The 72,089-nt window shown below is 32.9% G+C and overlaps 1 protein-coding gene and 1 pseudogene across 2 annotated transcripts; both read left to right on the top strand.

Annotated features, from left to right (window-relative positions):
- Nucleotides 1-39,110: 39,110 nt before the first annotated feature.
- LOC145259196 (uncharacterized protein SYNPCC7002_A1628-like) lies at nucleotides 39,111-68,458 on the top strand. 2 transcript variants are annotated; one of them, XM_080117023.1, is made up of 9 exons: nucleotides 39,111-39,189; nucleotides 46,584-46,737; nucleotides 52,045-52,351; nucleotides 53,418-53,611; nucleotides 55,152-55,280; nucleotides 59,485-59,623; nucleotides 63,963-64,105; nucleotides 67,074-68,078; nucleotides 68,287-68,458. In XM_080117023.1, exons 2-8 carry the CDS (start codon nucleotides 46,585-46,587, stop codon nucleotides 67,095-67,097), a joined length of 1,089 nt encoding a protein of 362 aa, XP_079973149.1. In that variant the 5' UTR covers nucleotides 39,111-39,189; nucleotide 46,584; the 3' UTR covers nucleotides 67,098-68,078; nucleotides 68,287-68,458. The 2 variants fall into 2 exon arrangements, with proteins under 2 accessions (XP_079973149.1, XP_079973150.1); XM_080117024.1 differs by lacking the exon at nucleotides 39,111-39,189 and adding an exon at nucleotides 40,828-41,021.
- LOC145259432 (5S ribosomal RNA) lies at nucleotides 42,347-42,464 on the top strand (annotated as a pseudogene).
- Nucleotides 68,459-72,089: the final 3,631 nt, after the last annotated feature.

Here is a 72,089-nt window from a genome sequence, read left to right as displayed (position 1 = left end):
CACGGTTCCGATGTCGTTACGATCGCTTACAACTGTTTATATGAGTCCTAAATAATATGTACGATTTAGGAAAGTGCGTTGCATCTAGATTTATTTACGTCAACTTTTACAAAATTATTGCTATTTTGGCTTCTCGCATGTTGATGAGGCTTTTTCGTATAAAAAGCGAAACTAATTCAAAGTTAACAATGAACAACATTCTCGGCATTGCGCCGGGAAATGTCCAGAAGCAATCAGCTTTGATCAATGTTGTACATCAGACAATTGTTATTCAATCTGGACAATTGGGAGCTGGTTCCCCTCCCCCCAACATCTGTTGGGGGAAAAAAACAAAAACAGTCAAACTTGGGTAAACAACTGCGTGACTTCTATTTGACCTTCTTAATTAGGTCAAATGGAAGCAGCAGAGTTAACTTTTATTGCGCACGCCTGTTTTTATAGTTTAATAAATAAATTCAAATGTATGTCGCGGTGGCCCAATGGGTAACGTCGCCTAGTTTTTTTTTTTCACACATTAATTTCCAACTCAAGGGTACTGGTTCGATTCTCATACTTACCTACCAAAACATTTTTTTTTATTTACCCCCCCCCCCCGTGTTTTGATTTACCTCAAGACACCCGGGCATTGCCGGGTACCCCCTGCTAGTTTATCTATATAAAAGCCAAAATGTGTGTTAGTGTGTGCATTTTTTGTGTATGTCCGGCAAAGGCTTTTTTCTGGGGGGGGGGGGGCGTTCGGAGTGGTCACTCATTCTTAAAACATTTTATATACTGTCTAAATTATAATATCTGCGATTTACGAAGGGAGGTCACATCTATCTTTTATTTGAAAGACTTTTACATGCTATTTTCGCGATATTTCTTGGTCTACACATGTTTTTTGGCTTCTCAGTATAAAAACGAAACTGAATCCATAGCTTAAAGAAACTCCCTGGCACTCATCCAGAAAAGCAATGCGGTTTGATCAATGCAGGAGAAACCCCTTATATCAGACAATTGCTTTTTATGGGGAGCTGGTTTTTCTCCCCAACCAAAAAAGCTACCAAAGTTGGTGAAACAAAACCAAAAAAACTGCCTCACAGCAAAAATTAAGTGCGTGATTTTATTCCCTCTATGGCGTGATGTCTGAACTCATTAAATTCACGCACATGTCTTTATTTAACTTTTTAATCGTTAGATTCATTCCTCTCTGTCGTAGTTGAGCGGCTAAGATGCCAGGTTTTTTTTCCCTTTCTTTTGCACCTTTGTGTCAAGGCTTCTGGTTCGAGCCTACCTTCCTACGAAAACTTTTTTTTGGCCTTCTTTTACACATCCAAACATACGGGCAACGCCGGGCACCCTCGCTAATCTATAATATAAAGGGTAAAATGAGTACACGCATTTGTTTATGTCCATGAAAGGCTTTTTTTGGCTTCTTGACAAGATTACTATTTTGGAGAAGTTTCCTTATACTATACTTCGAAAATGGACATTGTTGCTATCTTTATTTTGATTGACTTTTAAAAAATTCCCGCCGTCCCGTCCTTTCCAGTGTTTGTTCATCTTTTTTGTATAAATAAAGCAAAACTGACCTAGCCATAAAGGCATCCACCTGGCCTTCCAGGTCAGGATGTCTTGAAAGCTTTGATCAATGTGGAAGAAACCCTTCATATCAGACAATTGCTATTCATTTGGACACTGCCAGAGCTCCCCTTTTTCTTTTTAACACTTTTATTTTTTTTACACCTACAAACACCCAGGCAACGCCGGGCACCCCTGCTAGTCTAATATATAAAAGGCAAAATGTGTGTGTGTATCTCGCAAAAACTTTCGACACACGCGACGGATCCTCATTAGATCGGTATCGTTTTCAAGCTCGATTCTTTGGACAACAAATATCAGAAAATTGGTCCAAAACATTCATTCCTTCACCCTCAACTCGGCAGTTTTGTACAAGGAGGGGTTCTTTTTTTTCACCAACATTTTTAGCAAGTCATCGTCACCGTTAGATTGACTATGCTTAATTTCAATGCTCTCGACTTCCGATTGCACAGTGGCGACATCGACTAAGCTGTTACAGTTTGTTTTTTTTCCTCCTTTGCGTTACAGGTTTGAACCTGCCTGCCTACTACCACTTTTTTTTAAACACCTCTCTTCACTCAACTGCCTACTGTTGTTTTTATTTCCGCCCTCCCCCCTTTACTACCACTTTTTAACCCCCCCCCCTCTCCCGGGATTCCTTACTACACCTCTACACACCCAGGCAATGCTGGTTACTCCCGCTAGTGTGACATAAACACAAGGGAAACAAGAATATTATGCAAGCTAAAATTGCTAATTTCTTCCAAAACTAGTTTCTTTAATAATTGATTTTCTACCTTATCGTTTTTTCATAATTTTTGGATATGTTCATTACTGCGACGTGACCATTCCGTAGATACCATTGGTTTCACTTGAAATTCAGTATTTCAGTTTTCGAATTTCTCTACAATAACGAAGAAGAACCTTTTTTGTTTAATGTAAAAAATTTCCTTAACATTTTTGAATCTCTTGCTGGTCCAAATAGCCACCGAACAGGAAATGATGGAGACAAAACGCTTTACAGCCCAAACAAATATCTGCATGCAAAAAAACAACGTGTGCAACGATTCCTGCCATTATCTGCATGGATTCTTTGATCTCAGTTCATATATATATATATATATATATATATATATATATATATATATATATTATTATTATTATTTTATGTTATTTTATTGTTCTGTGGATACAACAAAAGAAAAAAAGAAAAAAACTTTCTTTTTAAACGGAACATTTTTCAACAAACCATTTGAAAATCAATTTTTTAATCATCTTCATGAAAAAAAAAAACAAATCTAAACTAGACGTGTCTATTCAATGTGATTGTTTGGTATTTGTACAGTTTAATCAAGATATTAAAAGAGGAAAATATTGAAAGAAGTTATATTGTACATACTCGTTATGGAATGAAGTTCTTAAAAAAAAAAAAATTCACTTAATTTGATCAAGTAGTTTTTTTTTTTTTTTTTTACTTTTTTTTGTTCTCTTCCTACAAGGAAAAACAATTTTTTATGTTTTTATGGCACTGAGCAAAAGGTAGCCATGTTTCGATTTTTAGACCACAAGGAAGAAAGAAAACTATTATTAACATGGGAGAGGGGTTGTCGGCGCTTTAGACTGAGTTATCTCTCTGTAGCGCCCCCCTCCCTTTCTTGTGGTCTAAAAATTAAAACATGGCTACCTTCAGTTCACTGTCATAAGAAATTGTTTTTCCGCTGTAAAAAAAAAAAAAACTACTTGATCAAATTAAGTGAAATTATTTTTTAAAAAACTTAATTCCATAACAGGTATGTATAATATAATTTTTTTCAATATTTTCATATTTTAATGTCTTAATTAAACTGCACAAGTACCAATTGTTTAGCTATTAAACTGCTACAACTGCTTATAGCTTAAGCAAAAAAAAAAAAAAAAAAAAAAAAAAAAAAAAGAACAAACTGTTTGGCTCATCCAATAGTTGTTGCAGTGCCAATTGAGATATGCCTGTGTTTTTTAATGGATGCAGTTACGGATTGATGTCTCTTCATTCTACATTTGAGTCCCATCTATAGTGTTTCTATCACTATAGACCTTTATGTTCTCTTCCTACGAGGATTTGTTTTCAGGAAACCAATACTAATATGAGAATCAAGCTAGTCAAAATGATTGTTATACTACTGGTATATACAGGGTGTCAAAAAGTCACTGAAAGATTTTGAACTGAAATAGATTCTTTCTTTTTGATGATACCGTTCTGTAATTTTAATACAATCTGACTTGGACATTGAGAAATTAAAAAACAAAAATGCAAAATTCAGACAATCTTTATTTATGAAAAATAATGTCTTTTAAATGTTGCCCATTTTCAGCTCCGCATATTTGTGTTCTCTCTAAAACATTATTCATGACAGATTGCAGAATCTCTGGATTGCAATTTGACTCCCTTATTTCGTTCCGCGAGTTGGCAGACCTCGAAACGTCAAGCATCAAACCTGCAAGAATTAAATGGAAAACATCAGGAATGAAATAAGGAAGTTAAATCGCAATCCAGAGATTCCGCAATCACCCATGAATACTGTTTAGAAAAGAGCACAAATATGCGAAGCTGAAAATGGGCAACATTTAAAAGACATTATTTTTTTTATAAATAAAGATTGTTTGAATTTTGTATTTATTTTTTTTTTTCAAATAGTTTCCCAATGTCTTAGTCAGATTGTGTTAAAATTACAGAAAAAGATCATCAAAACTAAAGAATCTATTTAAGTTCAAAATCCTTAAGTGACTATTTGGACACCCTGTACAAATTACTTATGTTAAACTATCATATAATCTACTCGAACCCAATTTGGCCAAATGCCATTTTATCACTTTTATATTATGTTGCTTAATGCCAGAAAAGGAATGAAATAAGCATAAAAAGCAAAGAATTAAGATAAATCCAATAATAAAAAACACGAAAAACAATGGATAAACAATAACAAAATCAATGCTCACCACATAGTTGAACAATTGAACGTAACTTGCATATACTTGTGACTCATCAATGGTCATAAACTCATAAACCTATATATATATATATATATATATATATATATATATATATATATATATATATATATATATGACAATAAAATATAAATATTCCAAGATGGAAAAATGAAAAAAATGAACAAACCAAGTTATGTTCATCAACGTTTTGTCTTTATTTCAAGAATTTCTTGGGATGATTTAAGGCACAGAGCTTGCTACAATTTATCGCCTTTGATAAGTAAACTCATATTAAAAGAGCAAAATTTAAATTTAAACGAAAATTAATTCTCTTACACCATAAAAAATATTGGCGGGTCTGAACGATAATCACTCCCCCCACCTCCCACTGATTTTTTTTTTTTTTTCAGAATAAACACCCCCAATCTCCCCATTTTAAGAATGGCTTCTAAAGTTGAGAGTGTTTATTCCGAAAGCCATTCTTAACATGGATTATTGCAAAAAAAAAAAAAGAAAGGGCAATAATTCATTTGTGTTTACAAAATCGTGGATCGATTTACTATAACGTTGTAACTAAAAACTGAGCACCCTTTTCAGATACCGAAATATTGACGTTTTTACTTTTTTTTTTTTTGCGTGAGATAATCTGGTATATTAGTGTTCAATAAATAATAATCCGCCGCAAAAATTGCAAAAAAATAAACAAACAAAAAAAAAAATTATAGAGAGGGTGATTCTTGTTCAGGTCCGCCGAAGTATTACCTCTAATAATAAATAATCAGTCATAACAAAACGAAGATACACTCATTTCATTTCAATTACACAGCCATATTTGAATGATATATTTATTCCAAAAGGGGCATAAATTGCATCATATCTTTTTAAATATATAAACGGCTATATCATGTTAAAAAAAAATCCAACTCACTCACTCCATGTTTTGAAATGCCAACGACTTTTTTGTTTTGAAATAGAACAAAGATATCCTTTTCACAGCAAGTATATTTTCAAATAGTGTACTGGTGTTTTATTTTCTCCAATTTGATCATCTCAAGGAAGTCTTATAATAAAGCTGAAACGTTGATGAACATATAACTTGGTTTGTTCCTTTTTCATTTCTCCATATATAGGGCTCCTTCAGTCTTTGACAGACTATGTATGAATACCCACGAAGGGGTGCCTGCGCATGAAATCTTTTTTGTGATAAGAGTTGCGTAATCTCCAACCACACCTCTCCTCAGTCGACATTGTTTTTAATACCAGTGGCCAGTGAAGTGTGTGCAGGATGACTGGAAACAAATGCCAAGATAAGCGGAGAGCTCATACAGCGCCTAGAATTCCCAAATAGTCACCCATCTGCTACAGGCTGGTGTGTCAATGCGATTATACTGCTTTCTCCATATATATATATATATATATATATATTAAAATTTGAAATATGCTTATACATAAAAATTTGAAATATGTTATTTTTTTTCTTTAAAAGAAACATTTATTTACCTTTTAAGATATGAAGCTAGCTTTGGCCATGATCAAGGCTTTTTCAAGCGTTTTTTTTTTGAAGGGGTAATGAGTTTTTTTCCTCTCGGAGATGTAAATCTCTCTCTGGGTAATAGTCTATTAGGATGTTAAATGGACTGTTTTTAAATTTCAAAGTGCAAGCATGCGGCTCATGACAATGTTATAAGAAATAGGTAAATAAATAATTCTTTTAAAAGAAGAAAATCATATATTGTTTTGGCTCTCTTCAATTTCAAAATTTTAATATTCAATCCATAACAATATTTAAAAAAATGCTATCCTATTTCTTATGCCATATATATATACTAGCAAAAGTACCTGTCATTGACTGGGTTCAAAAACAGCCTACAGAAAATGGACTCTGATTTATGAAAAGTATAAGTTATTAAAAGGAAGGGTTGTAAAGAGATAGCTTCGAATTTGGGAGTATCAAAACCAAAGCAAAATATGATGAAAGTAAAAATAAAATAGATAAACCCCATAATTTATTATACCATACCTGTTCACACTGGAACACTTATCACAATATTCTGTGGATCTATATTAAAAAACCTTGTTAAACTTAGTGACATATTTCCATTCTATGGATGTCAGGTGCGAACGAACACCCCATAATTTTATTATACCATATTTCTTCAAACTGAAACATAATTATTAAAGTATACTTACACAGATAGATCTGAAAAGTCTTTATTAAAGTTTGTGCATATTTCCATTCTATGAAGGCCAGGCACGAACACAGACCCCACAATTTTATTATACCATCCCTATTTAAGTTAAAACATATTTATCAAAGTATTCTTATGTACATCTATATCAAAAACACTTGTAAACGTTTTTTTTTTTTAATTTTTTATTTCCATACTTTGTGGAACAGGTGCGAATGCAGACCCTACAATTTTAATGAACCACCGTTCTGCCAGATCAAACATACCCATTCTTGTGTCCTGATACATCTTCTATCATTATATGTAATCAGGTTTTTAAAATAGTCAACCATAAAGAATCCTATTCGTGACCAGACACACACACACACACACGTTCAACTTTATATATATATATATATATATATATATATATATATATATATATATATATTTGTGTGTGTGTGTATGTGTGGAAGCAAAATTGTGATTTCATACTTATGCGAGACACACCAACATATAAAGATAAACTGCTTATAAATTAACCAGTTCTTATTTAGAATTCGACTTAATTTAAAAAAAAAAAAAAAAATACAGGAAAATATTTATGATGTGCGTACTCATCACGGAACAAAGATGTCATATTCCTAAAATCACATTAATTAATAAAGTATTTTTTTATATAGAAAAAAATCATTTTTTTAAATAATTTTTAACGTAAATCCATTACAATTGATCCTTATAGGTCGAACTGAGTTGTCTCCTCCTTATTTATAAGCAATGGCTTCCAAAAATTATTAATCGCTAAGAGTCATAAAATTTGATTTTCTTAATAAAAAAAAAAACTACTTTATCCATTTGCATGATTTTTGGAAGATGACATCTGTGTTCCATGAAGAGTACATACAAAACATGAATATAAAAATTGTCTGTATTTTATGTTAAATTTTAAATAAGAACCAATTAATCATGTCAGACTCATCAACCAACAAACCTCTTAAATATATATATATATGGGAAATTTCATGTCAAGTCATCCAGGGCTTGAATCGCATATCCTCAGATTGTGTTTCAAGTTCTACCATAAATGGACATCATAAAAACTGATTTTCCATTTTGTGTAAATTACACAAAATGTCGCCCAGGCGACATTTTAATAATTACATTTTTTTTTTTTAATATTTTCAGTTTGGAATATGATATGAACCTGAAAATTCACTCGGGTAAGTTTTTTTTGACCCAAGGAATCTAACAATAGCATCAGATTTGCTCAGAAATAAAACCTATGTGAATTTATCAGATTTTATCAAACTCTGAGTTAGTAAAGAAGTTAAGAATATAATTTTTCTTTCTTCAATTGACCAGTTTAATATGTGTATTTTCTTGTAATCTCTTGGCCTTAATGTATTCCCAGACAAGAATTCATCTAGTCTGGTGGAGTATCCAGCTTCATACTGTGACTTGAGGTAACATCACTTAGGGAAGGTGCACCATTCCCATAAAAGCCAGTGTGAGTTAGTCATATACTTGGGTTGTGAATCCTATGTGATTATGAATATTTGGTCAGGGTTTACTTGTCGCGAAAAGTATCGTCATGCCAGGTTATCCTGACAAACACGTTTTCAGTTCGCTATATGACGTGACCCTGGAAATTCATTCAAGTAAGTTCTTTTGACCTGAAAAATCCAAAAGCCACATCAGATTCGCTCAGAAATGAATCTTTTTGTGTAATTTTATCAAATTTAAAATTTCTCGCATATAGACACACACATACACACATATATATAGTAAGTTATAAAATATATATGGCAATTAAGCTACACAGAATATTCCGCGTTTAGGATTCATCAGGCTGATGAATCCTAAACGCGGAATATTCTGTATAGCTTAATTGCCATATATATTTTATAACTTACTACCTAGCTCTACCTACGTATTGAGCACCGTTGAAGTAAATACTTAAAGTTTACGCATAAATTTGTACTTTCGTATATTAATTTATGTGATTAAATTAAGTCGTCATATATATATATAATTATTTCCACAGCCTAACAACGTTGCAGCCCACAGAGTCATGACAGGCTGCGACGTTGTTTGGCTGTGGAAATAATTATGTAATCTACAGATTCTGAATATATATATATATATCTTATATAAAAGTGAAAATATGTGTGTGAGTGTGGGCATTTTTGTTTGTATGTCCAGCAAAGGCTTTTTTCGGCGGGGGGGGGGGGGGGCTCAGAAGGGTTACTGTTTCTTATAACTTTTTATATACTCCCTAGATTATAATATATCCGATTTACGAAACGATGTCGTCTCTATCTTTCATTTGAGCGACTTTTATTTTATAAAATTCACGTTATCCCGTTGTCCTGCGTGTTTGTTCGTGATTTGCGTATAAAGCAGTGAAACTAACGAAAGCGAAGGCAGTTTTCTGGCTTCATGCTGGGGACGTCCAGAAAGCAATTATTTTTGAAAACCCCTCATATCAGACAATTGTTATTCATTTGGACACTTGGGAGCTGGAAACGACCTCGCGGTGAAGAAAATAAATACCATGAGAGATTTCATTTCTTCGCCAACTCCTGACCTAATTATCAGTGAGTCAAGAGCTTTTCATTGATATCGCTAAATTTAAATGCTTTTCACTTCCTTTGTCGTTGTAGTACAGCGGTAAGATCTTAGGTTTTCAGCCTTTGCGTCACTGCCTACTGACACTTTTTTTTCTTTCTTTTGCACCTCCAAACACACCGAGCAACCCCGCCAGTATATATATATATATATATATATGGAGCAATAAATGATGTGGTTGGTAGATTTTTTTTTCTCTTTGACATTTCTGGATCAAAAGTAATAAAATGTTCTTGTGTTCATCCACATTGTCTATTCAGAGTTACGTTTTTTTTTTTCCAAGGGTTCAAAAATACCTTATTAGGGGAAGCAACTAGTTTGGGTATGCAAGATGACGTTGAGAAGACCGTCAAAATTTATATAAGACTATCGGATACTATCATCATCATCATGCAGTCCGTCAGTCTTGATGACTAGTCGGGGCCTCGGCCGTCTATGTGCAGAGGTCGAACTAGTGGCTCCCAGCTCTCACACCTGCCACCATTATCCTCTCCATCACCACAGGACTTTCCACCTTGACTCCTAACTTGTTTGTGCAGTTTAGGTGTAGTATCTGTTGCGCATCAGATAAACACCCTCTGAACCTCCAGTGCTCATGTCTAGTGGAAGCAAACCCGCAACAACTGTCAGCACAAGAGGCCGCAGCTTCTGGCTGAAAGTAATCTCAGTGAGGTAAACAGTCGCCCTATCGTGTCCGCTATTACACCTTTTCTTTCTGTATGAGGTTCCACAGCCTTTTAAGGAAAACTGCAAGGCCGCAGTAGGATTTGAAGTCAGAGTTCCCATCCTGTACCCTTTTGCTGTGATAAGACCCATAAGGCAGTGGTGTTTGATTTTGGGGTTGTCTCCCCTAGTCTTTGCCCAACCAAGGGCACCCACAAGACAGTGGGATAGGGGTTGGTAGTGTGCCTGGGCATGTCCACACATCGGTGGGCCATAACGCACTACCTCTTGGGGTCTCCTACTACTCCGAGATCTCCTACAAGTTTAGCCTGGGGCCGCAAGACGGTCGCCCTATCAGATACTACGAAAAACCTCTGGATAAAAAATAGTAAAATGTTCTTGTGTTTATCCACAGTGATCTGTTCAAAGTTGAGTCTTTTTTTCAAATGTTATTAGAGGAAGCAACTAGTTTGGATATGCAAGATGAAGTTTAGAAGATCATCTAAATTTGTGTATATATATATATATATACACACATGTGTATATATATATATATATATACATATGTATATATACACATGTGTATGTATATATATATACACATGTGTATGTATATATATATATACATGTGTGTGTATATATATATATATATATATATATATATATATACATGTGTATATATATACATGTGTATATATATACATGTGTATATATATACATGTGTATATATATACATGTGTATATATATACGTGTGTATATATATATACATGTGTATATATACTTATACATATATACATTTTTGTATATATATTTATATATATGATTACTTCATTTAATCACATAAATTAATATACGAAGATAATTTTATTTGTAAATTTTCAGTATTTACTTCAACAATGCTCAGTACATAGGTAGAGCTAGGTAGTAAATTATGAACATATATATATATGTGTATCTTAATTGCCATATATATTTTCATAATTTATTGCTATATACATATATATATATATATATATATATATATAATGTGTGTGTGTACATATAATGTGGAAGCAACTAAAAATCATGATTTATAACTTATGTGGGACACACCTACTTATAAAGAGACTTAAAATATGTCTTAAATCTGTCCGTTTAGTTCTGAAAACGCTTTTACTATTCATGTACGATGAATTAAGACACAACAAATATATAATAATTGCTGCTGCTGATTTTCTATTTGTGTGATATTTAGGCTCAGCAAATTAATGCACGACAAAATGGTATGTACAGTTTTTTTAAATTTTTTGTCACTCAAAAGTTTTTTTTTTTTTTTTTTCAGATTTAGGGAAATATTTAAAAATAAAATACAAGTAAAAAAAAAAAATGTTCACTAAGTTTCAAAAAATAGGGTTCGTATTACTATGCACATAGGTCCAAAAAAGTTGTAAAAAAAAAACAAATATATAACAAATAAATGTTATCAAAGGCAAGATAAGTTACTTTTCTACCTAACTGGATAAGTTTTTAGTGTTTTTATTTAATGTAAAATGTTTATTTGGTTTGAGAATCAAACAGTGTTTATCGATATATTTGAAAAAGACAAATGGTGGCGAGGTCTTAGTTGAATATGTTAAGTTTGGGAAAATGAGTTCAAACTAACAAATTATGCAAAATACTGTTAGAAACCCACTCAATCTATGTCAGCCTGTGTCACGGTAACTTTAGTGTTTTTATTTATTGTAAAATGCTTATTTGGTTCAAAAAACGAGTAATGTTGAACGCTGCCAGAGAATAAGAAAAGATGACCACGATGTCTTTGAAGACTCGATAATCAGTTCAAAATAAGAAATAAAACAAAATGGTGGTAAAAACCTACCCAGTAAATGTCATAGTAACAGACATTTAATAAAAATACTAAAAAATTATCTTGTTAGGTAGAAAAGTAACTTACTTTGCCTTTGATAACATTTATTTGCTATATATTTGTTTTTTTTTGACAAATTTTTCGAATCTATGTGTATAGTAACCCCCCCCCCCCCCCCAAAAAAATTTTTTTTTACTTTTTTTAAAATCATAAATATTTCTTTTTTAGTAGTAAGTGAATTTATTTTAATAGTAAATGTTTACCAAGGAAAAATAATGAAAACTAAATGTATCAACAAATTATTTAAATTCCATCCAAATCTCGGTCTGTCAGTCTGAAAAAAAAAAAAAAATTGCTTATTTTTTTTACAAAAAATTTTTAGTGAGGAAAAAAAATATATATATATATATCATGCCAGTAGGTCTTAATTAAAAGTGGTTGCTTGTTGCCATAAGAATCTCAGGTTGCTTGAACGACGTGCCTAAATATCATACGAATAAAAAATCAGCATTTCTGCGCCTTGTTGTACATTTGTCGTGCCTTAATTTGTTGTACATGTAAATAGTAAAACCCGTCCTGAAAAATGATATTTACAACTGAAGCAGGAATTAAAAAAAAAAAAAATGATTAATTAGATTATTCAAACTACTATTCTGTAGGGGTGGGAGTGGGTAAGAAGAAACAAACTTCCTTTAATTAGATATCTTACAAGACTCAACATTCCTATCCCGTCGCGGTTAGCCACCTGAAGAAAGCCAGAGGATGAGTTGACCAAAACATGATGGAACAGCACAACAACAATGAAGATGAGGATAACAGTTTGCGCAAAAAAACAAAAACAAAAAAACAAAACAAAAAAAAAACGAGTACACCAATTATGAAGCCTCATTTCAAAGGATTCTAAAAAAACAAAAATAAATAATATATAACACCATTCTCTACAGACCCAACAATGGAAGATCAGATAAGAACACAAAATTCAATCAAGACCATAAAATCCAACCTTGATTGCCTTTCGGGGCCCATCGTGAAGTCGATAGAGGCATTGGGTCTACAGTTTCATATGAGCATTGTTTGAAGATAGCGGTTTCAATCCCACTCAAAGCAGGCCAAAGGATTAGTTGGGCAAAACGTGGTGAAATAACAACAACTATGGAAGGCAGTAATTACTGAGGATACAGTTACAAGACTTAGCATTTCTATCCCATTGTGTTCAACCACCTGAAGAAGGCCAGAGGAATAGTTGGTCGAAATGTGATGAAACAACAACTATGAGGATAAAGATAACAGTCCGCAGAAAAATTAATACACAAACTTCCTTTAAAACAAACATTTTTCTCAACCATTCTTATGCGGATGCTTAGGTGCATTTGAAATAGGGTACATTCATTTAGTCTGTGAATTTTTAACTGAAACGTGACAAATGCGGCCTATAAAATTATCAATACTCATCTCAAAAAATACATTTTTAGAAAGTTAGAGGTATAGTTTAGAACTCTGAGGCTCCCTGAATCTGCGATATGAGTTTCCTGCAGGGCAGCAATGTCTACCTGTAGGCGTAATAGTTCTTTGTTGATGACAGTGAGTCCCTGCATGTCAGAGATAGAGTGGAGGTCGTTTGTTAAGTGCTCTCAGCATCGTGCAGACATTCCAACATCCAAGCTTGAGTCCTGATTTCTTTTTGATTGTGTTTGATTGGTTGGGGTTGGTACATATCTATACACTTTTCGGAAGAGATCCTATACCCCATGCATCCCATGAGGAAAATGTCCAAAAAATAATTGAAGGGTTGAAAATCTTTGTCATTTTACCATTAATGATTATTATCTTCTCTATTTCGGATATTTTACGGATAATATTTTGGAAATTAATGATGGATAAATATAGCATTGACCAAAGTTGTGAAATGCTTTGTCGACCACATAATCTCTCGCTATGACAATGTCAAATAGCCACCACGTTCCCCAGACTTGACTAGCGCCGACTTTTTCTTATGTGGATATTTTAAAGAAAGAGTCTATGTTAACAGTCTCCAACCTCTGCAAGAATCCAAGGAAAACATCAGGAACGAAATAAGGGAGTTAAATTGCAATCCAGAGATTCTGCAATCTCTTATCTCTATATAAATAAAATGAACTCATTTTTTCCCGTCTGATTTTGACATTAATAGGATTAAAAATCAAGATATTTCATGCAAATATAATATGCACAAACGGCAGAACAATATCTGAGGTGTGTTATAGGCTTATTATTTCTCAAATTCCTCGATAATCTTAGATTTCTATACTTTTTCTGCTGAGAAGTCACGGCCAAAATCGGTTAAGATCAATGGAAGTTGTAAAATATTTTCTCTCTAATAAATTCCTCCTCCCCCTGCCACCACTTAACACCATTTGGGGATCGTTCACAAGGAACAGTTGAGAAGAGAACACCGGTTTGGCTTCGTAGTTCTTTCATGTGAAGTTATTTAAAATCACTAAACTAAGCTGCAGTGCTCTGTGGCGTAGTGGTTAGTGTGCTGGACAATTCACATTATATTTTCACGTTCGCGCCGACCTACCGTAGTCGTTTTTTTTTGTTTTTTTTTTTCTAAACAACTGGAATGGACTTTTCTTGGTGGCCGAACTGTTAACGTTGCAGATGTTTTTTTTTTTTTTTCACACTCTATTTTCCTACTTTTACTCATGACTCCGGGTTTGATCCTTCCTACTTACCTACCATAACATTTTTTAAAACTCCCTCCCCCCCCCCCGTCCTGGAAACAAACACTCGGGCAACGCCGGGTACCCCCGCTAGTGAATAATATTTTGGAAAGAGCATAAATATGTGAAGCTGAAAATGGGCAACATTTAAAAGACGTTATTTTTCATGAATAAAGATTGCGTTTATTTTTTTAAATAGTTTCCCAATGTCTTAGCCAGATTGTGTTAAAATTACAGAAAGATATCATCAAAACTAAAAAATCTATTTAAGTTCAAAATCCTTCAGTGACTTTTTGGACAACCTCTATTAGTCGAAAAAATGTTACACTAACATCCAGAATGAGAATAGTAGTTCGAATAATTCAAATAATACAAATTATCAGTCTACATTCTGAATAAGGTTGTAAGTTTCATCAGTCGAAAACATTGTAAAAATAGCAACCAAGATGAGAATAGTAGCTTGGATAATCCAAATAATACAGACAGAGCTCCTTCTTGAGATGCTTCGGCGTATCTAGGATAAGATGCAGATTTAGTGATGCAGACTTTAGCATGTCTTACTGGCCAACAGACAGAGCTTTTTAATGAGATGCTTGGATGCATCTAAAATATGATCCCCCTTTCCTTAATAAATCTGTATTTTTAACAATGAAAATGCCAATAATTGAATTAGCTTGAATATATACCGAATTACCTCCCTTGGTGTTTATACACAAATAACTATTTTGTAGATATTGAGCACAAGAGCTTTAATAATGTTGCTCAAGTTGCAGTTCTCAGGTTCCACAGATTTTTCACAGTGGCTCTATTCCTTCCTCATTTAAAATACTCTTCTAGTTGCGTTGGACAATTACGATGACGCTATCAATCAACAGGTGGTAACTTTGTTTTATAAAATTGTTACTCAACCATCGTCCAAAATTTTGAACTTCAAATATTTTGTGGGTGTGGGAGTTGTTTTGATTGTATTTTTTGTAAATTTGTGTCAATTTGTTTAATTTCTGTTGTGTATATTGCAATTTTATTTGATGTGTGTATATGTGCATATACAGATATAATCCATTGTAAAAAAAGATATATATGCACATGTATATATAATCTCTAATCTATCAAAAATGTATGTGCAATCCATAATATATATATATACATATAATATATAAAAGAATAATTATCTGATTATAATATATATATATATATATATATATATATATATATATATATATATATATAATTCAGAATAATAAAATACAATAAATCTACTGGTGTGCAAATCCAATGATTTGCTTTTTTATATTTGCTAATATTTTCCTCCGAGGAGATGTATAAACATCGAAAACTCATGAGTTATGGAAATATATTTTACTAAACTGTATTCTTTGTTTTGCATACAATAAAATTTCTATATTTGAAATTTAACTTTTTCAAATCACACTAGCTAAAAGTGCACTTTTGGCAACCACGCACATAAAGAGCACTTTTTTTTTTAGTTGGTACAATTACTCCCGGATTTGGCACAATTATACCAAAGTACGGTAATATATAAAATAATATTTATTAATTGATTATAATATATATATATATATATATATATATATATATATATATATATATGTATATGAACAAATAAATGCCAAAAGCCTATATTCCAAATTTCAAGATGTTGTCCATCTTACAATTTATTCCTTTAAGTATGTTGGCATGCACAGTCCCTGATGTAAAATCATTCATTAAATTATTATATCAATGTTATCAAAGTTTTACTTGAAAATTCAAACATGACGTAATAAAAGAAAATAAAAAAAAAAGATAATTGCAACTTTTCTTCCAATTTTTTGATTTTGTAATCATGCCCATATGCATTTACTTTCTTTTAATGAACTGATAGGGGCTTTTTCTTCTGATGAGTTAAGGGCATTGATTGATATAATAATGAAATGAATAATTTTTTGCTACGAAACAAGTGCTATCAAGAATTGTGCATGTCAACATAAAGCAATAAATTAGAAGATGGACAACATTTTGAAATTTGGAAGATAGGCTTTTGTCATTTATTTTACATGGAGCTTTGTAAATTAAAGGATAGGTATAAATAAAAGGTGAAATATAATTGATTAAAAAAGATATTTCCACATTATATATATATATATATATATATATATATATATATAAATGAAAAAAAAAAATTTCCATATCAATATATATATATATATATAGTAATTTATAAAATATATATGGCGATTAAGCTACACTGAATATTATATATTATATTATTTTATAAATTACTAACTAACTCTACCTACGTATTGAGCACTTTTGAAGTAAATACTTAAAGTCTATGCATAAATCTATACTTTCGTATATTAATTTTATGTGAGTAAATGAAGTAGGTATATATATATATATATATATATATATATATAAACGAGATAAGACACTGATAGAATTCAGATGAAAAATCCTGATAGATATTACTTGAAGTAATACTTTCAAGGTGATCCTAGCCATTTAACCACCAAACTCATATATATATAAATGAAAAAAAAAACATTTGCATATATATATATATATATATATATATATATATATATATATAATATGCCAAAATGTCTATATTCCAAGATGTTATTCATTTTACTGTTTATTTCTTTCATATAAAAGGTTTAATTCTTGACAGTACTTGTTTCGTAACAATTACATTATGACAATTTTTTAATATTCTGACTCATCAGAAGATTAAGGACTCGTTAACTCTAAAAAGATAAACAAAAAAATAATTTTGGCATTTTCTTTGAATGAAGAAGACAGTTACTTTCTAGAAACATTGTTTTCATGTATTTTTGGATACTATATTGTATCTATATTTCAATCAGTTAATACTACTTAAATGAAAAATAAAAGGAAAAAAGTCATTTATGTCAAAACCTCAGCTTATTAAAATAAATAATCAATTATATATTGCTTTCCAAATCTCTCTCTCTCTCTCTCTCTCTCTCTCTTTAAATATATATATATATATATATATATATATATATATATATATATATATATATATACACACACACCATATCATAGAAATTTCCAGGTTGGGTTCAGGAAGCGTGCTTGATTCACTGGGGAGAGATGCACTCCCAAATAAACTCATCTGGCAGATAGGCGACAAAGCAGTGTACCAGCAATCTGCTGCAAGATGGCTTCCTTAACCTGCATGCCAAGCACATATTTATCACAGCGAATTGTGACATCTGAAGTGTTGCTAACCAATCCTATTCTTTGTTATTTCTTCTCGGGCTGATGTTTCAATTAGCCAATGGCAAGGCTTCTCTCAAACAAAGATTTGGCTGACTTTTATTTCCTTTTCTTTTGTTCTGCTTTGTATAGTGGTGATTCACACGTTTTTGTGGAAGAATTTATGTGTATATATATAAATGTTTAGAGGTACAGAATTTATATATAGTTTTAAAAATAATAGGCAGAAGTTTCTCAAGAGCTCTTTCGGCTATCATCTCATCAGGAGAAAATCGATAGCGAACAAAATAATATTGTGTCGAAAAATAAGAGTTCTAATGGGGAACTTATTAAATGTGCCAAAAGTACGGGGATACTAAATAAATTTATTTACGTTTAAAAACGATTAAAATATTGGCACAACGAGAGAGAAAAAAAAAAAAAGCGGGAGAAAATATTCAAAGTTCCCCAAAGAGAAACAATGCGTTGGATGTTTCCTTTTGTCGACATAAAGAAGGTTGACGCACCGCAATAGAGACAGACTCCAAAATCTTTAAATGGTTTCTGGAGTCCGCTCTATGTAGCACCTCGAACCAATCTATTTCATATCTATCGGCACAGCACGGGTTGTCAACCAAATGCTGACCAATAGCAGAGTCCAAGGCTGCAGAAGGAGGGAGACCACCAGACCCCATCCTCCCCTGTCTGATCTTCGATGGAACATGCTGGTTTATACGAGTCAAAAGATGCAAGGATGTTCGCCCAACATAACCAGCATCGCACTGGCATCTAAACTGATATACAATCTTACTATTTTGGATGTAAGGCAAACTATCCTTATGAAAAGACGGAAAAGCAGGTCTCGTAGTATATACCAAACGCAAGGACACAGAATTGAAGCAATCGTAAATACTTCTTCGAATCTGTTTGGAAATTCTATTACTCCCCTTCCCAATCCACAGTAATTTCAAATAAACCGGGCATTTCAAGGGTCCAAACTTTTTAGGGGATTTAAAATCCGCAACCTTTTTGAAAATGCAGTCATCAATAAGATCAACAGGATAACCATTATTGATGAATATTTCCCTGATCTTATCAAGTTCAACATCTAATCTATTAGGCGAACAAATCATGAGGGCTCTATGTACATATATATATATATATATATATATATATATATATATATATATATATATATAGAGAGAGAGAGAGTGTGCTTTTTTTTTAGGGGTGACAAACTTTAAATAAAAATAAATCACAGAAAAATACTTTTATTCTACCAATATGAGGTTTATTCCAAAGATTAATTTGTTGCATTTATACAATTTTAGGCATATGGCTTCTGTGTAAACTAGAGGCCCAGTTTTCACAAACTCTTTGCATGGAATTAGGCGGTATTTCGGCAACAATGCGTCAAATGTTGTCTTCCAAATAGTCTAATGTGTCTGGTTTATCAACGTAGGCATGAGACTTTACATATCCTCAAAGAAAATAATCAAATGGGCTTAAATTGTACGAATGAGGTAGTCAGTTGACAGGTCCGTTTCGTGAAAGTATTTGTTCATCAAATGTTTCTCTCAATAAAATGATCGTCTCATCTGCAATTTGAAAACACTGCCCAGGTGTCAGTTTCTTCATGATGAATTGCCAAATCAAGCTGAACTCAAAGTAACCGATAGTTGCCAAATCTGCTATTAAAGAAAATAGAGTTGTCAATTTAAAGTTTGCTGCCTCTAAAAAAACACCTCATATATATATATATATATATATATATATATATATATATATATATATATAATAAATGTTTATATATATATACTTTCACTACACCGATGAAGACTGAAGGATAGGTCGAAAATTATGTACTTGTAAAAAAAGTTTTTAATTTTTTTTCGTAATATTATTTTGTATTCCTGCACGTCACCAATTGAAAACGAATAAAGAAAAGTTATAAGCTTTTATACTTTTCGTATTCCTTTTTATACATTTCCATTCATATATATATATATATATATATATATATATATATATATGCCAGTGAGAAGTTGTAGTGGCTAAAATTCTACCTTTGGATGGGCATGTGCTTCCTATTAAAAATTATTAAGGAAGAAATATGACCTTCAACATTTTGTTCATTGTAATTCCACTATGAAAAAAATCAAAATAAATCTATTTCAGAATACTGATGTCAATTTGTAATAATATATGTTTAATATATATGTAAAACAATTATAAAGAATATATGTCAACTATATGTATGGATATATATGTAAAAATTTATAGGAAATATATGCAAACTATATGTATGCACATATATGTAAATAAAATTGTGGGAAATATATGTAAATTATATGTATGGATATATGTAGGAAATATATGTAAACTAATATGGATGTGTATGTAAAAGATTATTGGAAGTATATGTAAACTATACGATTGTATGTATGTATGATTATGTAAACTATATATATATGGATATGTATTTAAAAAAATGAAAGAAAATATATGTAAAAAGAATATAGGAAATATATGTAAACTATATGTATGTAAAAAAAATTATAGAAAATATATGTAAAAAAAATTATAGAAAATATATGTAAACTATGGATATGTATGTCAGAAAATATGTGTAAAAACATTATAGGAAATGTAAACTCTATGCGTGAATATGTACGTAAGAAAATGACAGAAAATATATGTAAAAAGAATATAAAAAAATATATGTAAACTATATCTATGTAAATGTATGTAAAAAAAAAATATAAAAAAATATATTATAAGGTAAAATTAAAAGCCAAGAACAATGCGAGATTTTTTTTTTTATATAGAGTAAAATTAAATGCAAACAAAAGAAATAAAGTTCTTTTTTTTGTTGTTTGTTTTTTCTTTTTCACACAAATTTTAACTCTAAACAACAGTAATTTTTTTTTTCTGTTGTATTCAATGGTGATATAAATCTCAATATATTTCAGACTTATTAGTCCATTTTCAAGAGAAGACAGCGGAAGAGTGTTCAAAATTGGAAAAGTAGCCGCAGAGTTTGCCACTTGATACCGCGAAATATAGAACAAAAAATGACGTTAGGAGAACGTTAAAATACATCAGTTGATGTTTGAAATACTTGTTGCGTTTGTGAATCAAGGGAGATGACTATTCAAGCAAGGTTTTTTTTTTTGTTTTTTTTTTAATTATTGTTTTTCTTATGTTTTAAACTTATATTATAAAAGCGGAGCTCAATTCCAGTCTATTGTTTAGTGTGGGAGTATTTTTTGAAATAATTAAAGATTCGAGGATACGAAGTTGACCTACGTTTCTTGAAGAAAGATATATGTAAACTATATGTATGGATATGTATGTAAAAAAAATTATAGGAAAATATATGTAAACTATATATATGGATATGTATGTAAAAAAAATTATAGGAAATATATATAAACTATATGTATGAATATATATGTAAAATATCTGTAAACTATATGAAAAGGCATGTTTCAAAAAATATAGAGGAAGTTGGTGTTTCAGCCGCAAGTGTTGTTATGTGTTCGTTATTTGTCGTGGAGGTTGATCCGTTCATTGTTAATGGTTTTATTACTTTGTTGTGGTTAAAAAATATGTTTTGTATATGTTTTGCACAACCATTTCTTTTATTCACCTCATACAAGGCATATTACTACTGAAACCTACTGTGAATTAGGAGTCAAATTTACAGGGGTCATTCTAAGTAGGGAGTTGGTGCAGGAAGACGTTTGTTAATATTACATTTAAAATTTCTGCACGTTGATACAAGTCAGGGAAACAAGGAGCAAAGTGGGAATTCCAAAGGCAAACAGTCTAAGGAAGAAACTATTAGGGTGAGAAAGTTTTCCTCTACAGTGAAGTGGTGTTATTTACCACCTCACATTTATCTGTTTTATCTCAGATTTGAGGTTTATTTACAAAAACAAAGATTTTTTTTTTTATTTGTTTTGAAGTGGAAATAAAGAAAACGTTTAGAATTTCTCCTATATCAAAAAAAAAAAAAAGAAAGAACATTCTGTATTATATACGTACCCATGACTAAAAATATCATATTCCAAAAGTCACGTAAATTGATCAAGTAGTTTCATTTTTAAATAAGAAAACCAAATTTTATAAGTAACATATGTATAGGTTAGATGGGATTCCTTAGCCATTTTGAAAATTATCTCAATAAACAAAAGAAGATAACTGAACAATAATTCATACTTATAGAGTTATGTTGTAATGCTTATGATTTCCCATTAATTGCTTAAAAGTGACTTTCCTTATTATTTTTTTTAATGTAGGGGGAATTCTGGACAAGAACCATGATTTCTTAGTGGTTAGTTAAAGGAAAAGCACTAGATCTCATTTGATAAGGGATAATAACTTTTCCTGGATGTTACGTTGGTTGGTTGTTTTTGTTTTATGGCATATCAACCTTTTTCAGGTTATTTAATGCCGAATCTAGTTATTTTGAGGAACGATTTTTAATGGAGTATATATATATATATATATTTTTTTTTTTAGGTCAGATTCTATTTAACCCATAGTTGGGACCCTAACAGGTACTATCACTCCGGGTCAGAGTGGACCTGGGACCAATGGCAATTAAAGGGTGGCTCCACACTCCCCAAAGCCCGCAAGCTGGGGCCTTACCACTGGATATAGTTTAAGGTCATATCCAGGACCCCTTCATTGGTATTCATTCTCTCCACTTCCAAAAGCAAGTTAGTTTTCATAGGAATATGTTAACTAAAAATATTTTCAACCAATGATATAGTTTAAGGTCATATCCAGGACCGCCTGGATGTTACATATCTTCTGCAAGGAGGTATTCAACTTAAAGTACCCGTCTAGTTTGAGCTTATTGCTTAAATTTAACTGGTTCATAATTAATTTATGGTCCGATTGGCCAAACCAAGGGAACATAGCACATAAAAGTTTTCTAAGTTCAGCCTATCGACAAGCTTTTAGGATTAATTAGTATAATTTTTGCTTACTTCTGTTAAAATAATTATCAGTAGCAAGAAACAAGCAAATTTACATGAAATTATCGCACCCATATATCTCTCTATATATAAAGTTAGGTATGTATATATGTTTATATATTTGGATTTTGATATGCAGCATAATTACGTTGACACACCGGTTCTCGTCAGATCACCTAAGTTAAGCAACGTTGAGCCTGGTTAGTACCAGATTGGTGACCATTTGGCAATTCTAGGTGCTGTATGTGCTCTCCGCTTATCTCAGCATTTGTTTCCAGTCGTCCTGAACATTCATCTACCACTGCTATTTAACAACGCCAACTCAGGAGAGCTGTGGTTGGAGACCGCAGAACCCTTGCCACAAAAATTCCACGTGTAGGTACACCCTTACTGTGGGTATCCAAAGTGTGTCAAGACTGAAGGAACTACCAGTTTGGATTTAATTTATATTGCATTAATGTTCACTTTTACGTCACATCAGCCCTTTTAAGGTCTTTATAAAAACAAAGCAGAATGTACCTCTTATATCCTCTTTGCATCTCTTGACTGTACCCTCTAGTTGTTTGTGTCCCGACATTGGTGCACCTAGAACAAAAGCTCTCTCATGCATAGAAACAGACGTAAGTCCCATTTTTTCTGGACAATTGGATCTTTATTCAGTTTCACGGTCAAAGTCATATCCCTTGTTTTTGGGTCATCCTTAGAAGGAGGGTGTGAATTTTGCTATCGGTTTATCTGCCATCCATCCTCCTTTCTCCTCGTCCCCACGAGAAGTCTCTCATCTTCTCCGAACTAGGACAGACTTACTGCTTGTGATTAACTAACTCTTGGACTCTAGACTGTAGACTGACTAGAAAACGCATGTGCATTCCAATTTATTTTAAGGTGTATGTATGGGGGTGATAACACCCCTTTTAACCGATTTGCACTCAAAATATACTCCCTGACCTGTGGCGCCTGTCCATGTCTCAGTGCAATCTATTCCGTGAGAAAAAAAATGAATGGATAAATGTATTAACATATTTTAGTAGTTATTCATTCATTTTTTTTCCTATGCGCTGATGAGATTGTCCTAGTTGTGCAAGCTTATCACTCGCCAGCAAGTCTGATCTATGTCACTGGTAACCTTTTTTGACCCCTTTGCACTCAACTTGACACAAACAATTTGGGTTCAAACCAGTACCACGTTAACCGCGTTCTTGACACACAACAAGTATTGGGTAGGAAAGTACTTTATTAGTCCATTCCCGCATTTTCCATCTCAGGTAATTGACAAAATCTATCAATAAGATTGTGTCCACCCACCAGTTCAGACTGCTCTCACGCCCGTCTGATTCTCTGGTTCCTCCGACCTTGTCTATCTTCAGATCAAGGATGCCATTACAATCTACCATTATACACCCTTACACCAGTGTCCCCTATCCCTTATCTGTTTCCACCTGGGAGGCTGCATGCAAGCTTGCGATGAAACTTGAGGCTGTGCTCTACTTGTAGCTGAAATGTGTTGTGAGCTGTTGTTTTTTTTTTTTTCTTAACCATATGACAGAACCAGCAGTGCGAATGACAGCTATCTATCATGATCGTCATGTTTGAGCTTTTATGCATTAACCATGCTAGACATTGAAGTCTTATCATTTCAGCCTCACGCCACTAATCCACTAGGAAGAGTTCGCTCTTTGACCTTACCAAGTCCATCTTTTTCTATGTCCCCAAATTGGTTGAAGTATGCATAAATGCACAATGACGCAGTGTAGATGCGAACCCAGCTTCTTCTGTCTTTCTGGTGCTACCAGATCAGGCTGTCTGAAGATATTGGCTTCCTGAGACGAAAATGCACCTAACATTGATGCTTTTTGTTTTTCTACTTCCTTTTTGCAAAACTTAATTATGTTCTGCAAAACCAAAGACAAAAACAACAACCCACCTTTACCTCCCCCTTTTCGTTCTTCCCATTTCCCCTTTCTCTTTCTATAACCCCCTCCCCACTTCCTGACTGATTTCATAACTTAAAATGTACCAAGCATTAACACTATAACTCTTTTCCCTCTCCCATTGCAAAACTCATTCATGTTCTGCAGGACAGGGAACAAAAACGATAAAATCCACTATAAAACAACCAAACCAAACACTACAAACTAGTGATTGAAGATATAAAATGCTTGAAGAATAAAAATTTCCAACAAAATAACTGGATTCGGCATTAAATAACCCGAAAAGGGTTGACATGTCATAAAACAAAACAACCAAACCAAATCCTTCTGTCCTGGTATTCGGGTTGGAGTTACATTTTTCTCCATCTAATATTTTGATCAACTTTTCAACCTCCTCCTGGAGAGCAAGATGTTCTACATGGCATAGTTTCTCAGTCGAAATTTTGTACTCTCCCAGGAGCTACACCATGTCCTCATTCTTCCTAGCTTGAAGACAAGAAAGTAGAGTTGCTTTGGCGATTAAACTATTAATCAAACCAAACTAATTTTGTTATAATAATGTTGTTTTAGTCTTTATTTAGAATTAAACCTATTTTACAAAAAATACTAAATTGCAGAAAAGTCTTTATAATGTATATCCCTAGCATGCAATCATGTCATATTCCAAAAATCATATAAATTGATCAAGTAGCTTTTCTTTTACATAGAAACTAAGTTTTTACGATTATTAGCAATTTTAATAGGAAATTGTAGCCATTATAAGGCTGATTTTGATTTCAATAATTTGAATTGTGTTGTCTCCCTCTTATTTTATAAAATATGGCAGATCAGAACATGATGTATCGCTTTGTCATAAAATCTTTATTTTCTTTGTTAAAAACAAACTACTTGATCAATTTTAATGATTTTTGGAACATGACATCTTCGTTCCATGATGGGTATGTACATCATAAAGATTTTAAAAGATTTTTTGTATTTTTGTTTTGAAAATAGGTTTAATTCTAAATAAGCACTGTTGTTTTAATTCTGATTTATAAAATGATTGGATGTAAAAAACACTGTATAAACTTTCAACTTTTTAATTAAATAATGATTTACTATTTTTAAGTCAGTTTAAATGACTTTCTATTCAACAGTTTAAATGCTTCCAAACTGCTTTCAAATTAAGAAAATGGGGATTTGCTAAATATTTTAGTCAGTTTAAATGACTTTATATTCAACAGTTTAAAAATTTCTAAATTTTTTAAAATTTGGAAAATGGGAATTTGCAAGAATTTTTAAGTCAGTTTAAATGACTTTCTATTCAAAAGTTTAAATGCTTCCAAATTTCTTTCAAATTCTTAAGAGACAAAGTAATTCTTTCTTTTTTTTTTTCTTTTTTTTCAAATATTAACTAAAGATTAGAATGGGTGACTTGTTTATGAAGAAACTGAAAATTTAAATTAAAATATTTAATTGTTTAAACAGAAATTTGAAAATTAATCAGAAATTAAAAAAAAATAATTGAAAAAAGTTTTAATTTAATTTTTTTAATATCTGAAAATGTTTTACTATGCAACAAATTTGAATTTGAATTTTATTTTTTGAAAACTAGAAATTTGGAAATTATTCAAATATTATTGAAAATTGTAAAATGAGGATGCTTAATTAAAATTTTGGCACTTCTACAGAATTGGGACGAGATTTTGTAGTCGACAAATGGAGTTTTCAGATAAAAAACAATGGTTTCAACTGATTTTTTTGTCAATTCTAATAAGTTACAATGGTAGCTTCCAAATTATGCAGTCGAAATTACATGAATATTAATGAATTATTTAAAAAAAAACAACTCTAACCATGTTAACAGGTGAAAAATTGTCGCCATCTTGTTTGAATCCAAATGGAAAATTACATCCCTTTTGTGTTTTATGATCGTTTTCTTCAAATTATATTTTTTTATTTTCTTTAATAAATAATTTTCTACCTTATCGATTTTTTTTTATATAATCATCCTAAAAATACGAGGAATTTTTTTTTTTTTTACATAGGCATCACCACATTATCAAGGCCAAGAGGCCACTCAAGGATAAAGGTTAAAGAGCGTACAGTAGAAATTGGACAATATAGTAATCATTAGTAATGAAAATTTGGTAAATTTGATAACTTATATGGAACGGCTCATCAAGAACTTATTTACGTTAGACTTGAAGACAACCATATTATAGTCAGCCGGAAAGAAGGAAAACGGAAGACAATTCCACAGGCGTGCAGTTCTAAGAAAGAAGCTTTGTTCATGGAATCTATGTTTAGGTTTAGGCACAGATAAAGAGTGGGGGGAATTATTGATAGTGTTTACAGCTAGACGAGTGTTTCTTGTGAAAGTTTGGCGAGGAGGGACCATAGATTGAAGCTCAGTTGAACACTTTCCATGAAAATAACGATACATCAGAGACAAACTCGCAACATCTCTTCTGTGAGATAGAGGTTGCAAGGAAGAGAAAAGGACATCTCCTAGGAATACATAGATACCGTTGTTTTTATATGAAATTCGGTATTACGATTTCCGAAATCTCGTCCCAATAGTGTAGAAGCACCAAAAGTTCTCCTTAAAATATTATGCAACAAGATTTTTAATTAAAAAATGTAATAGTTTGAAAATTAAAAATTTGAAACTTATTCAGGAATTGAGGAAAATATTTAAATTATTATTTTTTTTTTTTAACTATCTGACAATATTTTACTATGCAACTTAATTTTAATAAAAACATTTAATTGTTTGAAAAATAGAAATTTGAAAATTATTCAGAAATTAATTCAAATTAAAATTCTGGTTTTTAAATATCTGAAAATATTTTACTATGCAAGCAAATTTTAAATTTAATTGTTTGAAATGTAGAAAATTGATAAATATTCAGAAATTAAAAAATAATAAATTTAATTAATTTTTTTGTTACTATGTGAATCTATTTTTACTATGCAATCAAATCTGCATTTAAAATTTAAATGTGAAAAAGTAAAAAAAAAAAAAGAAAAAAAAAAGCATTCTTGTCCAAAATTATTATTTATATAAATAAAGAAAAATCTGTATAATGTACGAGGGACCTTCAACAAGTTTCCAGATTTTTTTGTATAGGAATTTAAAATTGTTGTAGACCCTTGAAAATTCAGTATGTTATTTCTATACACCTTATAAAATGACTGACCAATTTTTATAATTTCAGGCTCAAATGAACAGGTACAGCAAGAATTGGAATACACCCTACTAAAGCCTGATTGTCACAACGGGTGAATTTCAAAAATGCAACCTTGATGTGAGGTCACTTTAGAAGAATGATATGCAATAAAATTCTGTTTTAAACTTGTAAAAAATAACACAGAAGCGTATGGAATGCTTTAGTCTGCTTTTGGACCATCTTGCATGAATCAAACATGAGTTTTTGAGTGACATAAGCAATTCAAGAAAGGCAGGGAGTCTGTAAGGGATGATGAGAGGTGTGGGAGGAGTAAGGAAGTCAAAACACCAAAGTTGATTGGCTAAATAAAGAATTTCATGAATAATGACCGCCATGTGTCTATAGAGATAATAAGTGCACAGTTTGGTGTCAGTGTGGGAACTGTACACATAAGTATTTGCGAGAAACTGAAGATGTGGAAGATTTTCACAAAGTTTGTCTCAGGGGTACTCCATCCTTGTTACACTATTTGACCAAGATGGGCATTAAGACAGTTCTTTATCCTCTCTATAATCCAATCCTTGCTCCCTGTAATTTTTGCTTATTCCCTAAGCTCAAGGAAAACCTTAGAGGCTGTCATTATGAGACAATTGAGGAGATGAAAGAGGTTGTGACAAGAGTTATTGACATACTCACACGTGGGGCCTTCCAGAAGTTATTAGAATGGTACAACAAGTGCATTGCAGCCGGAGGAGATTACTTTGAAGGGGACTAGAGTTTCATGTGTATACTATCAATAAAAGTGCTCATACAAAAAAGTCTGGAAACTTATTGAAGGTACCCCCTTACCTACGCATGACGAAATGAAAATATCATATTCCAAAAATCACATAAATCGATTATGTAGTTTTATTTTTAAATAAAAAAAATCAAATTTTATGAGTAACAGAAAAACTGCTGCCTAGTCCACCATTTTGAAAACAATCCAAAAAACAAAGACAGGATAGCACAACAATAGTTCAAACTTGCGAGATTTTTGTCGTAATGTCTACGAATTCCTATTAATCGCTTAAAAAATTTTTTTTTTTTTTTATAAAAATAAAACTTGATGAATTTAAATAATTTTTAGAAATATGATATTTTCGTTTCGTCATATCATGCGGAGTTTTCTTTATTTTTATTTTTCAATATAAAGGCAATTCTGGACAAGAACCAAAAATGTTGTTCTGTGATAGTTGACTTTTCATGCTGTCATTCTGCCTCATTAATCGTTAAAATATATCTTTTAAACAATAAAATAAACTAAAAATGGACTCCTTGATACCTCATAAGATTTTATATAAAAAGAGTGTTATTGTTACCTAATTAACAAAAATCGACACACACACACACACACACACACACACACACACACACACATACATACATACACACACATATATATAATTTTTGTTTTCCTTTTGAAACTGATTTTTTATTCAATATTATGAATCGTTTTACTCATTCAAATAGCTCTAGAATACCTATACCTATTGAGCTTATTATATATCTACAGTACAATTTTTTTTGTACTGTTTTCTTTTAAAAGTATTAATACATTTACTAGTACATTAAAATAAACTATGCTCTTTAGACTCCAGGTCTAATTCCCTCAAAAAAATAAAATATATAATTATTTTTTAAAATATATAATTACTATAATAATTATTTTTTAAAACCTACTTTTATCATTTCGGGAATCATTAGTGCAGGGGGTCATGATTACCGCCAGTTGGGAGATTTGAACTCGACCACAAAGCCATCACTGACTCCATTAGCAAGAAGCAAACTGTTCAGCCAACGTGAACCACAGCTAGAATATAGTTGAAACTAAAGCATAAATGTTAATTCCAAAACGGCCGAGAGCGATCAAGTGATTTTAACATCACGATCTGCGTTTATGAGCTTAAATGACCAACTTATTTCATTTCAACGTAAAGTGCTCAACAATAAGAGTCCGGTTCTTAAAGGGGCTGAACTAATATATAACACCTGTTTCCTGTTATTTTAATCTCTTTGAATCCGTATAATATTATATTTGTAGTTCTTTCAATGGATTAACCTGCAAAATTTATTGCATATTAAGCAAACTTCTTTCTTCTGATGAGAAGAATTCCATTTTTCAAAACTCCGTGGAATAAGGTCTTTCTTGTTTTTTCGTACTCTGTCTGATAATTAAAATTTTGTATACCTTCGTTACAGGCTTATAATGTTTTTTTGTTTTTTTTGAAGATTTGAATAAATTTTCAATAAGATTTTTCTATTATATATATATATATATATATATATATAATAGAAATAGATAATAGAAAAATCTTATTGAAAATTTATAAATATATATATATATATATATATATATATATATAATAGAATAAATTTTTAATAAGATTTTTCTATTATATAAACAAAAACTCATACACACACACACATATATATACTGACATATATAGTAGAAATAGTAATTAATAAAAACTGAAGAAAGTGCTCAATACTGTTGTAGAGCAAATATGCGTTTTATTTTTTATTATCATATCTTTCTGTTAAGTTACATTATTGTTTCAGCTACCCAGCCGTTTTTTTTTTTTTTGCCGTCTGAGGAAGCTACAGATGGCCAAAAAAACGGTCGGGTAGCTGAAACAATAATGTAACTTAACAGAAAGATACGGTAATAAAAAAATAAAACGCATATTTGCTCTGCAGCAGTATTGAGCACTTTCTTCAGTTTTTATTAACTACCATTTCTACTAAATATATATATACTTCTACTAAATATATATATACTGACATATATATATATACATATATATATATATATATATATATAATAGAAAAATATTCTTATTGAATAAACTTTCAATAAAAAAAAATTATTATTAATATATATATATATATATATATGGCAGTTTTTGTTCATTTTAATGATAATGAAACTTTGTATAATTGTCTCCTTCTGCGCGATCGAGGAAGCAATCTTTTTTAGATCTTATAAAATAAGTTTAATTATTTGGACAATAGCATCTATTTTTGAACTCATTTTCTTTGACTCAAATTTGAATAGCTCATTTTTGAGCCGCCATCCGTTCTTTTGAACTGAACATTTATGAAGAGAACAATCAGTCATAGAATCCGTGTTTTTCTAATCTTTGGGTCTTCCTCAGCCCCCCCTCCTCCTCCCCTCCAAACAAATAAAAGGGAAACCAAATATTTTCTCAAATATCCAGCAATCGTTAAGATGTGTTTTGTATCAGTTTAATGATGTTTTATGTGTTCGTAGATAATGCGATGATTGACAACATCAAACGTGGCTTCAACAAACATCGCATGTTTCATTTTTCTGTTATGTATAATATAATTATTGTGGATCCCTTTGAGAGTTTATATAATTTGTTCAAACGGTGTTTAAATATAATTATTGTGGATCCCTTTGGGAGTTTATATATATAATTTGTTCAAACGGTGTTTAAATATAATTATTGTGGATCCCTTTGAGAGTTTATAATAATTTGTTCAAACGGTGTTTAAAAGCTCGGAGTTAAAAGTGTTAAAATAACTTGCAGAAAAAAAAAATCATTTCTGGTCTATTATATCTGTTGTGAGCTGATTAGTCAGTTAATGTCCATTTAATATATTTCCGCTTGGCAATAATGATGCAATGCCAATCAGAGCTACAAACACTAGATCAGCTCATGTTTTTTTTTTGTCCTTTAATTTGTACAGTAATAAAGAAATCAGTTTTGCTCTAACCATTTAACTGTGTTGATTTGTTTTTTGTTTTTGTTTTTTATGTTTGTTGATATCGGTTAAAACTCATGAAAATTTTTTGTTTTTTGTTTTTAATGTCTTTGAGAGTTTATAGATAATTTGTTTAAATCGTGTCTGCCCGGTATATTTCCGCCTGGCAATGGTGATATTATGCAAATCAGAGCTGCAAGACATGAGATTATGTCATCTTTTTCTTTTTTCTTTAATTTTCTTGCGTTTGTACAGTAACAAAGAAGTCAGTTTTGCAGAACAGCAGGTATTTTTATCCTCGGACCCCCAAATCAACAGAGATTGGACCATTCCTTGAATGATCTGGTCCCTGTTGACTACAGTGTAGTTCTGGTTCTGTATAATTCTAGGAGGTCCACTCTCCCAGGCTTTATCTTCTCTCTTTGAGAAGGGTTTAGTTTATTGCTAATCGCCTGAAGCACTTTGCCGGGAATTCCAACGGGGCTGCATAGGCATCTTTCGCAGAGTCAGAGGCAGCTGATTTTCTGGAGCACTGACTGCTTCAATCCCATTTTCCGACCCTAATGTCAAAGTTCTTGTGGTGGGAGAGAACTAAATATGCTAGAAGTTTTGCTCTTTTTTTTTATTGTGTTTTTTTTTTCAGGTCATGGAATTTTTTTGTTTATTTTTTACTTCTATTTCATCCTAAGAGATGATGGATGTGAATATCAATATGACCCTAACCTAACCCTAAAATAGTTGGGTTTTTTTTAATTATTTTTATTTATTTATTTTTATTTTTATTTTTTTTTGTCCATTTCAAAAGCTGTCTTAGTTCTTTCTGCCTCCTCAAAAGAAAGAAAACAAGAATAAATGATAAAACTGATTGTTGCATTTGTGGCAACTCCAGCAGAGATGTTGTGCAGGTGTAATAGTCAAATAGCTTTCATTTACAAGCTCAAAGCTGATTGGCACAAGCACGCAGCTTGCTTCTCCATTTGCCGGATCATACGTCATGTCTCGATGAATTGAACACATAACAAAGTAAATAAAAAGGTTAAACCCAGACATTTCGCCCTGTTTTCCCTCCCTTCCGTACTTGAATTCAGAATTGGCAGCACGCATGCAACAGCGCCCTATCAGGCTCCTGTTAGCACTAAAAAGATGACTACAATCCATCGCAATTAAACAAACACACACAACATTTAAACATTCTTTCAATTTCTTTCTAATAATATAAAAAGCAATGAACACTCTCTTTAATAGATTTTAATTAAGTTCATATAATTGAGCGGAAAAGTTTGGACATGATATTTCAGACCCATGTGATGCATCGCACTAAAACTGTCGACATCAGAACTCTTCTATAGCTCAACTAAATACTCTCCCTTGCTCTACAAGAACTCTTAACATCTACGAACATTCTATTGCTGAAATCCTAAACACATATAAATTATCTCTTGTGTGAACGGATGCCTCTTGACCCTTTGTTTTGTTCTTTTCGTTTAACTTGTCTCTCATTTTTCTCCCATTATAAACATCCCAACAAAAATGGAAATTTTGCAAGTGGTAACCCCCCAAACGATCATCCATACATTGAATAGATTTCCCCCCTCCAAAAAAAAAACAAAAAAACAAAAAAAAAAAAAACACTATTTATCTTTAAAAAAAAAAAAAGGTAAACTTTTAACTTTCCGAAAAATATAAAATAAATCATTTTTTTTTTTCATAAAAAAATTGCCTTAACAAAAATAAACAGTGCTTCTTTATTATACAAACGAAAAAATATTGAAGTTCAAATAAAACAAATGGTAGCTACGTAATTATCATATTGCAAATAGTAACATATCCAAAAATTACGGAAAACGATAAGTTAGGAAAATAATTATTCACGAAAAACTGTTTTTGATAAAGTTTGTATGGGGAATAGATTTTGTCCGATATTTTGATTTGCATTCATCACGTGATGTAAGCAACAGAAGCTAATTATCTCCCCTGTCAACTTTTTTTTTTTTTTTAGTAAATGGTAATATAGTGATTTCACTTTCTTTCACAAATTTCTTTTTTCATTAATAACTATTCTTCTACCTTATTATTTTTCTTAATTTCTGGATGTGTTACTATTTGAGACCTAACGATTATGTAGGTACCATTTGTTTCGCTTGAACTTCAATATTTTTTTCGTTTGCATCATATAGAAGCACACAAAAAAGGCATGCAGTGAATATTTATTTATTTTTTTTATTATTTCAGTCTTTTTTTTTTTTTTTTTACACAGTGATCACCACTTATCAAGGCCCGCAAGCCACTCAGGGATAAGGGTTATTGCAAGTACATTACGTTAGTGTGGAGATTTGATGAAGTGTTTACTTAAGGGGGGGGGTTCATTAGTCTTGTTTTGATTCTAATGCCAATTAATTTTGATTCAGCCTTTCATGGCTATTATATCAATCGGTCTATTTTTTTAATTTTTTTATTTTTTCTGGTTCAAAAGCTGTACAACATGAAAATTTGATCACTTATGCATGGCACTATCCAAGAATACCTAAGCTCCAACATGCAAGCTACAATGTCACAATGCACCAGTTGAATAAGTTGATAAATTCAAATATCTGGGATACTGAACCACATCTGATGGAAGGTGCACGACTGAAATACAAAGTCGCATAGCCGTAGCCAAAGTCACCTTCAAGAGATTGTCATCAATCATGAACAACAGAAACATTAAAATAGACACCAATTTCAGAATACTCCGAATCAATCACAATTAATAATTTCCCCCACTCTTTATCCGTTCCTAAACCTAAACGTAGATTCCATGAACAAAGCTTCCTTTTTAGAACTGCACACCTGTGGAACTCTATTCCGTTTGCTTGCTTTCCAACTGACTACAATATGGTCATCTTCAAGTCCAACATAAACAAATTCTTCAGCTGTTCCCCTTAAATAATCTAATTTACAAAATTTACACTTCTGGCAGTAGGACTCTGCGTTGGCCCACAAGTCCAAAGAGATCCAGGCTTGGCTTTTCTCACTTGCCCCTTCTTCCGCCAACTTGAACCCGCTGAATAACTTCGTTTGGTCATATGTCAAGAACATCACCAACATGACCTCCTACAACACCAAAGCCAGCCTGATCGCCACCTTCCTGCGGGCGCTTGTGAAATAGGCATGTTCCCAGTTAAGGATTCGTATTGAGACAGTCATTGAGGTTGAAGGTGGCTACATTGAATAGATGTCAGTTCTACTACATAATCAAGTTACCTGAATTGATTTTTTTCAATAAAAGTTTTAAAATGAAGCTGTAGTGTTGTTTTTTTTTTAGGGTGACATATTTATCATTCCACCCTGTAGATGTATATTTATATATCCATGTTAGTACAATTAATCAGAATCAGAAATCGGAAAAATCAGAACTTTTTGGGGTATCAAAATCAGTATCGGAAAAATCAGAACTTTTTGGGGTATCAAAATCAGTATCGGAAAAATCAGAACTTTTTGGGGTATCAAAATCAGTATCAGAAAAATTAGAACTTTTTGGGGTATCAAAATCAGTATCGGAAAAATTAGAACTTTTAGGGGTATCAAAATCAGTATCGGAAAAATCAGAACTTTTTGGGGTATCAAAATTAGTATCGGAAAAATCAGAACTTTTTGGGGTATCAAAATCAGTATCGGAAAAATCAGAACTTTTTGGGGTATCAAAATCAGTATCAGAAAAATTAGAACTTTTTGGGGTATCAAAATCAGTATCGGAAAAATTAGAACTTTTTGGGGTATCAAAATCAGTATCGGAAAAATCAGAACTTTTTGGGGTATCAAAATCAGTATCGGAAAAATTAGAACTTTTAGGGGTATCAAAATCAGTATCGGAAAAATCAGAACTTTTTGGGGTATCAAAATCAGTATCGGAAAAATCAGAACTTTTTGGGGTATCAAAATCAGTATCGGAAAAATCAGAACTTTTTGGGGTATCAAAATCAGTATCAGAAAAATCAGAACTTTTTGGGGTATCAAAATCAGTATCGGAAAAATTAGAACTTTTAGGGGTATCAAAATCAGTATCGGAAAAATCAGAACTTTTTGGGGTATCAAAATCAGTATCGGAAAAATTAGAACTTTTAGGGGTATCAAAATCAGTATCGGAAAAATCAGAACTTTTTGGGGTATCAAAATCAGTATCGGAAAAATCAGAACTTTTTGGGGTATCAAAATCAGTATCGGAAAAATCAGAACTTTTCGGGGTATCAAAATCAGTATCGGAAAAATCAGAACTTTTTGGGGTATCAAAATCAGTATCAGAAAAATTAGAACTTTTTGGGGTATCAAAATCAGTATCGGAAAAATTAGAACTTTTAGGGGTATCAAAATCAGTATCGGAAAAATCAGAACTTTTTGGGGTATCAAAATTAGTATTGGAAAAATCAGAATTTTTTGGGGTATCAAAATTAGTATCGGAAAAATCAGAACTTTTTGGGGTATCAAAATCAGTATCGGAAAAATCAGAACTTTTTGGGATATCAAAATCAGTATCGGAAAAATCAGAACTTTTTTCTGATGCCAAAAAGATTCCTTCAATTATTTAATTTTTTTGTTTTATTTTTTTTTTAATTTAATTTCCCAACGCTGGCACTGAAGATAAAATGATAAAAATTATCGATTTTAAATAAGAATCTAAAGATCCAAAAGTGTTTGGTTTACATTTGTTAAAATATATACATGTAATACATATTTAAGGTTATCTGAAAGAAAATGATAAAAAATCTAACCCTACAACTACATATTAAGAGAGTTTAAAAGAATTGCAATCGGAATCAGTAATTGTATCAGAATTGGAAAAAATTTTGCAATTGTTCCATCACTAATATATATATATATATATATATATGTTTTATTTTTTTATTACTGTTTGTTTGGTTACATATGTTTCGGATGTTGGACCATGTTTACGATCCAACAGCCTCGTCAGACCTTACAGACTTTTCTGCAAGGTCTGATGAAGCTGTTGAATCGTAAACATGGCCCAACATCTGAAACCTTACAGACCTTTTCTGTAAGGTTTGACGAGGTTGTTGGATCGTAAACATGATCCAACATCCGAACAGATAAAACAGTAATAAAAAAAATAAAACACAGATTTGGTCTGCAATACTATTGAGCACTCTCTCTTCAGGTTTTTACTAATTACCAGTTTTACTATATATATATATATATAGAGAGAGAGAGAGAGAGAATAAATGACAAAAAAGTTATATTCCAAAATTCATGATATTGACCGTCTTATAATTTATTCCTTTAATTCAGTTGACTTATACAATTCTTGACAGTATCTGTTTCGTAGCGCAAAATCAATCACTTGATCATTGCTATTTCTTTGACGGATTGATCGTTGCTATTTCTTCTGATGAGTTAAGGGCATAATAGATTCATTGATTGATATAATAATTACGTGATTGATTTTGTGCTCCAAAACAGACACTGTCAAGAATTGTATAAGTCAACTGAATTAAAGGAATAAATTATAAGATGGTCAACATCATGAATTTTGGAATATAACTTTTTTGTCATTTATTCTCTATATTGCTCTGTAATTACATTGAGTTTCTTATATAAGGATTGATATATAATAAGAAAATATATTTCTTCAGAAATATATACATATATATATATATATATATATATATATATATATGCTATAATAATTATTAAATACCTACAGGCACTAGTATTTCATCTTTTCAGGAATCATCAATCCAGGGTGTCACGATTAACACCAGTCGCTAGATTCGAACCTGGCAACTAAGCCATCTCTGACTCCATTAGCAAAGACCTAATCCATTCAGCCACCGTTAAACGCGAGAAATACTGTTGAAATTTAAACATTTATTTTTAAATGTTTTTAACGTCTGTCAGAGTGATCTAATCATTATATGATCGGTGCATACGAGCTAAATTGACATTTCAACTGTTATATATATATATATATATATATGGTATTTTTTACTTTAACTTCAACTTAACATCTTCTGTTAAATTGACAACTTTTATAAGTTTTTGGATATGCTGAAACGAATATCACATTAAGCCATTATTTAAAGATAATTGTGGAAAAATAATTTCATAAAATCAACAGTATGCTCTTTGATAAGACAAGGGCGCGTTCAAAATGAATGTTTCTCTTTAAAGCACAACTGAACTCTATTTGACTTTTGCATCTTAAAGCTTAAATCAAGCCATTATTTAAAGATAATTTGGCGCTTCTACATTATTGGGACAAAAGTTCGGAAATTGTAATACTGAATTTAACACATGAAAACAATGGTATCTACGTCTGCTACCATGATTAAAGTTTTTTTTTTTTAATAATTCAGTAATATTCAGGTAATTTCGACTGCATAATTTAGAAGCTACCATTGAAACTTATTAGAATTGACAAAAAAATCAGTTGAAACCATTGTTTTTTATCTGAAAACTCCATTTATTGACTAAAAAACCTCGTCCCAATAGTGTAGAAGCGCCGATAATCTTATAAAGTCAACAAAAGGTTTTATATAGTGAAATATAGGCTACAATGTATTGTGAACTAAGTCAGTGTGGCGAGGCAATACCTCGCCGAGGCATATGAAGCTTCCTCCTGGTATAGCATATGGGGTAGCCTCGTAGGAGATGTCCTTTTCTCCTCCTTGCAACCTCTATCTCACAGAAGAGTTGTTGCGAGTTTGTCTCTGATGTATCGTTATTTTCATGGAAAGTGTTCAACTGAGCTTCAATCTATGGTCCCCCCTCGCCAAACTTTCACAAGAAACACTCGTCTAGCTGTAAACACTATCAATAATTCCCCCCACTCTTTATCTGTGCCTAAACCTAAACGTAGATTCCATGAACAAAGCTTCTTTCTTAGAACTACACGCCTGTGGAATTGTCTTCCGTTTTCCTGCTTTCCGGCTGACTACAATATGGATGTGTTCAAGTCTAAAGTAAATAAGTTCTTGATGAGCCGTTCCATATAAGTTATTAAATTTACCAAATTTTCATTACTAATGATTACTATATTGACCAATTTCTACTGTACACTCTTTAACCCTTATCCTTGAGTGGCCTCTGGGCCTTGATAATGTGGAGATGCCTTTGTAAAAAAAAAAAAAAAAAAAAAAAAAAAAGCATATGGGGTCCCCAGCTAGAGTAAGCAATCCATCGATTTGATTGAAAAATGAGAGATTTCACCGATATCAATGACAATAAAGAAGGAGGGCTGGTGAAACATTTGTTAATCCTTATTTAATCTCGGGCAACGTTGAGTCTCCCTGCTAGTATATATATATATATATATATATATATATATATATACACGCCTGGGGCACCCTTACTGGTAAATGTTGATGGGGCTGCTCAAGCAATTTTTGTTTGGCTAGAGTGCTGTGCTCTACTTCTAGCGTACTGTTTCAAATCGCACTTTCCAACCTTGTGCCATATGTTCCGCTGTGGAAAGGGGGATAAATAAAAATAAAACGCTTTCAGATCGAAACCAAGGGAAGTAACTCTATCGACGTTATATAACAAGTGCTCGAGGAAAGTCGTTCGTAAAGAAATCCTTCATTTTCAAAAGTAAGTCAACAAAAATCTCAACTGGTTTTTATTTATTTATATACCAATATTGTCCTTTCTCTTTCTTTTGTATTCCAGATTCCATTTTTTTTTTAATGATTCCATCTACTCGGTAGAAGAATACGTTTTTCTTTTTAGTTTTTTTTTCCACTGCAAGCAAGGCTTCGATACCAGGGTCGGAAAGTGGTATTGAGAAGTCAGCTCCCCTCGAGGAGGGGCATTCTGACCTGGAAAAAGTACCTGGTCACCTCCGTCTGCATTCTCCTGTGGGGACGCTTCAGGCGATTAGCAAATACACTAACTCCTTCTCAAAAAGAGGAGGTAAAGCCTGGGAGGGTGGACTTCCTGGAATTCCACGAACTAAACTCCCACCGCAAAGTCAACAGGGACCGGTTCAGGAATGGTCTTGATTTTGGGGGCTAAGGATAAAAATCCCTAGCCGAGTTCTTTTTCAAGCCGTTAATGAATATTTGTCTGACCATTTTAAATGTGATAATCGTCCAAAACAAGTACGATTACGTCTAAAAATTAACATTTTAAGGTGCTTAGTTGGTCCTCCTCCAGTGCATATTGACTTAAATATTTTTTTCTTGCAGTTATTCGAATATTTTGCTTAAGAAAAATTACTTGTGCATCTGTAGGTGTATCAGAATTTTTGTAGGAATTTTTGACACCCCTAACACGAAACTGCGAATAAAATATAAAAAACTGGTAATTTCTCTGTTAAAAGTGGGTTGTCTATTTTCTTTATGGATTATACTTCCAAAATAAACTAATAAAGTTGTTTTAAAAGTAATAGAAATATGTTTTTAATTTTTTTAAAAACAGTAATGAAATTAATTGTATTTTACGAACTCAATATTTTTCACTTTTTAAACTTTAAAAATCTATCAATTTTTCTATTGATTCTATTTTTACGATATTTTCAGGGTCAATGTGAAATTTTATGCTCTTTCCAATAAACTGAATATAATTTAGACAAACGTTTTTTTTTCATTCACGCCCCCCCCCATTTTCAAGTGTTTATTAAAAAGTAAATAATTAATTTACTCAAAGTTTTATATATCACAAATTGAAGATAAAAGATCAATAAATAATATATTCAAATTTAAAACAAAAAAGTAGTGTTTTTTAGAAATTTACCTGTAAAGTCCGAAATTTAAAACCTTTAAAAAAAAAAAAAAACATTTTTTTTTTTTTTTTTTTTTAATGAAACCTTGGTCCTTGCTACTTTAATTGAAAAAAAATTAGGGCTTGAATTACATTTTTCGAGGAGTTATAAGCTTGGAAAGACGGGGTGGAATTATTCAATATTTTTCACGAAATTTCTGACACTGCATGCATCTGTTATCTCGCTAAAATAATAACATTATTATTTAGAAAGCCATTGAATTTAACTTGAAAATACTATTAAAAATATAGCGCGATAACATAGATGCATAAGTACAAAAATTACAATATCGTCGCATTTTACATATTTTTTCGGTACTCATGCAGAGAGTGATCCGTGCTGAAATAATAACGTTATTATTTAATGTGGAAAATTTCTCCACTGAAAGGTAGAGGTTAACAAGGATTTTGCAACAATGGTTTGTTGCGACCTGTGACTAGGTAAAAATTGTAGAACCTTGTCGGTCTGGTAATAAGGGTAACGATTCAATTTCCTTCAACTCCAATCCCAACCTGAAACCACAACCCAAATTCAGTTCACTCCATCATTCTTATAATCCAGTTAGCCAATCAAATAAGTTAAACGTAACAACTACCAATATAAAGAGTCATCACCCACACAAAAGATTTCTGCGGTCACTCTTCCTGAGAGTTAGTTACAGGTAAGTGCTTCAAGTTTTTTCAATATTAAAAAGCCATTCTTAACATGAGGAGGAGAGGGTGTTTTGTACCTATTCTGTACTTTAACCTTACAATTGAATAATAAAAAAAAAACAGGTACTAGTGCGGAGAGTGATCCGGACGTAAATAATAAAGTCATTATTTAAAAAGCCATTCTTAACATGGGGAGGGTGTTTTGTACCTATTGTATACTTCAACTTTACAATTGAATAAAAAAACATGTAATAAAACTTTAATTAAACTTGGAAATACGATTTTAAAAATAGCGCGGATCACTCTCTGCATTAGCACTTTTTTTTTTATTAATGATGTTTTGTTATGCCGACACGAATTTTAACTCTTCAAAAAATATAGTTGCATCTGAGCATAATTCCGCAAATGTTTTGAACACAAAAAAAAAAAATAAATAAATAATAAGGAAAATGTGACGATAATTGCCGGGAATTATGTATTGTATATATTAACTTTGTTACAGTAGTTGAGAGGGGGGGGGCGAATCTTTCGTTTCTAAAAATTCCTGGTATGTTTTAGCGTCTCAAATTATTGTAAGAAAAAATTTTTTTTTTAGGAAAATAGGAGTTAATTCCCTTTATGGCATTATTATGGATTACCTGTTTAGAATGCCTGGTTTATTTAATCACGTATTTTGCCATGGTTGTGACATTCCTTCTAAACATTTTTTTAAAAGTAAAAACTTCAACGACGTATTAATATATAAAATAAAATGGTAGTAGTGCACTTATTGATCCGTGCGGAAATAATGTTATTTAGAAAGCCATTCTTAACATGGGTAGGGTATTTAGTACCTATTCTGTTCTTTAACCTTACAATTTAATAAAAAACAAAAAACAAATATAAAATAGAACCGTGCTAGTGCAGAGAGTGATCCACACTATTTTTTAAACCGTATTTCCAAGTTAAAGTTTTGATATATTTTTTATTCAATTGTAAGGTTGAAGTATAGAATAGGTACAAAATACCCTCCCCTCCCCATGCTAAGAATGGCTTTTTAAATAATAACGTTATTTACGTCCGGATCACTCTCTGCACTAGTACCCATAAAACTTTAATTAAACTTGAAAAAATAGTACGGATCAGTAAGTACACTAGCACCCAAAAAATGGTATGTGTACACGTTGACTTCCTATAAGTTAGGGTTTTATTTAACCCTAAGTTATAGGAAGTTAACTTGTACACGTGAAACGCCAAGATAAAATGTCTACCACCAGATAAACGAAACTTAAGGACGATAATTCAAGTTAATAATTTTGTAATTAAAAGACTTAACTAAAATAGTTATGAACTTTTATACGGCATAATCACGTTTGACACACTGGTTCCTGTCAGATCACCAAAGTTAAGCAATGATGAACCTGGCCAGTATCAGATGGGTGACCATTTGGGACTTCCAGGTGCTGTATGTTCTCTCTGCTTATTTCAGCATTGTTTCCAGTCGTCCTGGACTTCTCCTTGTCACGGAACTCGAGCAGTGCCGATTCAGGAGAGGTGTGGTTAGGGATTGCACAATCCTTGCTTCATAATTATACGCACAGCTACCCCTACAAGGGGGTATCTTTTTTTCTTTTGAGACTGAACGGAGGCATTGATATGCACTTTAATTGTCTGTAACCACTACTACGGTTACCCCACTGATCATCCATCTTACGTAGTTTTGTTTCTCGACTCTTAAAATGATAGTGACTATAAAACAAAAATTGCGATAATGGGGACGGGGCGTTGCCCGGGTGTAAAAAATATGTGAGAGCGTGGCGAGGGGCGGGTGTGCAATCGGATGCCATCAGCCAGAAGTGAAATCTAAAGAAAAAGTTTTGTACACAAAAAAGGAAAAAGAAAAAAATGACACGTACTGAGCGTGAACTCGCATAACTAAAGTAAGTAACCACTGCTTTTACCAATGTGGCCACAATTACACGGCTGCTATAATGTTGCCAATTTAGTTATTTCAAATGAAAGAAGGCATCGATTATTAGCACATAAGATTCGCAAATTGCATCAAAAAAACAGGTTTTTAATCTAACTCCCCCCCCCAAGAAATCAATGTTTCGATACTTGTACATTGTACAGTTTAATCAAGACATTAAAAAACGAAAATATCGAAAAAAAAAAGGTTATATTGTACGAATCTATTTTGGACTGATCTCCGAAAATTTTTTCGGTAAATGTTACCTTACGCCACAACAGAACACCAACCACTCTAACTTTTTTTTTTTTTTTTTTTTTAAGGGGTATTCGAGGTCGCTGACAATGAATCTGATAATCAAACCCGCCGCAAATTTACCATTTGCATGGTATGAACCCCTAGACCTTGGGACTATTTTGTGCCATTTCACCGCCTTCGGTAGTATTTTTCTTACATAATACATTCGCGTGCAAACGGACGTAGTGGGGTGTCGTATCACATCGTGTAGGAATCTTTAAAATAAGAAAGTTTAAAAAAAGTTTTTTTTTTTTTTTTAATTTATCAAAAACTAAAGTTTTCACGGGCGGTTTGCAAACACATATTTTTATGTTTTTCGTTCTTTTTAGGAGGGGGGTATTTCATTAACAGGTGCTTCTGCAGTTTAATTAACCGTTTTTCCATAAGTAATGTGCCGACATTTACCGATTTCACAAAAATTCTGTTTACATTGGGGAGGTGGTGGTGCTGGTAAACAGAATTTTTGTGAAATGGTTAATGTCGGCACATTACTTACGTAAAAACGGTTAATTAAACTGCAGAAGCACCTGTTAATGGAATACCCCCTCCCCTTTTATACTTAAAAATGTTTGGTCATGTTTTAGTAAACCGCTCGTGAAATTTTTTTTTTTTTTTTTTTTTTTTTTTTTTTTTTTTTTTTTTTTTTAGAGCAATTAAAAAGCATAAAACTACGTAAGATAATAAAAAGAAATAAATAAACCACATTTTTTTAAAAACTTTACTTTATATGACTGCTTAAAGATTCCCACTCAATATAAGACACCCCATTATGCCCGTTCGTACGCGAACGTAGCATGTAAGAAAAATACTACCGGAGGCGGTGAAATAGCGCAAAATAGTCCCAAGGTCTAGGGGTTCATACCATGCAAACGGTAAATTTGGGGCGGCTTTGATTATCAGATTCATTGTCAGCGACCTCGAATACCCCTAAAAAAACAAATTAGAGTGATCAGGGTTCTGTTGTAGCGTAAGGTAACATTTACCAAAAAAATTTTCTTGATAGTTTTTTTTTTTTTTTTTTTTTTTTTTTTTTTTTACAGCGAAAAAACACGTTTTTATGAGAGCGTATTGAAGTCAGCCATTATGGAAATTTTTAACACGCCACAGGGAGATAACTCCAGTTAAAGCGCCGAACCTTTTGTTCGGTATCATAACAAATGTTTTTTTGTTGTAAAAAATAAAAATAAAAAAAACTACTTGATGAAATTAAGTGAAAAAAAAATTGGGGGGGGGGAGAACTTCGTTCCATAACGGATACGTACAATATAACTTTTTTTTTTCAATATTTTAATTTTTTAATCTCTTGATTAAACTGTACAAGTACCGGTATGTCTACAAAAAATAATTGATCATATTATCTATGCAACAAAATGACAGTGTACCTCAAAGAATTAATGATTTTTTTTTTCATTTTTAGGTATTATACATTCGGATCTCTGTTTGAGTCGGTACCATATTCATGGTAGACATAAAAACACACAGACAAACATTCGCCCTTTATATGTTGTATATGTTAGATGATTTCTGTGTGATTTAGTTCTTAAAATTAAATCTAACTTTGCCTAATTATCTCTCCTTTGCTGTACTTTTTAATAAAATAAACTAAACGAGGGGCGTTCGAGATGTAATGACTCCTATTTTTTTTTTTCATTACAATCAAATGGATCGGATGAAACTTTCAGATCATGAATGCTTAAGTTCAGTCATAATAACAATGCAATTTGTTATCTCTTCTGATCCATTCGGGCAAAAAAAAAAAAAGAAAAAAGGAGGCATTACTTTTGGAATGCTTCTTGTATAATCATAACTTTTTTAAAGATGTAGTCACAGACGATCGGTGTTAAAAGTAAGAGATCAGGCAAAAGTAACAAATCAAAGATGAAATAGAGATATCGTGTTTAAAAATATAGAAAGGGTAACTGGAAAGGCTGAAGATACTGGAGGACGTCACTGGGAACTGTTTAGTGGAAAAGACTGGGAGAACAGAAATGACATCTTTGGAAAGTAGACATCAGGAAAAACTGGAGGAATTCACTGGGAAATGGGCAGCATGGAAGACTGGAGATATTGGAAGACATCACTGGAAACTAGATAGCAGGAAAGGCTTCAGATACTGGAGGAATTTACTGAAAACTGGACAACAGAAGCGGCTGGAAGAACAGAAATGACATCTCTGGAAATGGGACAGCAGTTAGCTTGAGATACTGAAGAAAATCACTGGAAACAGGACAGCGGAAAAGGCTGAAGATGCTGGAAGACATCACTGGAAACAGGACAGCGGAAAAGGCCGAAGATGCTGGAAGACATCACTGGAAACTGGACAGCGGAAAAGGCCGAAGATGCTGGAAGACATCACTGGAAACAGGACAGCGGAAAAGGCCGAAGATGCTGGAAGACATCACTGGAAACAGGACAGTGGAAAAGGCCGAAGATGCTGGAAGACATCACTGGAAACAGGACAGCGGAAAAGGCCGAAGATGCTGGAAGATATCACTGGAAACAGGACAGCGGAAAAGGCTGAAGATGCTGGAAGACATCACTGGAAACAGGACAGCGGAAAAGGCCGAAGATGCTGGAAGACATCACTGGAAACAGAACAGCGGAAAAGGCCGAAGATGCTGGAAGACATCACTGGAAACAGGACAGTGGAAAAGGCCGAAGATGCTCGAAGACATCACTGGAAACAGGACAGCGGAAAAGGCCGAAGATGCTGGAAGACATCACTAGAAACTGGACAGCAGGAAAAGCTTAATGAGAAAGAATAATGTTTGTGGAAACCTGACAGCAGGGTGACATATCACACTAGGGTTGCTGTGGATATCCCTTAGGTATAATGAAGTGCCTAAAGTTGGTCTAGTCTTTGTAAATGTGGCTAAGAGTTGGATCGATAGGAGATTCTCACCAAGTGCAGGAGGTGTGGTAGGATGTCAACAGAAACAGATAATGTTTCATATGGCCACTAATTTTGTTTCTGTAGAAGTCCCAACAGAATGAATGTTAAAAAAAAAAGGTGCCTATATTTTGTCCAAGACAATGCTGAAAAAGAATATATTGGATTTGTGAATGTATCTAGTATAGTTTCTGACTTTTAGTAGGAATACATACAGACAGACAGACAATGGCCCTTTATACAATAAATTAGGTCAAGATGATTTGAACTCTGTAACGTCGATTTCATAGTCAGCAACATTATCAATTTGGCCACTAACATACCCCTTGAACATGGTTCTTCAACAATTCCATATTTAATAGTGATAAGTTAAATGCAGAACAAACTAAAATATCATTTTTTATTTTAAATTTTAACATTTCTTTCTTTTTCCAGAATGTTCCAACAATGTTTGACTTACCAAAAACTTACTTTTCCAATGAAAATGATGAAGAATTTTCTCCGCATAAAAAACCATGTTGAAAAGAAAAATTTTTCTTCTCTTAACCTAAATATAACCGCAAATGAGTTTAGGAAAAACAGTGAAAAGGTAAGGAGCTTTTTTTTAATTTTTTTTCAGCTGACAATAAATAATTTTATTTATTTTTTTTCAGCTGACAATAAATAATTTTATTTATTTTTTTTCAGCTGACAATAAATAATTTTATTTATTTTTTTTCAGCTGACAATAAATAATTTTATTTATTTTTTTTCAGCTGACAATAAATAATTTTATTTATTTTTTTCAGCTGACAATAAATAATTTTATTTATTTTTTTTCAGCTGACAATAAATAATTTTTTTATTTTTTTCAGCTGACAATAATTTTTTATTTTTTTGACAAATTTTATTTTTTTAAATTTTTTTTCAACTAACAATAAATTTATTTTTTTTCAGCTAACAATAAGTAATATCTTATTTTTATTTATTTTCAGCTGACAAATAATTAAAAAAACTTTTTTTTTTTTTTTTCAGCTAACAATAATTTTTTATTTTTGTTTCAGCTGACAAATGATTTTTTTTTATTTTTACTTTTTTCAGCTAATAATAAATAATTGTAACTTTTTTTTTTTTCAGCTGACAAATTTATTTTTTTTTTTGTCTGACAAAATTGTAAAAAAAATTTTTTTTTTAAATTAATAATCCATGGAGAATAGAAAGTAGACCTTGGGTTTACTTTTGTCAGTTTTTGCAACTCTCACTTCCCTTATCTTGTCCTTTTAGTCCTCACATTCCATGAACGATGTTTTGGACAAGGGGGAAAAATTGCTGTTTTCTGGGTTGGAATCTATCCATGTAACATTTAAGTGGTATTTATTTTCAACTCCTTACATCAAGTGGCTTCATGCCTTATCTGGAGCAATTTACACACACAAACATCCAAAAAAAAAAAAAATCCAAAGCAAATTTGTATTTAATGATTTTTGATTTTTGAGGATTTTGAAGATGACGATTGGTCATTTGTATTATTTCAATTATACAGACTATTGCTCTGATCTTGGATGTTAGTCTAACAGCATTTCAGTCGATGTGACCTCTGAACTTCAGGCTGTACACAGGGAATTTGAACAGAATTTTGAATGGTACCCTTTATTTAATCCACTGGGATAGACAGATTCTATCAGCCATGATTGAGCAAAACTTATGCAATTCTTAATTAAATTCTTTGTATCACATGCACTGATGCAATGGATATAAGTTATCAATTCGAAGTGACAGTCGTCTGGAGGTTGATGGTTGGTTGTTTTTGTTTTACGGCATATCAACCCTTTTCGGGTTATTTAATGTCGAATCCAAAGATTTTGAAGAAAAAATTTTTAATAGAATATATTTGTTGTTTTCAAGTCGGTTTCTATTTAACCCATAGTTGGGACCCTAACAGGTGCTACCACTCCAGGTCAGAGTGGACCTGGGAGCAATGGTAATTAAAGGATGGCTCCACACTCCTCCAAAGCTGGGGCCTAATCACTGGATATAGTTTAAGGTCATATCCAGGACCCTGGAGGTTGAAGGTTCAATCTTCAGTACAGGCAGTACTAACAGTGTAATTACGAATAATCGAAGACTTCAATATTCATTTTTATTGTTCTCTAATTTCAATTTGTTGTTTTATTTACTGCTCCAGGACGTTAGACACAAGGTCAAGCATAATGTTAAAAAGCCAGTACACTAAGTACATCAAGATTAGCTTATTCTGGCCTACAAAAAAATGCCTTAGCAATCTTATCAGCATTCTCAGATAAAGGTGCATCAGGTGATTTGTGATTAAATTTTTTTTTTTTCTCAAAGAAAAGGTAAAGTTTGAGAGAGTGGACCTCTGGAGACTGAATGGAACCATGCTTCAGCCGGACAGCAACGGTCACTTTCAGATTGAATGTTGAGAATGAAACCCCATCTGGTACAAAGGGAAATAAGTTGGTCAACTTTTTTTTTTTTTTTTTTTTTTTTTTTTTTTTTGGTCCCCCGACAAGAGGGATGACCTGTAAATTCACCCTTGTCCGGTCATCTGTCTGCACTTTTCTCAATAACTATGCCTTGGAATTTTAAAAAATTTGCACAAACATTAAACATGATATGAGTAAAAGAACTAACAGAACGGATTTTCCGGGAAAACTCCGGTTGCTCGCCAAGGGGTGCCTTTCAGGTTAAAATGGCTAAAATGCCTTGGATTTTTATAAAACTTTCTGAAAAGTTGTAACTAACTGATTTCTATATAATTTTGTTTGTCTATACTTTGCGATAACTTTTGGGTGTGCCCCAGGGGCTCTTTTAGGCTAATAAAAACACTCCATATTTGGGACTATTTTACCATATTTGTCCAAAATTTTCTGTATGTCTATTTAGCAGTTTTGCATGGTGCTGAACTAAAATTTAAATCTGTTAAGGCCTTCGGGACTTTTGGGGCTAAATGGGGGGGGGGGGCACATGCTGAACTTAGTCATTTTTTTTTATGCCTTATTCACTGTGCACTCACGGGGGACCATGCATGCTTCACTTTTTTTTTTCGTTTTTTTTTTAGAATTTAAAATTTAATAGTTGAGAAGACCAGATATTGGAAATTGAGGCTGAATGAAGTTTGAATGTCCAATAACAATATGGAATGTTGGTCGTACGCATAGGCCAAAATAATAGAAAATCCACTGGAGACGTGCCAGGCGTTACCTCCTCCACTATGACAAGCAAAAAGAAGAAAAAAAAAACTATTTCCTGAAGAAGAATGTTACTATTTGAAACTGAAGAAAAAAAAAAATTCAATTTTATTTTAATAAATAGAAATGTTTATTAAAATCAATTTTTGCACTTGTCTGGTCTTTCAACCGTTAAATTTTAAATTCTTAATACGAGTGCTTCTCAAACAGTGGATTTCCTATTTTTATTTTTTTTGTATATTTTGGAATATAAAATTGGCATTTTTGCATGAATATCTTTTTCAAGATCAATTTATTTTAGGGCATTGCAGTCCAATTCTAACTTTTTTTGTGTGTGTCTTTGAAATGTGTGATCATCCAAACGTTTCCCACTTTTTTATGCAGTCCTTTGTATTATTGTTGCATTCTTTCAGGGCTTTCAAGTTGCACCGGTTGGGAGAGCAGATAAGGTGATGTTGTAACATATGGTCTTTCTCTCTATATTCACAGATGGTCAGTTTAGTGAACCCGTCTGATCATAGCAACTTTTGATTTTCCACCCATTCCTGTTTATGAACAAAGATCAAAGTAAACTTGTTCACAAAAACAATCCCCACACCATACTCTCATATCTTAAAAAAATTGGCCTTTATAAAAATTAAAAAACCCTTTATACAACAGTCCTGGATATGACCTAAAACTATATCCAATGGTGAGGCCCCACCTTGCGCGCCTTGGGGAGTGTGGAGCCACCCTTTAATTGCCATTGCTCCCAGGTCCACTCTGACCCGGAATGGTAGTACCTTTTTAGGGTCCCAACTATGGGTTAAATAGAATCTGACTTAAAAAAAAAAAAAAAGAAATATACTCCATTAAAAATCGTTCCTCAAAATAACTAGATTCGACATTAAATAACCTGAAAAAGGTTGATATGCCGTAAAACAAAAACAACCAACCAAACGTGTTCACGTCATGATTTCTGTCAAATAATATCTATTTTTTTTCTGACAATTTTATCAAGCATTTAAAAATGAGCCAAAAGACAAGCAATGTCTATAAGTTCAAGAAATGTCAGTAGGTTATCAGCCCGAAGTCATTAATAATATTATATACTAGCAGCTGCATCGCACCGGCACACACAATGCCGAGTCAAACATAAAATTGAGTACACTGAACATCAAGTACACTCAACATCGTCTTACCATCAATGCTTACCCTGTGAATTCAGAGAATAGGAAATTCCCATATGCACAAAACAAAATCACTGAAAAAAAAAAAATGCCCTAACTAAGAGTAAGGATAATGAGTAAACGTTGGATAAAATGATGGTTAAAATTATTACGAATTTGCCAGGATTCGAACCTGGAATCTTCTGATCTGTACTCAGATGCGTTATCCATTGCGCCACAAGTCTTGTCCGTATGCCGAAAGATGTTACCGCGACTGTATACAGGCAGTGCTAAATTCCGTTGACATGGGCAGATAACTTTTTCAACGAGGTTACGAAACTACCCAAAAACCCTTATTTCGGGCTTTTTGTGTGACTCGGTGTTGTTTGTTACGAACCATATATAGATAATTACAATCTAGGGACGCGCACCTTTCAGAGAAAAAAAGAATTTTTCAATTCGTTGTATTCATTTTAAACTTTTATTGGTATAGAGGCACACACACATAAACATTTAAAATTTTATTAATAGTATAGATAAAGTAAGGCGCACAGTCTGCACAATTTCCCCATTCCTATTCTCAGGTGGTTGAGTGTTTTCAACTAGAACCAGGTTGCTTCTGAACCAAGAGGGAGGGCTTCAGAAAGGGAGATTATCATGTCAAGAGGATGTGGGGGGGGGCATTCTCTAGATGTCTGGTCCACATCCATAGTTGGATCTCTTCTTGAGATGTTGGTCCTGGATATGACCTTAAACTATATCTGATGGTGAGGCCCCAGCTTGCGGGCTCTGGGGAGTGCGGAGCCACCCTTTAATTGCCATTGCTCCCAGGTCCACTCTGACCCGGAGTGGTAGTACCTGTTAGGGTCCCAACTATGGGTTAAATAGAAACTGACTTGCAAAAAACAAATATACTCTATTAAAAAATTTTCAAAATCACCGGATTTGGCATTAAATAACCTGAAAAGGGTTGATATGCCGTAAAACAACCAACCAAATCCTGAGATTTTGCCAAAAATTCAAGGCTAAAAAGGCTTCTTGACTTTGATCATTGATTCGCATCCATAAAAATGGCATTCCTCACTGATAGGCTGTGTTCTATATTGTAAATTAAAAGCAAATCACCCACACGTCCTGCTCCCCATCAACACAGTGACTATCCCTCTTCCCGCACATTATTTATGTTATAAAATTGAATACCACAGTAATACATTTCAGTTCATTTGTATACAAGTCAGCTATTTTTATTCTTTTGTTAAATTGTAAATTAAATGCAAACCCACTACTAAACATGTATCAAAAAGAGAAGTCAACCTACCCCCATCTCTTCCAAAAACATATCTATATAAATTTTTTGTTATTTAACAATGTTTTCCTTGTTTTTTCTTTTACAAAACAATGTTCATGTTAAATTAGCACTTGCTAGTTGGTGACCCTAATATGTCCCAGTGGCAATGTATCTTGTTTTAATCTGAATATGAATTAAAACATAAATTTAAAAAATATTGAGTACAAAATGTTATTTGTGTCCTTAATTTTCAGTTTTAATTTTAAACTTAGGTAACCAGACATGAAAGCAGAGGTCTTCCCATAGTGCACCACTACAAATATGTGTCTGAACTTCCTGTTGGTCACCGTTTTGCAATGAAGAAATTCCACGGTGTTTTACGCTATCTGCGTCGGGATAATATCATCTCTGTGAAACAAATTGTTGAACCACCTCCGCTGAATATGGAAGCCATGACTGGCGTCCACACGCAGGATTATTTGCACAAATTTTTCAATGGTCTTACATCTCCCGATGAACAGCGAAGGACAGGCTTCAATTGGACTCCAGGCCTTCTGCAACGATGCCAGTATGAAACGGGTATTCAATTTTTTTTCTGCATTTTTATTAATGGGAAGTATTTTTATATTGTTCATAAGCGGAATATCACCTAATCTTCACTATTTATGATTATCTGTGTATTTTGTAGGCCGATGCTTTTTAGGCATTTAAATAAAATAGCAAAGTACAATAATCCATGTAAAAGAAAGTTATTTCCCAACATTTTCTATGTCTATTTAGCAGTTTTGCATGGTGCTGAACTAAAATTTAAATATGTTGAAGCCTTGGGGACTTTTGGGGCTAAATGGAGGAGGGGGGGCAAATGATGGACTTACTCAAATTTACATACGTTAAAGACTAAAACTGCACCATTTGTTTATTTTCACCAGAATTTGATGTCCCCTGTGGCTTTTGGGGCTAAATGGGGGGGGGGGGTCTAATGCTGAACTTAGTCATTTTTTTTTTATGCCTCGTACACTCACAGGGGACCATGCATGCTTCTTTGTTTTGATTCCTGATTTCAATTCTGATTAATCATACACCGTATATACTTGTGTATAAGTCGAATTTCTGGGAGACGATTTTAAGGTCATATTTTTGGGTGTGACTTACATATAGGTAATGTTTTTGGAAATGTTGTTAAAGAGTGATTCGGATCATAACATAGAAAATGCGATTTTGTTTGTGTACTCGGTATATACCAGTAATCCTAGTAATTAATCGTACTCCTTCCGAACCCCACTGCAGAACGTCTGATTAGCAACATTTGCGTTCGTTGCATGTAAGTGTGCAGTGAGTTGGTTCTCGCATAGATGCATGTATTATTGCTCGCAGATGCCGAGAAACAATTTATAATGGGTTTTGCAAAAAAAAAAAAAAAAAACACCAAAAAGGAAATTATCTGTGCAAGAAAGAGCCAGGAGATAGACCATTTAACTTGTCTAGAACCTAGAGTTGACTTATGCATAGATAATACCTAAAATGACACAATTTTTGGTCTTAAAATGCACATCGACTGATACACAAGAATAAATGGTACTAGTTTTTACCAAATTTTTTTTTTTTTTTTTTTTTCATCTAATATTGACGCTTTTATTAACTGCAGGAGGCACTTTGTTAGCGGCACAACTTTGTCTACAGAAAGGCCTTGCTTGTAGCACTGGAGGTGGGACTCATCATGCCTTTCCAAGTTATGGATCAGGTTATTGCCTTGTAAATGACCTTGCTATTGCTGCAGATCGGTTGATTGACCAACAACTTGCTAAAAAGGTCCTCATTGTAGACCTTGACGTCCACCAGGTAGGACTAAATGATGAAAATGAAAAGCATATTAAATGAAAATTTATTATTCGCACCTGAGAGTATCCTATCTATACTATCTATACTCCTGGAATTTTTTTCTTTTCATGTATTGATATTCATATTAAAAACTCTTCTTTCTATTTATTGGTATTTATTTGCTTCCTCCGAAAGCAAAATGTGACACAGGTCGTTTTTAATGAGGCGAAAACCAGCTCCGCCCAAAAAAGGCAAAAGGGGCACTCTAGTAGACGAAAAGACAAAATGGCCGTGCATTTTTGTATGTCCAGCAAAGGCTTTTTTTGCCAGGGTTCTTTGTTTTAGAACTATTTATTTTTTATATACTCCCTAAATTATAATATCTACAATTTGATTGACTTTTATAAAATTCATGTTATTCCTTCCTCTCATGTGGTTGTTTGGCTTTTTCGTAAAAAAGCGAAATTAAATCGAAAGCGAAGGCAGCTTTCTGGCCTTTATGTCCAGAAAGCAATCATCTTTGATCAATGTGGGGGGAAACCCTTCATATCAGACAATTGCTATTCATTTGGACACTTCCTTTTTATCAGGAGTTGGTTTTCCCCAACATTGTGGGGGGGAAACAAATAAATGAAATGGCGGAAAGCTCAACTGGCCTTCAGCCAATGTTCATTTCTTATAATCACTTAGCAAGTCAACTTTTTGATTGACATCACTTTTCACTTCCTATGGCTTCGTAGCGTAGCGGTAAAAGTTCACGTTTTCTTTCACTTTCTTTTCCACCTTCGAGTTCGTCACGGGTTCAAGCCTCCCTTCCTACTAACACTTTTTTTTTTACACTTCCAAACACCCGGGTAACACCGGGTACTCCCGCTAGTATAATAATAAATCTGAAATCTATATTAATCAAAATATCATATTTAAGCATATTTTACGATCGGGGAATGCCGGGTGGCCTGCTAGGCTTTCTATAAAGCCACATTTGATTCATGCATTGGAAACTTTTGCCATATCTGCACTGGTGCATCTATCCCTAATCTCTTAGACCGTGTCCAAAAATCAATCTTCAACCTAATAGTTCTGAACTATCAACCAAGCTCTAACCTCTGTCCCATCACTGGCATATTGCATCCCTGTGCCTGTTTTACATGTATTTTAATGAACTTGTAGCACTTATTCTTTCTTGACATTAACCCCCCCTTCTCCCAACTAATCCAACAAACAGCAAAATCCTACTTCACTGTTGAGGTTCTTATATACCGAAAAAGCCTTCTATAATAGTTTCTTCCCACAAACTGCTAGAACATCCTCTTTGTTTCCTGCTTCTATGACTGTATTTTCAGAAATTTAAATGTAATGTGAACAAACATCTCGCTCAGTTCTCTATATAGTGTTCTTGAAGATATTGTTCAAGTAGCAGTCTGCCTTATTTGAGGTGAATAAATAAAAATAATAATAAAAAAAAATAATCATAAAAAAGACTTGCAGTAAACACATTTGTTATCGAATTTGCATGATTCGAAGGGTTTTGTTTCAATTTTTTTTTTTTTTCAATTTCTAGGGTGACGGCACGGCATTCATCTTCCAAAATAATCCGAACGTTTTTACGTTGTCAATGCACTGCTTGAGTAATTTCCCTCTTCACAAGCAAAAAAGTGATTTAGACATTGAACTTGAAAATTTTCTTGAGGTATTAAATTTTTTTTATTAACCCTTTTCCTACCAATGTGGTGTAGAAGTCATAATTGTATTCCAAATTCGAGTTTTATTGAATATTTGAATTAAACAAAACTCGATTGCTTTCATATAAACTGCAAAAATTATTTATATACTTTCCATGCTACGATAAATTTATATTTAAAAAAAAAAAAAAAAAACATACTTGAATTGAAAAATAAATTCTCTGGTCGGAACGATAAAGGTTGATGACCAAATCGAGGTGAATAAAGATTAATTTCAGCTATCAAAAAAATATCATGTTTTTATATAATTGTAATTGTTGTAATACAAGGTGCCTTAAATAAGTTTCCAGACTTTTTTTTTTTTGTACAGCCATTTAAAATTATCGTAAACTTGAAAATTCAGTATGTTATACATCTTATGAGATCACTGACCAATTTTTATAATTTCACATTCTAATGAACAGCTACAGCAGGAATTGGAATACACCCTACTAAAGCTTGATTGTCACAGCTGGTGAATTTCAAAAATGCAATTTGAATGTGAGAACAATTTAAAAGGATGATATGCAATAAAATTCTGTTTTAAACTTGGGAAAAAAAATGCCACAGAAACGCATGGAATGTTTCAGACTGCTTTTTGTCCATCTTGCATGAGTTGAATATCAGTTTTTGAATGGCATAAGAGATTCAAGGAAGTTTGAGTGAGAGGTGTGGAAGGAGTAAGGAAATCAGAACACCAGAGTTGATTGGCCAAATAAAGAATTTCATGGATAAGAACCATCGTGCATCTATAGAGACAATAAGTTCACAGTTTGATATCAGTGTGGGAACAGTACAAACAATTAGTTGCAAGGAACTGAAAAAACAAGATTTGTGTGAAGCTCGTCCTAAGGGTGCTCCGTCCTTGTCACAGACTATTAGACCAAGATAGGCATCAAAACAGTTCCTCACCCTCTCAATGGTCCAGACTTTGCGCCTTGTGATTTTTGATTATTCCCTAAGCTCAAAGAGAACCTTGGGGGCTGTTGTTATGAGAAAGTCGAGATGAAAGAGGCTGCGACAAGAATCATTGACACGCTCACACAGGAGAATTTCCATAAGGCCTTCTAAAAGTTGTTGGAACAGTACAAGTGCATTGCAGCCGGAGGAGATTACTATGAAGAGGACGAGAGTTTCATATGTGTATTATCGATAAAGGTGGCCATACAAAGAAGTCTGGAAACTTATTGAAGGCACCTCATATGATTATTTACCCTTTTTCCATTATTGTTCCTCAAATAGAACATAATTTTTAGTAGTGCAAAAGACATAATTTTATTCCAAATCAGATTTTTATCACATATTCACATTAAACACATTCACATTAAACAAACTCGATTAATCAGATTTTTATCACATATTCACATTAAACAAACTCGATTAATCAGATTTTTATCACATTAAATCGATTTTTTTTTTCCAGATTTCATACATGTTGCAAGCTATGATAAAATTATAACAAGTTAGAAAAGCATTTCATACAAGTTTTAAAATAAATTAAAATTGAATAAAAAAAAAAATTACCTTGGATTTATTTTATGTAATGTACATTCTGTTGCACTTTTAAAAAAAAATCATTGACAATTTTATATCTATATCATTAATTGCTAGATGAAAGATAATGTTTTTAAAGTGCACCAAAATGTACATTACATAAAATAAATCCAAGGTCATTTTTTTATTCAATTTAAATTAAATTTTTATACCTTACTTTGTAAAATTTATAAAAGTGCACTTTGAAGATAAATAAATTGCAAATTGAACCTTGTACCTTTATTTTTAAAGCCTATAATAAAAACATTTTGTTTAACAGTTTTCATGCATTGTATGAAATCCTTTTCTAACTCGTATCTTATCTTTTTAAGATTATATTTTAAAACCCTCCTTCTCTCTATTTCAGTTTGTATTTCTCCTCACACCACAACTCATTTTTTGCAACCCCCTCTTTGTAATACAGGTCTAAATAAGAAAATCTGAATTTTTTTTAACAAAAATTTAAAAATAACTTTTTTAGATTAAATTTTTTTAAACTTCTTTCAGAATAGAAAATCTTTAAAATTTAATAAGGAACATATTTCATATAGGTTTCATTAACAAATATTCAGTACATAACGAGAAAAAATAGATGAAAATTTCAAAAGGACTGTATGACTGGTTACGGTCAATAGTAGTCCTCGCCAGCGAAAGTCTTTGTTCTTATTCTATTATTATTCTCTCTTTTTCTCTCTTCCTACCTTTGCATATATAAAGAGGCATATCTGTAATGAGACTGAGACGAAGTTTGGATGAATGCTAAAAGGTGACTGGCTCGAATAGCTGCCCTCTTTCTTTCTTCCCTTCATTGGTTAGTTGGTTGTTTTTGTTTTACGGCATATCAACCCTTTTCGGGTTATTTAATGGCAAATCCAGTTATTTTGGAGAAAAAATTTTTAATAGAATATATATATATATATATATTTTTTTTTTTTTCAAGTCGGTTTCTATTTAACCCATAGTTGAGACCCTAACAGGTACTACCACTCCGGGTCAGAGTGGACCTGGGAGCAATGGCAATTAAAGGGTCGGCTCCACACTCCCCAAAGCCCGCAAGCTGGGGCCTTACCACTGGATATATCCAGGACCCCTTCATTGGTATTCATTCTCTCCACTTCCAAAAGCAAGTTAGTTTTCATAGGAATATGTTAACTAAAAATATTTTCAACCAATGAAAATCGTTTTAAAATCCTAAAATAACAATTCTGTGTTAAGTTAACCAAGTCTTTAAAGACAGTGACTTCGTCAATCGAATCAGTTCTTCCAGATGAACTCTGATTTCATTGGCAAAGTCACTTGACTGTCAGCATTTACAATACCCATTCTAGAAACCTTGAGTGCACCAAGTTAAAATTCCTCTGCCATTCTGAAAATAAACTCTCACACACACATACACACAACTTTGAAACAAACTTTCTATTGCTCTTATCTATTTCTTATTCAAGAACTTTAAAACTTCTCAACAAAACTTTGGTCTTTCAAAAATATATTTGCAATTTCTGTAAAATTGCTAATGTATAAATATATATTGTTCGTTAACTCGTGTCTTCATGAAATCCCATTGTTAAGTTAGCACTTGCTAACTGGTGACCTATTCATAACATTCATGTTTTTATCCATCGTTTTCATCCGCAAATTTAATTACATTATTTTTGCACCAACCTAATATTTCCAGATACTTTCCCAAATAAAAACGTGATGGTGCTCCTTTTCTCTGACCTCTGTTCTCTTGAATGTCACCGTCAGTTTGTGCATACGTTCTTTTTATAGTCTTCTTTACGATTACATCACTTTGCACACAGCTCAGAATTTGCATGCAGCTGTCATACACTATTCTGCACGAGGGTAGCATGTTCTTGTTCTGTCAGCCATGACTGGGTAGAAGTAATTGTATTTTGAATATTAAACGATCCAGAAGTGTGCAACTTACAACTGAATTTTCAGATTTCCAAGTTTAAAAGAAAGATTCTCGTGTTCGACAAGATACAACTGAAGATGGTTGGAGGTTACACGAAATGTTGTGAAAATGACACTCAGGATGAGAACAGTAGTCCAAAAAGTTCAAATTATATGCTGGTGCTACCAGATCAGGCTGTCTGAAGATATTGGCTTCCTGAGACGAAATGCACCTAACATTGATGCTTTTTTTTACTTCCTTTTGCAAAACTTAATTATGTTCTGCAAAACTAAAAACAGAAACAACAACTCAACTCCCCCTTTTCCTTCTTCTTTTCTCCCCTTTCTCTTTCTATCTACCCCACTTCCTGACTTTAATGTACCAAACATTAATAATGTAACCCTTTTCCCTCTCCCATTGCAAAACTCGTTCATGCTCTGCAGAGTAGGGAACAAAAACGAAAACATCAACTATAAAACAAATAAACCAAACACTACAAACTAGTGATTGAAGATACAAAAAGCTTTTGAAGAATAAAAACCTTCTACAAAATAACTGGATGCAACATAAATACTATTCCCAAAATAACTGGAATTGGCATTAAATAACCCGAAAAGGGTTGATACGCAGTCAAACAACCAAACCAAATTATGATTTATCATTCCTCATTTCAAAAATTCAAAAACGTAATTCCTGAATCTTTTATTTTATTTTTTCATTTTTAAATTTTTTTTTTCATCCAGGACTCAGAATATTTAGCTATTCTAAAAGACCACTTACCTCATATATTGGACACGTTTCGCCCTGATATTGTGTTGTACGATGCTGGAGTTGATCCACATGTGAATGATGAACTAGGAAAGCTGAATCTCTCTGACCAAGGTAAAAGATTTAAGTTTTACGATCAAATATAAAAAAAAGATTTGATAAACTTTGGAATATTCCACTGCAAAGAACATAAGACAAGTAATAACTTGACTCCTTTTTTTTTTTTTTTTAACCATGATACTGGATACTTTCCTGGATAAAACCTGATTCAAGAACGAAATGTTTGTATTTTTTTTATATGTACTGTTATTTCTTTAGATGTTGATATGTAACAACATATATATATATTTAATTATAAAACTCTGGACGTTGCTTGCTTTCTTGCTTGCTTGCATTTTGTCTTTGACAAAAGTTAGCTTCCTAAACAAAATGCATGAGAAATGCAGGTGTTGAAATATAAGAGATGATGACATCATGCCTTTAAAAGAAACAAAAGGATTTTCAAAAGTCAGTTTGAGTCAGATAAACCTCACAGACAGTATCTGACAATGTAGATAGAATCTAAGTGAATGTAACCTTCGATGTCTGTCAGGCTGCATCTCTCAGTTCTCAAATAGGACAAGTAAAAAAAGAATTAGGTAGTCCTCTCCACCATGAACAAAATTTCTCTTTTAAATACAACCCTTGAAACCTCGGCAAGTTTCCATTGTGTTTCCATGCTTGAGTGGACTGATTTCAAGTCAGAATCTCAACCACTGCATTAGAATCATGTCCCACAAATGACAGCACAACGATTGAGAGAACGAAGACGAGCGACCGCGCATGTATGTATAAAAGAGACTTTATTTGATTTATTTGGTTACCTGATTGCTCACTGGTGAAAACATGTGCACAGATACACATTTATGAAAAGACTGTTACATTTAACTGTTTTACTTTATTCTCGTTATGAACGTGTACTGAGCAAAGCGAGTCTACTAGTACCCTTTAACTCGATTTGTCTGTTATTCACCATTGTACGTAGAGACAAGTAAGGAAATGGGAACTTCGAGACAAACTTTCCAGCCGCAGGAAAAGTTCTTTACTTTCTTCATTTACCACACCAGTCACCGATACGCATTTAGCACTAATATGTCCTTTCTTTCTGACCACAACATCGCCTGGCTGTCAATAAGCAGAACCAGATACAGCTGCCTGTCAGTATATGGCACTAGACATAGTGGGTTCTCAGTTGAAGAGTTTGGAGAAAGGGATATTACATGCCTCTTGAGCGTCACTTTCCACTTTTTTTTTTTTTTTTTTTTTACATAGGCGTCACCACTTATCAAGGCCGAGAGGCTACTCAAGGATAAGGGGTAAAGAGTGAACAGTAGTCATAAGGTCAATATAATAATCAATAATAATTGAAGTTCGGTAAATTTGTTAACTTAACTGGAACGGCTCATCAGAAACTTGTTTACGTTGGACTTGAAGACAAGCATATTAAAGACATCTGGAAAGCAGGAAAACGGAAGATAATTCCACAGACATGCAGTTCTAAGAAAGAAGCTTTGTTCATGGAATCTACGTTTAGGTTTAGGCACAGATAAAGAGTGGGGGAAATTATTGATAGTGTTTTAAGCTAGACGAGTGTTTCTTGTGAAATTTTGGCGAGGGGGGGGACCACTTGCCAAGCATCTTCTTTTTGCCTTTTTTTTTCTCCTTCCCTTTACTTTGTGTCTTTATGCCTGTATATGCTCTGTGACATGATGCCTACGTCACAGCTTAAAATGCTGACTCTACGCATCATATTAATGGCAGAAACAGACTACATTACACAACTGTCTGTTGCTCATCGTTAGCTAAGATTATTAGCATAATTTCCGATCTTGGGCTAGAATAAATTGATGTTTGAGCATCTGAAACAAAATGGTAAAAAATCTCATGAATGTTTCCCCTTTATGATTGACCATAACCTTTACAACTTGACCATAACCCTAACCTTTACAACTTGACCATAACCCTAACCTTTATGATTGACCATAACCCTAACCTTTATGATTGACCATAACCCTAACCTTTGATTGACCATAACCCTAACCTTTATGATTGACCATAACCCTAACCTTTATGATTGACCATAACCCTAACCTTTATGATTGACCATAACCCTAACCTTTATGATTGAACATAACCCTAACCTTTATGATTGACCATAACCCTAACCTTTACAACTTGACCATAACCCTAACCATTACAACTTGACCATAACCCTAACCATTATGATTGACCATAACCCTAACCATTATGATTGACCATAACCCTAACCATTACAACTTGACCATAACCCTAACCATTACAACTTGACCATAACCCTAACCATTACAACTTGACCATAACCCTAACCATTACAACTTGACCATAACCCTAACCATTACAACTTGACCATAACCCTAACCATTACAACTTGACCATAACCCTAACCATTACAACTTGACCATAACCCTAACCATTACAACTTGACCATAACCCTAACCATTACAACTTGACCATAACCCTAACCATTACAACTTGACCATAACCCTAACCATTACAACTTGACCATAACCCTAACCATTACAACTTGACCATAACCCTAACCATTACAACTTGACCATAACCCTAACCATTACAACTTGACCTAACCTTTACAACTTGACAATAACCCTAACCTTTACAACTTGACAATAACCCTAACCTTTACAACTTGACAATAACCCTAACCTTTACAACTTGACAATAACCCTAACCTTTACAACTTGACAATAACCCTAACCTTTACAACTTGACAATAACCCTAACCTTTACAACTTGACAATAACCCTAACCTTTACAACTTGACAATAACCCTAACCTTTACAACTTGACAATAACCCTAACCTTTACAACTTGACAATAACCCTAACCTTTACAACTTGACAATAACCCTAACCTTTACAACTTGACAATAACCCTAACCTTTACAACTTGACAATAACCCTAACCTTTACAACTTGACAATAACCCTAACCTTTACAACTTGACAATAACCCTAACCGTTACAACTTGACAATAACCCTAACCTTTACAACTTGACAATAACCCTAACCTTTACAACTTGACAATAACCCTAACCTTTACAACTTGACAATAACCCTAACCTTTACAACTTGACAATAACCCTAACCGTTACAACTTGACAATAACCCTAACCGTTACAACTTGACAATAACCCTAACCTTTACAACTTGACAATAACCCTAACCTTTACAACTTGACAATAACCCTAACCTTTACAACTTGACCATAACCCTAACCTTTACAACCTGACCATAACCCTAACCTTTACAACCTGACCATAACCCTAACCTTTACAACCTGACCATAACCCTAACCTTTACAACCTGACCATAACCCTAACCATTACAACCTGACCATAACCCTAACCATTACAACCTGGCCATAACCCTAACCATTACAACCTGGCCATAACCCTAACCATTACAACCTGGCCATAACCCTAACCATTACAACCTGACCATAACCCTAACCATTACAACCTGACCATAACCCTAACCATTACAACCTGACCATAACCCTAACCATTACAACCTGACCATAACCCTAACCATTACAACCTGACCATAACCCTAACCATTACAACCTGACCATAACCCTAACCATTACAACCTGACCATAACCCTAACCATTACAACCTGACCATAACCCTAACCATTACAACCTGACCATAACCCTAACCATTACAACTTGACCATAACCCTAACCATTACAACCTGACCATAACCCTAACCTTTACAACCTGACCATAACCCTAACCATTACAACCTGACCATAACCCTAACCATTACAACCTGACCATAACCCTAACCTTTACAACCTGACCATAACCCTAACCTTTACAACCTGACCATAACCCTAACCTTTACAACCTGACCATAACCCTAACCATTACAACCTGGCCATAACCCTAACCATTACAACCTGCCCATAACCCTAACCATTACAACCTGGCCATAACCCTAACCATTACAACCTGGCCATAACCCTAACCATTACAACCTGACCATAACCCTAACCATTACAACCTGACCATAACCCTAACCATTACAACCTGACCATAACCCTAACCATTACAACCTGACCATAACCCTAACCATTACAACCTGACCATAACCCTAACCATTACAACCTGACCATAACCCTAACCATTACAACCTGACCATAACCCTAACCATTACAACCTGACCATAACCCTAACCATTACAACCTGGCCATAACCCTAACCATTACAACCTGACCATAACCCTAACCTTTACAACCTGACCATAACCCTAACCTTTACAACCTGACCATAACCCTAACCATTACAACCTGACCATAACCCTAACCTTTACAACCTGACCATAACTTAATGCTGTACTACCTTTTGTTGCAGGCCTCTTTGATCGTGACTATTATGTCTTAAAATTGTTAGCCTCACAAGGTATTCCATGTGCCACAGTAATTGGTGGAGGCTATTCTACCGACAGAGAACAGCTTTATATTCGACATACCATCATACACAGGGCAGCCACAAAGGTAAGCACATCTCATCAATTGTTTTCATAAGTCATCCAAGTTGAGTAAAATAAACTTCTTATTGATTAAAAATCATATTTTTAACGAACGGTAGTAATTGTAGTTAGTATTTATTTGCTTCCGCGAAAGCAAAATGTGCCACAAGGTCATTTTTAATGTGAGGGAAAACCAGCTCCCCCTCCCCCCCCCCCCAAAAAAAAAAAATAAATGGTAAAAGGGGCACTCTAGTAGGGATCAAAAATTATAATAATCGGTATAGAGGGTTTCCTCTCCATTGACCGAGACAAATTACCTTAAGAGTAGCATCTTGGCCTGAAGGCCAAGAACAGAAAAAATGGCAAGCCTTTTTTCCCTCCTCCCTCGCCTTTTGCATATAAATAGTATGCTGCACATATGAAAATTACATTCTAAATAAAATTTTTCTTGATCTCTATCTATACTATTATATAAAATGAACTTCGTCTGTGAGTTCATATCCTGTGGACTCGAAAACGGCTGGCTCGACTTTTATGAAATTTCATATGAAGGTACTTTATGTGCCTGTTCTTAGATAGTTTTAATGTCAGAATGTCGTAGATAAGTATTGATAATTGAAATAATCTGATAAAAAAAACAAAAAAACAGGCGATTTTGACCAAAGTTAACACCTTACACAGCCTAATATCACAATTGAATTTGAGAAGTTTTATTACCACACAAAGCCAAAAGGCTCAAGATATAAAAGCAACAATATGTTCTTTGAAATGACATAGGCATGTTCGAAACGAATGTTTCTGTTTAAAGCACAATTGAATCTTGATACTTGACGATTTCATTTTAAACTTAAATTAAAGCCATTATCACCACACAAGCAGTAAGGCCAGCCATATAAAATCAACAGTAGGTTCTTTGGCATGTTTGAAATGAATGTTTCTGTTTAGAGCACAATTGAAGTATAATACTTGACTTCTGCATTTTAAACTTTAATTCAAGTTATTATATAAAAATTATTTTAAAAATCAACAGTAGGTTCTCTACAGTGCAATGTAAGCTACAATATATTGTGAATTTAATCACCGCAGGCAATCAATCGATTTGATTGAAAAATAAGTGATTTCATTGTTTTCGATGACAATAAAAATATAGGAATGTGAAACATTCGTTGATCGTCATTTGATCCCAGGCAACGTCGAATACCCCTGCTAGTACATATATATCAAGCAAAAATAAGTATCATTACTGAACATTAGGAAAAATTATTGAGCAGAATTTTAATCTATTATATATAAAGGTAGTTATTTGTGTGGTTGTACACCTAAAAGTCAAAGAATACAAATCACACACCCAGAAAGTTCCTTATTTAGGACTTCTACCTAGTATACAATTGATGGGACGAGAGCATGCGACCCTCGTGTTCAAAATTTGGTGCAGATTCCAGAATCTGATAGAAAGATTCCTAAGTTCGACAAGATTTACCTGAAGAAGGTCGGAAATTATGCCGACCGAAACGTTGTGCAAATAGCACTCAAGATGAGAATAGTCTGAATAATCCTAAGAATAAAAATTAAAATCTTTGTAAGATTTTAGAAAGCCATTCTTAACATGGGGTGGGGGAATGCAAAAACTCAAATTCACTTTAAAATGATTTTTTTTTTTTTTTTTTTTAATACTATTAGATTAATTTGTATTTTTGGTGTACAATATTTTTTTCTGTCATAGGTATGTAAATCAGTTTTCTTCATTTGTTTTTTTCTTATTAGGAGTGGGGTAGTTTGGGATGTGGTAAAATGCCTGATCACTGTTTATAAGCAAATAATAATAATAGCTCCAGTAAACATCTCGCTGCTGATGCAATCCACTATCTGTATAAAAGCCAAGTACATTCTAAAATAGAATATAGTTGACACATCTGAGCAGGAGCTGCTCCGCGCACCCTATCCTGCCTTGATAAAGTTCAAAACTAACTTTGCAATCTAGTAGGTGATGCCCTTTCCTGCAACCTCTTTCCCATAGAAGAGACATTGCAGGCCTGTTTCTGCTCTATTGTTATTTTCATGACAAGTGCTTGACTGAGCTCCAATCTATGGTTCCCCATTGCTGGACTTTCACAAAAAACATTCGGTTAGCTACAACCACTATCAACAATTTCTCTCACTCTGTATCTGTGCTTAAATCTAAATGCAGATTACTTAAAGCTTTTTTGCCTAGAAATGTCCACTTGTGGAACACTGTTCCCAGCTGACTACAATATCATAAGCCTTCAAGTCTAATGTAAACAAGTTGTTGAACTGCCCCCTTAAATAATCTGAATTCTACCCAATCTACACCATTAACGACTAGTAAACTACCACTTTACATTCATTAACCTTTATCCTCGAGTGGCTATTGGGCCTTGACGAGTGGTGACTTCCTTGTAAAAAAAAAAAAGAAAAAGGTTCTGATTTTGTGCAGTGTATAATGTCTGGTTATGAGCAAATAAGAATAATGTAAAAAAAAAAACAAAAAAAAAATGGCTGCTGCATCTAATTATATGCTTGTAGGTCTCCTGAAGTACCTATTTACAATGCCTCCCCACGGGACAGAGTTAGACACCAGGGTCGTTTTTTAACGTGGAGAAAAGGTACAAAAATAAAAATTGTCTCAGTCGTGAAGGATTTCTCCTCCACCGAAAGAGAACAAGAAATAGAAGTGCAGCATCTGAGGAAAAGATACTACACTTTGATCTTGTCCCTGAAGTAATGAGATTTCTTATCTCATATGCAAATGAGATGCTGTTGGCTAGAACAAAAATGCCCATTTTTCAGAGATGGGCATGAATTTGGAATCATGAGCTTGGACAACAGTGTGGCAATTTTAACCACAAAAATTTCTACATGAAGGTACAGAATAGTTAACAATTTATTATTTAACTACAATGGACTAACACCATTTATTTATTTAAGTTTTGATGGAGGCTGTAAACTTATCCATTCTTGCCTTTCTTTTTCAGATTTGGAGTGAGAGTTTGTTATGAAGAAAAAAACAATTCTAGAAATGGTAAAATCTGAATCCTTGGAAAAATGCTTCTTACAAACTCTGCTATATGATGAAAAAGTTCTTTGTAGCAAAACCAGTGCTACTGGAACTGTTGGGATCTTGCAGTCGAAGTGGTTTGAACAGCATTCTTGAGAACTCCTCAGTATTTTTTTTTTTTTTTTTGTGTCTGCAGAACTCCCCCTATACTAAAAAAACAAAAAGAAACATCTGTATGACGTATGTACCTGTCACAAATCTATCAAGTAGTTTTATTTTTACAAAGAAAATCACTTTTAAGCAATTAATGAGAATTTGTAATCAATACAATGAAAAATGTCTCAAGTCTGAATTAAATTATCTCCCTTTGTTTGAGATTTTTTTTTTTTCAAACTGGTGGGTGAGACCGTGGCCTTCGTTATTAAGACGGTCTTGGTGAGACACTCTTCTGATACTCCTTAAATTTGATTTTCTTATTTAAAAATGAAACTACTTAATCAATTTTTATGTGATTTTTGGAATAAGATATTTTTGTTTCATTATGGGTATGTACATCAAACCTATTTTAATTTTTGTTTTTTAAATATAGGGTGAATTTTAAACAAACTTTTTTAATTTCTTGTCTCTTTACTTAAAATGTTAGCTAAAAATAAAGTTATAAAAAATGATATATTGCTTCACACGGGCATTATATTAGACCCAAACTTAAATTCCAACAAACTCCCAGTCTATTGAAAATTGCTATTATGTATTCGTTGAAGACTTGTATTCCTGATATTATTATCTACCACTCTATAATAAAGACCAATGTGCATTTTTTTGTATATAAATAAATATATATCCGTCCTGTAACACACACACACACACACACACACAAAATACTGCAAGAATCCAAGGTAAACAAGTTCTTCTTGAAGTGTCCTCTTAACTAATCAAATTCTATCCAATATTCCACCATTACTGATCTCACTGACCACCTGACATTCATTACCCCTTATCATAACACCTTAACTTTAATCTTAATTCACGTTAGCTTTTATTTATTTTTTTTTTTTTGAGTCGAATCATATAGTGTCGAATAAATTCACATTCTTATTAAAGTGAAAGCCCAAAATAATTAAAAAAAAAAAAAAGCCGGAACTTTAGACAATTCTCGACACAAATTTTACTGATCTCACTGACCACCTGACATTCATTACCCCTTATCCTCGAATGGCCTTTGGCCCTTGATAAGTGATAACTCCTCAGTAAAAAAAAATAAATAAAAACATTTCAAGTGTTTAAGGGAAAGCAAAAAGCAAATAGTATATTAGACCCCCCTCCCCATCCTGATCTTAAATAAATTTGAAAAGAATCGTTCACTATTTTGATAATGTGATACTTTTTTCTGTCTTTTTTTCTTTTTTATACCAATTAATACCTTTTTTCTTTATATTTAATTTTCCAGATTGAAACTTTTTTTTTATATAATTATTTATATATTATTATTTATATATATAATTATTTTTATATATAATTATTTATATATATAATTATTTATATATATAATTATCTAGGTGTTATTTTGTATGAATATTCGCGCAAACACTGGGAAGCATAATTTTTTTATTACAATAATTTTGATAGGCGGGTTGTACAAGCATTGTTGCAATATTAGAGTATGATTACAAAGATTTGGACAGTTATGTTTATGCATACAAGTAGGACCAGTGGAAATTCCACAGGGGACTGATTCATATGTAATATATTGATGTTGGTATTCTGTAGATGTTCAGTGTAAATGATGTGACTCTGATATTATTGTAGCTCTTTTGTTAAAACTGCAAAAGCATTTATCTAAGCGTAGCCCGGTCGTAAAGTACGCTTAAATATATTTTAATTCTTGCAGATTTTGCATATATTATTATAAAGTTAACGTTCTATCGATTTTATTTATTATAAAGTTGCGATTTTCAAAAAAAAAAAAAAAAATATTCATATCACTTAGGTACATAAGCTTGAATCAAAACCGAAACCAAAGCACATATATATACAGGGTGACCCCCCCAAAAAAAACTGGTCCCAACTCTAATTAGGCCCTGTTTCTTAGTGTTTTGTCCAAATGAAATGAAACTTTGGTCCTAACTAGTTTATTATATTGAAAACATCACATCAAAACACTAGGGTCTTTGGCCTTTTTTTCTCCGTTGACTGTAAAATGCACAGAAAAGCAATTGAATGTCCTGTTTTTTTTTTTTTTTTTGAGGGGGGGGGGCTCACCCTGTATATACTAGAAGTACCCGTCGTTGACTGGGTTCAAAAACAGCCTACAGAAAATGAACTGTGGTTGATGAAAGTATGATAGGTTATGAAAAGGAAGGGGTTGTAAAGAGATAGGTTTTGATACTCCAAAATTTTACCCTAAGCAAAATATGATGAAAGTAAAGATAATTTTCACAAAAATATATTTTTTTTATATCAACTTTGTTTTCATTCGTAGCCAACAGTGACCGAGAAAATGTTATATATATAATAATATAAATATATAAGAAATAAATGTTACCATAGTCAATAAAAGTTACTTTTATGGTTGAAAAGTTCATTGGTTTGTATTTTTAAGTAGTTTGTAAAAAAAAAAAAAAAAAATTTTTTTTTTTTTAATTCACGAACCAGTTTTTAAAAGAAATCAAAATGGCAGCGACTTTGAAATGGAGAGCCCCGTTTTCAATTTGAAGGAGGGGCACCTGAGCATTCTGTGTTAACAATTTAAGAGTTCCATCAACGTAAGGAATATTTATAAACATATTTTAATGTTTTCCGTTATTTTGTGCTTGAGAAATATTCTATTATGGCATGTGTAGTTTATATAAAAATTAATTTAAGTAGTTATCGCCTCAAATTTCGTTTTAATTTCGGTTTGCTGAATGGTGTAGTATTGAGCCGTTGGATTCAGGGTTGTACTATTATAATATAAAGAATACGCAGAAAGGGTTGTAATCAACTGAATTCCTTCTAGTACACTGACAAAAAAGCTTAACCTTTTTATTTTTATATCTATGTAAATGTTTTTAAGACACGTAATCCTGTGAGCAGGATTTTTTCCTTCATTTGACAAGATAACAAGTAACGTTCTTATTTTTTATTATTTATCTATTTTCGAAATAGTGCCACGTGCAAGTGGAGAAGGAAAAAAATAGTTATGCAAAATTTGTGTCGAGAATTGTCTAAAGTTTCGGCTTTTTTTTTAATTTTTATTTTGGGCTTTCACTTTAATAAGAACGTGAATTTATGAGGTGAATTTATTTGACACAATATGATTCAACTCAAAAAAAAAAATAATAAAAGTTAACGTGAATTAAGATTAAGTTAAGGTGTTATTGTGGACCCTCACGCCTTTAAAACAAACCTTGTTAAACTTTTTGACATATTTACCTTCTATGGAGGTCAGGCATGAACGAAAACCCAATAATTTTATTATACCATATTTCTTCAAACTGAAACATAATTATCAAAGTATACTTACGCAAATAGATATGAAAAGTCTTTGTTAAAGTTTGTGCCATATTTCCATGGAGTACAGGCGCGAACGCAAACCCCACAATTTTATTATACCATCCCTATTTAAGTTGAAACATACTTATCAAAGTATTCTTATGTACATCTATATCAAAAACCCTTGTAAACGTTTTTTTTTCATTTTTTATTTCCATACTTTGGGGGCCAGGCGTGAACGCACACCCCACAATTTTTATGAACCACCGTTTTGCCAGATCAAACATACCCATTTCTGATCCTCGATACATCTTCTATTATTATATGTAATCAGTATTTTTAAAATAGTCAACCATATAGAAGCCTATTCGTGACCAGACATGCACACATGTTCAGCTTTATATTATAGAAGATATATATAAACTTGAGTTCCTTCAGCTATAACCAAAGCTGAAACCGAAACCAAAACTTATGAAGAATCAAACCAACAGTAGGCAGCCCAGGTGGGAAGAGGTGTTATTAAAAAAAATAGTGTGGGAGTAGGCAGGCAGGCAGGCTTGAACTCGTAATGTGGAGAAGGAAAAAAAAAAGATTAAAAAACGTGACATCTTAGCTGATGTCTCCATGGTCCAACAAGAAGTCAAAGGCATTGAAATTAACCGAAGTTAATGACGATGACTTGCTAAAATGTCGGCGAAAAAAATCGACCCCTCCTTGTACAAAACAGGCGAGTTTAGGGTGAAGGAATTAATGTTTTGGGGCAAATTTTTTTATTTGTCATCTGAGACGTTGAGCTTCAAAACAATACCAATCTCGTTAGAATCTATTGTCTGTCAAAAGTTTTAACGACACACATGCATACATTCAAACAGACAGGTGAGATTTATATAATAGACTAGCGGGGGGTACCCTGCGTTGCCCGGGTGTTTGAAGGTGTGTATGTAGGAGAGGGTGACCCTGTTTTAATATTATAAAAAGGCACAATGTTAAAAAAAATTGGAAAAACCAAAACAAAGCAAAACAGCGAACAAACGTTTATAAAAAAAAAAAAAAAAAAAAAAAGTGTAAAGAGGAAAAAAAGTTAAGGTAGAAAGATAGGCTCAAACCCGAAGCATCGAGGCTAAGGCGGAAAAAAAATGCCCAACACATTACCCCTATGCCAAAGAGACATACACTTAATAAGGGATAAAATTAAACCTTTAAAAACACTTGCAGGTGGTTTAAACTAACGTCAATGTTTTCTAGGTCAAACATGTCATTGTCGTAGTAGCAGGAGGAGAGAAAATGAAGGAACGATTTTTTTTGGCACCCTCCTTGTAGAAAAGGGCCCAGTTTAGGGTGAAGGAATTAATGTTTTTGGCCAATCTTGCGATATTTGTCAGGCGAAGGTTGGAGCTTTAAAATGATACCTATCTGGCGAAAAATCCATGGCCTGTGTCGAAAGTTTTTACAAGACATACAAACATACACACACATACACACAAACATTTTCGCTTTTATGTATATAGATAATAGCCTACAT

Source organism: Euprymna scolopes, chromosome 34 (assembly GCF_053919585.1).
Source record: "Euprymna scolopes isolate OS-2025 chromosome 34, ASM5391958v1, whole genome shotgun sequence".
In the NCBI taxonomy this organism is placed as follows: domain Eukaryota; kingdom Metazoa; phylum Mollusca; class Cephalopoda; order Sepiida; family Sepiolidae; genus Euprymna; species Euprymna scolopes.
Note: the sequence above shows the minus strand (reverse complement) of the source record. Positions and strands in the feature narration are given on the sequence as shown.

What these genes read in the sequence shown, in the direction of transcription:
- LOC145259196 (XM_080117023.1), top strand. Translation starts at nt 46,585, where the DNA reads ATGTTCCAACAATGTTTGACTTACCAAAAACTTACTTTTCCAATGAAA. An exon ending in ACGATGCCAGTATGAAACGG is followed by an intron (nt 52,352 to 53,417) that starts GTATTCAATTTT and finishes TATTAACTGCAG; the next exon opens with GAGGCACTTTGTTAGCGGCA. An exon ending in GCTGAATCTCTCTGACCAAG is followed by an intron (nt 59,624 to 63,962) that starts GTAAAAGATTTA and finishes CTTTTGTTGCAG; the next exon opens with GCCTCTTTGATCGTGACTAT.